Source organism: Fukomys damarensis, unplaced genomic scaffold, assembly GCF_012274545.1.
Source record: "Fukomys damarensis isolate Sample0158 unplaced genomic scaffold, DMR_v1.0_HiC HiC_scaffold_28, whole genome shotgun sequence".
NCBI classification, from domain to species: domain Eukaryota; kingdom Metazoa; phylum Chordata; class Mammalia; order Rodentia; family Bathyergidae; genus Fukomys; species Fukomys damarensis.
In genome coordinates, this window is record NW_022900940.1 from 36,078,192 (window position 1) to 36,150,280 (window position 72,089).

Here is a 72,089-nt window from a genome sequence, read left to right on the forward strand (position 1 = left end):
TCATTAATAACTTTATAGGATTTTGATTTAATAGAAAAATCTGTTGCACAAAGGTTAAAGGATCACTACTTTGAAAAAAGTGCTACAAAAGCAATCCCACGCTACAGGGCCTTATATCACCCAGCTTTGGGTACATTTTTAATAATTAGGCGACATTTATGTTGGCTGTATTTGCTGAAGAGAAGAAAATTAAGGTGACTGCAGTTAACTTGATTTCCTGAAGGAGTTTACCCTAGTGTCAAGCTAAGAAATAATTATGGAAGGCCTTGTTTTTCTCCCTCGCTTCTCTCACACCCCCTCCTAATTCTGGTAAATTATCAGTCTATAGTGGCGGTTCTGAAATCAGCTATAATTGGGAATCACTGAAGGAGCTTTACAAAATGCTGATACCCAGGGCCTACCCCAGAGCTTGTAAGTGAATGGGCTGGTGATGGCCTGGCTATTAGGATTTTTAAATGCTCCCTGGAGTTACCAAGGTTAAGAGCCACTGGCCACAGGATCTCTGAATGGAATCAAGAGCTGTTTATGAAATGAAATGTTTTTTCCAAATAGTACACAACCAGGGCCCTAAAACCCAGTCCCAACATCCTGCATGTGTATTTCAAGTTTGTATGTGTGGTGTCCTGAATAAAATATTATTTTTGGGGGGACTGCAAACAAGGGAAAGGGCCATCCTTGAATGAGGCCCCAGGAACTAGTAAAATCTGCAGACTTGGCCATCAGAATGAAGTGGTTTGTGCATGTGGTGTTAATTTGGGGGGCTGCAACTGTCACAGCGGTCTATGAGGAATGGGAAGTTGGGGGTGATCAGGCGACTGAAGCGTGACATTCTTATGAAGCCAAAGTTGAATTCTGATTCTTTTCACTGTGCAAATGTTTGCAAGACCCAGTCTTCACCTGGAGAGGTTCAGAAGAGGGCGGTGAGTGGGGCTTAGGCTCCCTCACAGGGCATTAAAAGAAATGAAATGAATTCTTACCACTAAATATTGCTTCAAGTGCACAGTGTTGCAAGCCCGAGGAGCCTATCTGATGAAGTGGTGACACGGCTTCATGCTGGACATGCTGGATAGGATGCTATCTCCACAATGTACACTCATAACCTCAAGTTAATTTTTTTACTCTCAAGTGTGAAAGGGGCCAAAGGCTCTAACTTTATCAGATTTCTGTGAACATAAATAAGACGTGTAAAATGCTTGGTCTGTAGGTAGCAGCTGATAGTAGTGATGTTGCAGAGACTGGTACGGCCCACCCCATATCCACAGGCTCTGAGGGACAATGACCCTGAGTTCTGGGATGTAAGCCCCTCTGGGCCTAACCTTTGAAAATACACCTCAGACCCTGACCTTCCTTTTTGATACCTTGGCTTCAACCTTAGTCCATGGTTCAAGAAGGACTGTGACAAGGTGTGAAAAACTGTGCTTTGCTAAGCCACAGTGATGCTGAAGTTTATCTGTTACTGAAGCATAGTATATCCCATCTTAATAGAAATACTACTGGTAATATTGATAAAGTCCTAATTTATTTGATAAGGTCCTAAGTAACAAAAAGGTAAACAGCAGTTGAATCCTTGCATGACTTTCAAAACTCAAACTGACCATACTTTATTGGAGTTGATGCTTGATGGGAGCAGCTTCAAACAACATTAGCAAGAAGCATTCTGATTCATTTCTAACAAAGTATAATTTATCAGTACTGTAAAATTAATCACCAGGCCGGGATTTAGCTCAGTGATGCTGCAGCCTACCTCCCAAGCTCAAGGTCGAGTTTGATCCCCAGTACCAAAACAAACAAAACAAATTATTCACAGTGAATCTATACCACAGAATGAGTTGCAGGAATTGCTCTCTGTGGTAGGAACACATTGACCCCAAACTTGTCATCCACCCAACACATTTTGGTTAAGTTCCTACCCCAGCGTGGGCTACATACTGCTGGGAGCAGCTCAACCTGGGATCTGTCCTGCAGGGTACACAGCAGGATGGGATTAAAGATAAAGCCTTAAGAGTAACACAGGGAACTCGGCGCCACCCCTGGTTGCTACAATTGCTCATTTCCAACATCCCCATCAGAAGTGCTAGGAAGCTGACTCCATGAGCAGCTCTGGCTGCTCCATGAGCTGCCAAAATGACCAGTGTTAACTTTCTAGGAGTTTTGAATATGGAAGTGAGTACATGCAAGAGCTGAGGACAAAAGTAAAGCACAATAGTGTTCACCCCCAGTTCCTGTTGATAGTGATCATTTCTGTGGCCAGGCTAAGAAAACTAACATGGTTGCACAACACCTGGTTCTAAGAATCTGGTGGGTGCCAGTTTCTTCAGGCCTGCCAGTATGACAGGGAACTTCCCTCCAGCAGGGGTAGCCAAGCTGCATGACAGACATCAGCACAAGGGGTCAGGTACTACCTACCCTATGTAGATGCATATTTTAATTCCTACACCACTGTGCTAGTGCTGGGAAGATAGCAATGAAAAAGGGCCCTGGGAACTGAGATAAGAATTCTGCTCCGGTGGTAAATGCAATGGGAAACAATTGCTCAGTTTTAAGCAGGAAAGTGACATCAGTTTGTTTTTTTTTTTTTAAAGATCCAATGGCTGCTACATGAAGAATAATGTCCACAGTATCAAACAGGGTACAGAAAGGCAAGTAAGACAGTGCTGTATTCCAGGCAGGGAATGCTGGTGGCTTACAGCAAGAAGGGGATAGATTTGAGAATTATATAATAGAAAAACCAACTGGATTTTGTGATGGGTTGGGAATGAGGGAGCTACCAAAGCTAACAACCTTCCAGAACCAGCTGAATGTTGTTCTTATTAAAGGTATTTTTTCTCAGAGTAACAAACACTCCCATGATATTTGAACTTTTCTAGAACCATTTGCATGGATTTGTTGAACCAACTCAACACTAACAATGTCACTAGCACAAGTCTTGACACCTTTCTTAAGACTACTATATCTTTACTTTTTGGAAGCAGGGGGACCTTTTAGAGCTTTCAGTGATGGTGTGTGTCACAACAGATGTTTGTAAGTTTGCCACCATTGGTCTTGGGACAGAGCCTGAGTTCTGCCCCCAAAACAATTTCTATTCGGAAAGGTGGTACTTACAGCTGCACCCTCAGGCAGAGGGCAGGGGTAAGCCACTGGTAAACTGTGGGAACTGTAGTAGCAGGAATGGAGTAAAGAGATAATTCATCCAGAGATGGTTTTTAATTCCATGTTGACTGACTGGTGAAAAGCTTGTTATCCCTTTCATCAGTGCAATAAAACTTACACTTCTGCATTTAACTGTGTTGCTCACTAGTCATTAAGTTCAGGATCAATATGGACTTTTCTGGTGCCTTTAAGGAATATGAAGGCTTAATAATGCCAAGAAATATATCAGAGTGAGCAATAAAACACTTTGTATAATGTATCAGTGTGTTCATGGACCTTCAGTCCTGGATACCTCCAACCTTGTTGATTTTTCATTGAAAACAAGAAAGTCATCTTAAAGTACCAGAAAACTGACATTTTTGGATTCATAAAATGTCTAAAACTCTTGTTATGAAGTCAAGGAACTGGCACTTCAATGTCTGTCTCAGTGAAGTCTACTTTAAGCTCCAGTACGCAAACCTACCATTGTCAATCCTACCATTTCTCCTGGGCACTGACCCCAGAATTTAATCAGCAGTATACTCTGAAAGTCCTCTACATCAAACTAAACTTTTCCCTTGCTTCATCCCAAGACAGTTTCTTCTTACTCTGTCAGCACTAGAGACACAATTACTGCAACAATTACTCAAATATTTGAAGACAGTTAAGACACTCCTTAGACATCTCTTAATAGAATGGTCACCCTCAACTCCCCCTGCTCTCGAAGGCCCATTTTTCAAACATCAAATTGAAGTGGTAAAGGTGAAAGGAATTTAAAATGCAAAGTTCTATACCTTTGAGTGGTAAGGAAAGCAGCTTACAAAGAGGTGGTTAAAAATCACACAGGCATTTGTATGGAATGTAAATGACCTTGATCGCCAGATGCTGGTACCATGTTTTTTCTATCATGTTGCACAGCCTATTTTTGTTTCCTAGGCTCCTTGAGGTAGGCCTACCTCCAATGTTAAAAATCAGCTGAAATGCTCTGAAGGTTATTTTTGTTAACTGAGTTAAAAATAAAATGGAGGACCCACCTGTATAGTGGGGATGGTTTTTTGAAAAAGCCTGGGACTAAAAGTCCTCTGAGAGAAAAGATTAAGTTCTTTTGGCCTGGCTTTGCACTCTCAGTCATGTGACCTCAGGCTAGACCTCTAGCAGCTCTGTCTCATACCTTACTGGTAAAATGAGAGAGAACTACCACCATGAAAGCATGTAAAAGTGTAAATCCCACTAGAAGAGTAGATACACAGAGAAATAGAAAACAAACATTATCAATGTAATAAACCATCAAATAAGATGAACAAATATTCCAAACAACTGAAGTCAACAAAACAGCATAACTAAGTCTGTACCTTTCAATATCTCTGAATGTAAATGACCAATTAAATACAATTGACAGTGGATTAAACAAGACAGCAATATACTCTGTACTAAAAAAAAAAAAATTCATTTCTCTAGTAAAGATATATACAACTGAAAATGAAAGGAAGGAAAATGATTTTCTAAGTAATCCTAAAACAAGCAGGAGTAACTAACTATATTTGTATCTGACAAGACAGACTTCAAGACAAAAACAGCAAGAAGAAACAAAGGTCACAATGCATTTACTGATCAAGGAATCCTTTCATCAAGATAATAGCAATTATAAATTTATGTACCTAATTTTGGAGCACCCCATTTTTTCAAACAAACCGACCTAAAGAGAGAGGCTCCAACACATTAATAGCGGGGGATTTCAATACCTCACTTGTATCATCCAGACCCCCCCAGAATCAGCAAAGAAACAAACTACAGACCAAATAGACTTCACATTTACAGAACACTCCCAACAGCTGCAAAACATTCTTTTCATCAGCACATGGAATTTCTCTAGACTAGCCCATATACTAGGCCACAAAAGTGTTAATTTTTTAAAAAATAAATTCATTTCTTGTACCTTTCCTGATAACAGTGGAATGAAGCTAGATATCAATAACAAGAGAAACTTTAGAAATTAAACACAAGGAGAATGAACAATACACTTGAATCAACAGAAGATCATTGAGGAAAAAAAGGGAAATTTAAAAATTCCTTGAAACAAATGTAAATGGAAACACTACCTACCAAAATCTAAGGGATGCAGCAAAAGCAGCACTAAGAAGAAAGTTTATACCAATAAATGTCAACATTAAAAAAAAAATGTCAGGGCCAGAGATTTAGTTCTCGTGCTGCCACCTGCCTTGCAAGTGCACGGTCCCGAGTTTGATCCCTGATACCAAAAGAAAAAACAAACAAACAACAAAAAAACTCCACCTAATGCATCTCAAGGACTTAGAAACCAAGAAGAAATCAAACTCCAAATTAACAGAATCAATGAAACAAAGAGTTGATTCTTTGAAAAGATAAACTTTTAGGTAGCTAGCTAAGTAAGAAAGGAGGGAGGGAGAAAGGGAGGAAAGGGCATCCAAATTTTAAAAATTAGAGTTAACTGTAAAATCTAGAAGAAATGCACAAAGTTCTAGATACATATAACCTACCAGAATTGAAAAGAGGATTTTAAAACGAAACCTGAATAGACCAGTAACAGGCAGTAAGACTGAATCATACAAAGACTCTCAGCAAAGAAAATTTCAGGACCAAATGGCTTCACTGCTGGTTTACCAAACTTTCTCAAGAATTAACACCATTGCTTCTCAGAATATTCCATACAATTGAAAATGAGGGAAATTCTCCAAACTTATTATGAAGCTAACACTATCCTGTTACCAAGACAAGACAAAACGAACAAAAATAAGAAACAACCAACCAGTATCCTTGAAGAACATACATAAATGCTAAACTCTATCAAAATACTAGTAAACTGAATTAACCACATATCAAAAAGATCATATACCATGATTAAGTTGTTTTTTCCCCAAGGTTGGAAGAATGGTTCAACATATGCAAAGCAATAAACATAGTACACAAAAACTGAACTCAGGAACAAAAATCACATAGTCATGTCAATAGCTGCAGAAAAAGCTTTTGATAGAATTCAACATTTCTTCATAATAAAAACCCTGAGCAAATCAGGCAGAGAAGGGTCATATATATCAACACAATCAAGGCGATACAGCTAACCCATAATCAATGTGGGGAAAACCGAAAAGCATTTCTATTAAGAAAAGAAGCAACACAATGGTGTCCCACTCATACTGCTCTTAAATATATCACCAGAAATTTTAGCCAGAGAAAATGAGAAATAGAAATAAGACATTCAAATAAGAAAAGGAAGTCAAACTCTCCCTGTTTACAGGTAAGATCCTATAAACAGAATAACCTGGACTCCATCAGACTATTCAAACTGTTAAATTCAGTAAAGTGGACACAAAATCAACATATAAAAATCAGTGGCTTTTCTATACACCAATAATGAATTTGTTGAGAATGAAATCATGAAAGCAACCCATTTACAAAACACAAACACAACAAACCTAGGGATAAATGATGCTAAAGAGCATGCTACAATGAAAATTACAAAACAGTAATGAGAAATTTGAAGACAACACTATAAAGTAGAAAGATATCCAATATTCCCAAATTGGAAGGATACTGTTAAAATGTCCAAGTTACCCAAAGCAATCTACAGAGTCAGTGCAGCCCCCATCAAAATGTCAGTAACATTCTTCACAGAACTAGAGAAAACAATAAAAAATTTCATATGGAAGCACAAAAGACCCGAAATATCCAGAACACTCTTGAGCCAAAACAGCATTCCTGAAGATACCACAAAACAAATTTCAAGACACACTATAGAGCTACAGTAACCATAACAGTGTACTATCAGCATCAAAATAAACAGACCATTGCAACAGATCAGGGAATCCAGAAATGAACCCATACATCAATAGCCAATGGATTCTTAACAAAGATGCCAACATACAGTGGAGAAATGACAGCCTCTTCTACACGCAGGGCTGGGGAAAACTGGATACATCCACATAGAGACACTTGAAACAACCCTTATTTCTTGACCTGTACAAAAATCAACTTACATATATTTTAAGACCTGAAACTCAGAAACTAGTAGAGGAAAACACAGTAAATATTTCAAGATATTGGTGCAGGCGATGATTTTCTTGCTAGGATACCAAAAGCATGGGAAACAAGCAAAAATTGACAAATGGGATGACATAAAATTAAAAAGCTGCTTCAGAGCAAAGGAAACAACAGAGCAAGGAGAGAACCTACAGAATGGAAGAAAATATTAGTTGGCTATTCATCTGTAGAATATCCAGAATATATAGAGAACTCAAAAGAAAAAAAAATCTTTTAAAAAAACAAACAACAGGGCTGGGAATTTAGCTCAATTTAGCATCTGACTCTCAAGCACGAGGTCCTGAGTTAGATCCCCAGAATGAGGGGTGAGGGGGACAACAACCAAATAACTGAATTTTAAAATGGCCAATATATGAAAAAATAGATCAGTGTCATTACCTGTCAGGGAAATACAAATCAATACTATAATGAGATACCATCTCACTCCAGCTAAAATAGTCATGAAATATAAATAATGCCCGTGAGGATGTAGAAAATAATTCTTACATACTGCTCCTAGGAATGTGAATTAGTATACAGACATTATGGCAAACACTATGGTGAGTTCTCAGAAAACACAGCAGACGACAAAGACACCTGATGGCCATCTTGTTCATTGTGGCACAAGTCACAATAGCTAATATATGTTTATCAACCTAGGTGCCCCTCAACAGATGAATGGATAAACAAACTATGGAATATACACAAGGGAATATCATTCAGCCATAAAAAATGAAATTCTGCTATTTGCAGCAAAATGGATAGAAGTGGAGCACATAATGTTAAATGAAATAAGCTAGACAACTCCATTTAGTACAAAAATTAATCTCCAATAAATTAAGGATCTACAAATTTTAAGAATATATCCAAAGAAACCAAGAGAAAGACAGCATGGTAATAGACACAATTTTTAAACCTCTGGTATAAGTTACAACAAACAATATAGGTACTTGCAACAGATTATGAAAAAATATTTGTTACACAAGACTACCACTCTATAGTTACAAACCAGTAAGACATTAAAATGGACATACAATGTGAATGTACCATTCTCAAAGGAAATAGCTTAAACACTAAGTAAAAAATGTAACAGAATAATCAGAAAATTGTTAATCCAGCAAGTTAGGGGAAAAATTATTTTAAGACTGAGGATATCTAGTGGTGGCCAGAAATGGATACTTTCACACCTTATTAAAATATAAATTGTTTAGGAATGGTACAGAGTAATTTGGCAATACTTTTTGATCCTTAAATGATACTTCTAGTAATTCTATAGGATTACATGTATCAAAATTATACAAACATTTATCTGCTGAAATATTATAATAACCCAAAACTGCAATTTAAAGGTCCACACTACCGAATATGTTTAAAAACATTATCATATACATCCATAACCTAAATGTGTAGAGATAGATATACAGCAATAAGCTGTACGTGTATACAAGGTTAATGTACCTAAAATGTCTTAATGATGACTAGTGAGCGCTTTACACAGTTCCTCCCAGGTGTGGGAATGGGATGGGAGAAAAGGAGACCTCAGCATTTTAGTGTGCCTACTTTCAGAGTATTTTTTAGTCATATATATCAAGTAATTAAAAAGAAAAAAATAGGTAAGTCTTAGGCTCAAGTGCAGCAAAATGAGACATGGGAATGAGATGGCAGGGACTAGGTTAATCTAGTGGGGTCCTTTAAGGCTTTAAGAGCTCAAAACAAGAGGGTTGATAATACCCAAGAAAGACTGGACTCCTGAGTACAAAACATTTTAAAAATGCATGCCTTGATTTAACAATGGGTTAGTAGATATCTTTATACATTATCACCAGACTGATAGCTTGTGTACATATTAGGGAGAGTAATATTAAAGAAAAGACAAGATATCTCACTGTTTTCTTTAAGATGAGAACAATATACTTCTTTGAATTTGATTTAAAATAAAAATGAAACACCACACCTCGGGTCAAATTATCAGTGTATGATCACGTACAATACCCAGGAATGAAGGAAATTGTGTTCCATTCAGGAAAAAAAATATCTCAGGAGACACACGACCTTGAATTGTTTGACAATCACTGCATGCACACACGTGTTTGTACTTGTAAGCATGCCTGTACACATACTTGTAAGCCATGCGCCCAGAATTAATCCTCCTGAGCACTGTCTGCACAGCACGGTACAAAAATGTCCCATAGCCCTCTCCTAAACTCAAAAGTTTAAAAAAACAAAAACAAAAAAATGAGTAAAATAAGTGGCCATTTTCTCAACTCCACTTCCCTTTCCAGCTATTCCATCTCTTCTTTCCTTTCCTTGAAATTATTATCCATATTCCCTCAATATATCCTCCCACTTGTTCCTAAACCCACTCTAGGTTTTCACTCCTACCGCCCCCATCGTATACGGACCACCAAGACCTTCTGGTTGCCAAGGCAACGGTCACTGGCCAGAATGCATCGTTCCTGTCATAGCAGCAGTAACCACAGTGTTAACTAGTCCATTCTCAAAACACTTCACTTGTTTAGTAGAGCACTTTCTGCATCTCATAAGTCCCAAACCTTACCAACTCCTATGACTTAGTGAGGGCCACTAACAGCAGGGGCAACCTGAGACAAGGTGAACAACAAAAACTTGCCTTTGATGAATGAAAATAAATGTATAAAAAGCCATGAGTTCATACCGTCATCTTAAAAAGATCTCACTGATCACCTTTTGGAGGTTGCTATGTCACCATGTCATGATATGTTAATTGGTAAGAGGAAAGAAATCCAGAATTGAACCTGCAGTGTTCCTTTACTGACATTTCAGGGTAATCAAAGTTGGTAAGGGAATGTTTACAAAGGAATCACAGGTAATAAGTGCAGGAAGTAATAAGGATGGATAATTAATCCTTAATGAAATAAGATACAAGCAGTGCTCAGTGGCTGCTAAGACAGTCAAAAGGATGATGAAGAACTTTATATTTGATAAATGAGCCTGACAAAAGCTGAAACCACTGATCCATTCTGACAGTAAAAGTACCAATCTATAGTGAAGCACTGCCTCCCAAAATCTTGACTCTGACTCTTTAAGTTCTAGCTTTAATGACCAATTTACATGTAATACAGAGGGTAAAGGATCGTGTTAAATGACCTCATACGGTAAGATGGGTTCAAATAGTGGAAAACTATAGGAGAAAAGAGACAGTGTATTCAACAAACAAGTCAGGAGGTAGGAAAAAAGTGTGGAGATTAGGAGGGTGCCACTGATTGAAAAAAATTTAATAGACATCAGGAGAACACACATAATGGGTCTTAGATGACACTGAGGAATCATTACTACTTGTTGACTATGATGACATTGTGGCTGTGTGAAGTGATGAATCTGCTAAAGAAACGTAAGAATTTATAGGTGATGTGACAAAAACAGAACACTGACTGTCACTGAAGCTGAGTGATGGATCCATGGGAATTCATTTTGCTTTCTCTTCTACTATGACATATACAGGATTTTTCCTAATTTTTTTTTTAAAACAGGAGCTACTGACAACTAGGATCCCAGGGAACATCCTTATCTCAGGCCTCCACATCCACCTGCAGACACCCTATTAGTGATGAAGTGCTCCGTCCCTTACAGAAAGCCTTCCACAGATAGTTTACCCTCAGAGGGCTAAGTGTTTGCTCCATTTTCTAGTGAACAAGGGTGCTCATACACGTGAATTTTGAGAAAGATTCATGCATATTAACCTACTCTCTGGTCACAAGAAACAGTCTCACAAACTGGTCCTTAGTAAAGGCCAGAAGTCCTTACTAAGTCCTTTACTCCATCATCTGCTCTGGGAAGGCCCTTACATAAACAAACACCTATTATATGCCAAGTACAGTGCTAAACAAGACTGGTTCTTACCCTTAGAAAGTCTGTGAGTTAGTGGACTGAATCTAAGCCACCCAGCCCCTTGAAATCCTTCCTGAATAGGACAAAGAACAGCAAATATTGACGATATATCCATGCATGCTCTGCTAGTATTTTACATATAGGATCACATTTAATCCCCACAACAGGCCTATAAAGGACACGGTAGTATCATCCTTTCACATGTAGATATGAGTGTATAATTTGAAATAAAGCACAAAGCAGTCAAGTGCCTTGCTCAAGGTTCTCTACCTCATAGGTAGCAGAGCTGAGATTTGAACTTGGGGAGTCTTGCTTAAGGACTCTCTCTAACCTACACCATTCAGCCACCACGCTATAAATTCCAAGCCACTCTTGCTGGAGTGTATTCAATTCGAGTACCAAAGAGATCTGGGTTGGCCTGGCAGGTAAGGTCAATAGGACTTTCTTGGCCAGCAGACCAGAAGATGCTATTCAGCACTAAGCCCTGGAGTGACAGAACTTTAAGGAATTACACTGCAGGCAAACAAAGATCGTGCCCTGGCTCATCTCAGTGGTTCACAGATGGTGACAGCTAGCAGTAGGGTGGCAGCAGAGCTGGACTCTCCAGGACAGGTGCCCCGCCCCTTCCTGACAACAGCAGGTACACAGCATGGTGCTGGCTGGACAGAGGCAGAGGGCAGCACCTCTTTATGCTCCCCATCCTGTGCTTTGCTGAGGACATTCGCTCTGCTCCTCCACTCCTGGCACTGAGGCCTTTGCTGGACTTTCTCTGCACCTTAGGTCTCTCCTCTGCCAGCTGCCTTTACTAGTTGGCAGAAGAGCCCCTGACAGCTCCGTAGCCCTGAATCATAGCGTGCTGTATCCTAGGCCTCTCTGCTGTCCAGCTCTAAGGCCCAGCCCCAACCAGAACACTTTGGGACCAATCGAAATGTCAGGATTCCATGTGGCAGCTCAGAGCGTCTCACAGGCCCCTCATCTGTGAAATGCAAATGATTATTTCTCGGAATGGATGGTGATATGCCTGTCAGGTCAACAGCCCCCTTCTTCCTCTTACTGAATTTAAATCTCGGATCAAATGCAGTCATATGCTACATAATGACATTGTAGTCAAGGATGTACTATACATATAGCAGCAGTCTCGTAAGAGTATATCACCTGGAGACATCACAGCCATCTTCATTTGTGAAGTACACTCTGAATACCAACACCACAGAATCACCTACACACACGCCTCAGAACTTATCCCAGTCATTAACCAGCACATGACCGCAGCTGACCAAAACCATCTTTGTTTAAAACCTGACAACTCAAAACAGAGCAGAGGCTACAGTGGTGATGCCAGCCCCATTCAGGCCCCATTCATTCATGATGTGCTTAAACACAGAAGCTCCTGCAGCAGCAGAGGTAAGGAAGGGCAACCTGTCTCTTCTCATCAGCATACAAACATTCAGCTCTAGTACTGGTCTGTCCTCCCTTCCAGGCTCGGTCCATCCTCTAGTGTTCTCCAAGCTCACGGCTTTGGGCCAATATGTCACAAAAAGAATGGCCTGGCCTCACTCAGGCCATGATCTTCACGATGTTTAAAAATCTAAACGGAGAAAAAAACAGTCTCTACCAGTTTCACCAGAGAAACCTGGGGATGAGGCACCATCACTCTTTCTCTCCACCCTAGGGGCTGCCTCTCAACTCCCCATTTAGTGAGGAGCTAAAATGTTAATGACTTTCTTTCAGTCATTCAGCAAATGTGCATTGCATACCTGCTGGTGCCAGGGATGACCTTTGAAGAGGAGGGAAATAAGCAGAAGTGGGATCTGGAAATGGCTCTATACTCCTTAACGATCCTATGCACAGTTCCACAGCCAGCCAGCCTAGCCACTGAAGGCTGATTCAACATGAAACACAACAGACACCAGCACCTTGCTCCCAAATGAGAAGCCACCTCCCACGGTGGTGAGGCAGGCAGCCAAGACACAGAAAGGGTTTCATTAGAGAACAGTCAGGATACGTATTTAGGATATTCATTACCAAGAAAGAAAATATGCTTGATATTCAACCCCCACACCAGTCTACCTAATAATTTCCCATTTCCAAATTCCAATTCTGATGGTTCAAACAAGGCAGACGTAAACTAAGGCATTAAAAATTGAGAATTTTGAACATAAAATTATTAAGAATATAAATTTTAAATTCATTGAACATAAGCTATATGGACTGCTGTCAAATAATTTAAAGATACTATATAAGTCGCACCAAAATCCACAATTTCCTATGATTAAATACATGTGTGGTCGGGCATGGTGGCGCACGCCTGTAATCCCAGCACTCAGGAAACTGAGGCAGGAGGATCTCGGTGAGTTCGAGACCAGCCTGAGCTATATAGTGAGTTCCAGGTCAGTCTCAACTACACAGTGAGACCCTGTCTCAAAACCCCCCCCCAAAAAAAAAACCATGTGTGTGTGTGTGTATGTGTGTGTGTATACATATGAGAGAGAGTGTGCACGTGTGCACAAGAGCATGAGAAAGCCAAAATATGTACACATCAGGAAAAGAAAAATGTGTATAAATATTTTAATACTAACTTTATCAAGACATCATTAGAATTAATCCACATTACCAAGGGCCTCTACAGTCACAAGAGTGCTCCAAGTGGTGGCCCTTAGCTTCCAGATTGCTGGAGTATATATACATTTTTTTGGCAGACTCTCTATATATACATCACTTTTTTCCCTAATGGCAAAAGAAAATCTGTATTGACCAATGCAAGGCACCTCATGAGTCAAACTGTTATTAATGGGAAAAACATCCATGTAGTAAAAAATATGTTGATCAAGGAAGTCTTTACGAAAGTCTATCCTTTGTGTCTGTTTGCTAGCTTTTATTTTATCTGGGCTGGTCACTTAGTTCACAGCTTTAAAAAAATAAATCAACTTGGGGAGGTAAATCCACCTCACCACAAATGATATAAAGTATCTCTTACTCTCTTGAGTGAGTCTCCTGTCTTCTTTCATGCCTCTGCCTGCTCCCTTACCACCACTTCTCAAAGCAAATGTGTTCTTTGGGAACATGGTTGTTTTCTAGTTGCTTGGAGAAAAAGTCCGTCATTGGAGGTGGTCCACAAATATAGAATAAAGTCTCATTTGAAATATGACCTTTTATCTCCTCCTCCATTATTCTTCCTTCTACCAAAAAACAGAATAAACATGAAATTAAACCACACATGTTTGTATTCTGAAATGAAGAGAGAGTAGGCACAATTCAGCAACAGTGTTTATTTGCAGTAAATCAAGCCCAGTGTGTCTCAGAGCTTCTTAATCTTACAGCAAGCAAAGTGGGAAGCTAACCATAACTACTCGAAGAGAGAACCAGCTACCTTACTGGCCTTTGATAGAGGCAAAACAAATACATAAAGTATTCTATAAATATAAGTTTTATAAAACCCTTCAAAATGGGAAACCCTGAGTAACTCAAATGACTATTACTAGCAAATGCAATCAATTCACCCAAGGTTGGAATATAAATTTTTTGTATGCACAATATAGCAAAGACACAAGGGCCTCCTTAAATATGTGAAAAATACGGGCAGTAGAAAGTGTATATAATAAGTAAATCCAACCAAGTATTTCCTTGTTTTTCCATGATGAATCATCTCTCAATTCCCCCTGTACTGACAATCCCAGCCAGCAACTCCCAACAGTAAAGCATCTATGCTCAACCAACTGGTATGTCCACCAAGTAACTACATAGAGATAATCAAAGTATCTTTAGGGGACTCACCCGTGATGTACGGCCTAAGTTCTGCACTGATTTGTGTAGTCTGTTTTGTAACATGCAAACTGCACGCAATCTTCTCCGGAAATTCATTTACTAAATCGAGGATATTTTTCTGGAATGTCAAACATATTTGGTCACACTACAATTTTAAAAAATCAAAACAGATGTGCATTAGCCACTGACGCTGAACCTCAACTCCCATTCTGCACACGTCTGCCACTCTTACTCACTACTCAGGGAGATATTGTTTGCAGCCTAGCAGGCCAGAGCATTCAGAGCACAGAGGGCTATTTGGCTTTAATTGAAATCTGAATATGCTAACAAGCATATTACTAACTCTCCGGGAGTTTTTTCTTTTTCCTTTTTCTCAAGCATTGGCAATTAAGCAGCAGTTTCACTGACCACAGTTGTGTCTTTTAACTGTTTCTATTCTTTTGTTCATTTCTGCAGCTGCTAAGCAGTCCTGAGTGAAAGCTTTCTCTGTTGAATGTACTTAGTTTCAACAGATGCAACCGAGGGGGGTTTCATTTACCCAGCTGGGTCCAAACTATCTGGACCTCACCTACTCCTGTAAAAGATGAGCCCATTTGTGGGTCTCCTGACTCTTTCCAGGATCTCAGGGTCATAGTGACTTTTATGTTCACCTAACCTCCAGATTCCATCCCACCAAAACCCACTTTACCTTGGCACTAAACTTGGAGCCTCCTCAATACTAGCAGTTTTATTTGTCCTGGGTAAGATGTGTTGATTAATTCTCATTTGAACATGATAAAGCCTTGCCAAGCCTTCTGTCTGAACTTTTGCAGAGAAATCAGAACCTAGGTAAGACATTTTTGTGGATAATACCATTATGCAAGTTTGCTTACAGCAAACTGAAAAACATACATTCCCCCTCTTACCTTAAACAAGAGTTCGCTAGTGTTCTTTGCACTGTAGAAGAGTTTTACTGTTCCTATCTCATAACCACTTCTTTTGTTTGCCCACTCTCGGTGAAGATCTGCTGAGTACCGCAGGATGGAAAGCAGGGGGTTAATTCCGACTCCTCCTGCAATCAACACGAGGTTTCTGGGGGCATCTGTGGGCTGAGGGTCAAAGAAAAACTCTCCACCCACTCTCACAGCCACTTCAGAGTCAAGTGTACACTACAACAGGAAAGAAAGATCCTTTAGTCCTTTGTAGCACAGGTCTTAAACCAAATGTTCTACTTTAATAAAACCAACCGCCTACCTTCTGTATTTGTATCAATGTTTAGAACTATTTTTGCAGCTTGCTCTCAATTTTCGTGGGGTAATGTGAATTGACTCCACTTGTTCATTATGTAGGTCACTTGCTGCCCCACCTCTGTGATCCTTACTGCACACCTACTCCAGTTCTGAGGAAAGGTGACTTGCTTCAGTGATTTTGCTAACTGTTGACTTCTCGGTGATGAAATGAGTTGACAAAAGTGGTAATGAACTCCAGCCGGGGACAGCTATGGCCAAAGGGTGTCCTTTATCTGAGTGGTGTTTCTTACTCTCATCATGGCTGAGAGTAACAGGATGAGGCAAGTGTCACAACCCTGGCTGCCACAGCTCATCAGGGCTGAGATGATGGGTGAGTACTAGGCTCTCCCTCCCCACCAGCAGAGCACAGTCTGACCAGCTCTACAGGCTCAGACCAGCACAATGGTTCTGTTCAACACTGTTCTCTTCTCCTTGGAACAGCCAGAACAGGCACCGAGAGGCTTCACACTAGGAATGAGTCCCACACAGACCCACTCATGTAAAGCACCTATTTCGTGAGGGCATTACACCAGAAATACCACCAAAGCTGAATGCCCTGGTTCTTGATGCGGCGCTACTGCCCCTAGTGGGCTATTTTGGAAACTTGTGGCAACATTTTTTGGTTGGTAACAATGATTTGGGAAACTAAGTGGTGTTTAGAAGGCAGGGGCCAGAGATGCTAGATATCCCACAGAATTACTGGTGTCCTAGAGCTGGCTCCTACTAAGCTGATGGTTAAATCTGCAGAAATTTTGTGAGCTAGTATCTACTGGTAGTTTGAAATGAGCAACTGTGGGAGTTTTTACCGCACAGATCAGCAATGATACAAACGAGCACTTTCTTCATTTGGGGAGCTGGCTTGCCACCATACCATTATCTGCAACATGCAGGACTACTCTGACGACTTCTGAATGGCCCATGGGTTGTTTATGTAGGTGAAGGCTGGATTACAATGATCTCAGACTAGATTCTAACTTTATTTCATAAAGTCTTTTTTGCACAGATCTAATTTGCTCTGAATTTCCAGAATGTAACTCTGTGTAGATCTGCTGTGCTTGGCTTTGTTCAGAACTTTACCAAGCATATTCACTGCTCTGGAAAGCCATATCCAGCTAGTGGCCTGTGTGTCCTTCTGTCACACACAACATTCTTGCATCATCTGCATCTGCAGACCATGTATTCATAATGATTCCATGTTCAGGAAAAACTACCTCACAGCTTCAATCTGTCTTCTTCTTTAGAAACACCCCAGATTTATATATTGAAATATTCTTTGAATAAAGATCACTTTCCATTACTTTTCCTTTATACTTAAGAGAATTATGGCTTTTAAAGTATAGACTTTATTAACTATGAATTTCATTTCAGGATAGTCTAGAAAGGGGGCATTGGATCTGACAGGGTGGAAAACTTGTTCTGGAGAAAAACATACTGATTTAGGCTGAACTTTAATCATAAAACAGATTAAAAATAAGAGACATCCAGCAAGTTCTCCTAATTTCTCTGAGCCTCTGCTGCCCGAAAATGGGTAACAGCACCTGGCCACCCCGCTTCACAGGGTTGTTATGGGCCTTAAATCACACACTGAGGGAAAACTCCCCATTGGTACCAGACTTTAGATAAGAGGGAAGTTTGGTTAAAAAAAAAAAAGGGCTGGGCATGCTTGCTTCCTTCTTCCCTGTCACTAAAAGCCAATCCAACAATACAGCAATTCACATTAAAAGCAAAGATAGGTTTATGCCATTACATATTCCTGGAATAATCCAACGAAATGAATTCCCTCCTAAGAAATAATAACATAACTCACACTTTTTGAGGACCAAACCCTTGGCATTTACACATTGCAGGTGAGTAGTAAGTACTTTCAGACAATAATTTGAGGCTCTAAACTTAAAGACAAGTCAAACTTAGTCAAAAAATGAAAATTAACTGAATTCACAAAATAGGTACTTTTTGGTTAAGAACTCTTAAAAGAATGGAAATCCTTTTTCTGAGAGAAAAAAATGACTGAACTTAACTATTTTAAATAAGTAGGAGATCATTACACGAATGAACTAAGTGGGTTTTAATTTTGACAAAAGAAATTAGCAGCAAGAGAGCACTTGGTTAGGAATAACTAAAATCTAGGAATAGCTGCACTGGCTACCCAAGTGCTTTCAAATGCTCCTTCCAGCCTTGGAAATAGAATCTAAGACACAAGAGGCTCTGCCTAGGGATGACAACGGCTTTCATCTTCCTATATCCTTCCTCTACCTGTCTCTCGCTTGCTTATATAAATCTCTTTGTCTATAGGAATGTTAGCATAAAAGAGATTGAAATGAGAATTTTCTCCAGTGGCCATCTTTGGCATACATTCTTAGTAATGACAACAAAGAAAGCCCTTAGCTTATTGTTTTTAAAAGTAGAGTATGTTCTACCCCAAAGTTGGCAAGAAAATGTGCCCCTGGGAAGGATAATGCCCGAGAAAGCTGTATTCTCTTTAGCGACAAAATAATCCTCAGTAGATCTATCTTCTAATTTGCTAACATTTGGAAAGAATCAAAAACTACTTTTGTCTTTTGTTGATCAATAAAAATTGCAAGAGTGGCATGAACACAAAACTCAAAGCACTATATGGGATATGTAGGTAAATAAGAGGACATTATCTTCAATTACATAGCAATGTATCAAATTTGAGTATAGATTTTCTACTTGTGAAATAACCTTTCCACAGCAACTGGAGCCAAGCACACAATAGCTGTCTAGAAATCCTTACCCTGCCAGGAGTTTGAGCCAAAGCAATGAAATAAAGGAAGATGTTTATGGCACTTTATCCCATGTCCCAACAGAGCAGCCTGCTGCCACCCAGACACTCACGTGCCTCTATTATTGTCCACTCTAATAGCTTAATAAGAAAATCCTCAAGAGGAAAATAGCCACCTGAAAATGGTTCCAAGAAAAATCTGACTTCATAAAGGCTGTTTGCAACTCCCACTGGGCAGAGTAGAGCAGGCACCACAATTAGGATGTGCATTCAGGCAATGCCACTTTCAGATTTCCTACAGCCTCCAAGAGTAAGTTCCTTCATTGAAATGCCAATGAGGCATGAAACCAAGCAGGGAGCCGTGGACCGGGACCAGGTTAGGTCATGTGGGAGGCTAAGGACAACTGGGGGGGGGGTGTACACATCACACTTCTGGCACCAGGAACTTGGGTAATTATGCTCACTTTGAATCTGACAAGGGCATGTGGATATCTTGTTGGTCCCACCCGAGTGGCATAGTTTAGAGACTGAACTAGCAGCCTACAGGCAGTTATGGGTTGAAAATCTAGAGAATTTTAAGAAGTATGATGCAGCTGAGGCCATATCAAAGGAGACTCAGGGGTGATAGGATAAACTGTGACAGGATACATTTATAACAGAAATGCCAATGCAAGCAAGCACCTGGGATTTTCCTGAACAGTTACAATGACAAAATATACAAGAATATATATTTGTGCCTCTATAAACTGAAATAAAGTTTAAATTATCTGATTGTGTTTTTTTAGCATACATCTCTATGAATTTTAACACACGTGTACATCTATGTAACTGCCACCAAAATCAAGATATAAGTAGTTCTGCTGGGCATAGTGGCGCACGCCTGTAATGCCAGCACTGTGGAAAGCTGAGGCAGATGGACTGCAAGTTCAAGCCCAGCACAGGAACCTAGTGAGACCCGGTCTCAAAGTTAAAAATAAAAGGGCGGGGGGCTGAGGATGTAGCTTAGTGCAAAGCACTGTTAAGAAAAAGAGCTCTACCACCCCTAAAAAAGAATGCCATTCCTTTATGCACACAGCTTTCCTACTCCCAACACTTATCAAGCTCTGATCTGTTTCCCATCATTACTTTTGTCTTCTAGAATGTGGCACAATGGGATTGTACAGTATATGTAACCTTTTGGGGCCACTTTTTTTCCACTAAACATGATGCCTCTGAGATTCACCCAAATTGCTGTGAGCATCAATAGTTCTCCCCTCTTTATTGCTGAGTCCATGAATGTAACAGTTTATCCATTCTCCTGCTGGGGAACATCTAAGTTGTTCCTAGTTTTTGATATTTACAAACAAGACTGTTATAAACATTCATGTTAAGTTTTTATATGGACATAGCTTTTATTTCTCTATAGTAAACTCAGGAATGATAGTGCTGGGTCATGTGCTAAGTATATGTTTAGCTTCATATGAAACTGTCATGTTTTCCAGAATGGCTGGATTATTATACTATCTTGCACTCCTGCTAGCAATATAAGACAATTATGAGAGTGTCGGTTGCTCTACATCTTCACCAGCACCTGATTTTCAATTTTAGTTTTGTAATGGAGCAGAAAAATATATCCCAGTACATATCACTGTAATCTGTATCTCTCCTGTGATCAATGTCACTGAACATCTTTTCACTGTTTATCTGCCAACCACATACCCTTTTTTAGTGAAGAATCTATCTGATACTTTGCGCTTTGTGTGGGGGGCGGCAGTACTGGGGATTGAACCCCAAACGCTCCACCACTGAGATACTTCCTAGCCTTTTTTTTATTCCATTTTTATTTTGAGACATGGTCTCAACTAAGTAGCCCAGACTGGCCTCAAACTTGCAATCTTGCCTCAACCTCCCAAGTAGTTGGGCTTACAGGTGTGAACCACTGTCCCTGGCCTTGTCCATTCTTAAAAATTAGATTGCTTCTCTTCTCTTAGTTGACTCTGAGGTTTCTTTTTATGTTCTGGATGTAAATCCTTTTTCCTGAGTATCTAATTTATAAATATTTTTCCTAGTCTATAGGTTATTTTTTAATTCTGTCAATTGTCTTACAAAGATTGGGTGTGGGTATGCACACCTATAATCCCAGCACTCGGGAGGATAAGGCAAGAGGATTACCATAGTTCAAGGCCAGCCTGGGCTACATAGAGAGACAGTGTCTCAAGCCAGGTGTGGTGGCGCATGCCTGTAATCCCAGCACTTGGGAAGCTGAGGCAGGAGCATCACTGTGAGTTCACAACCAGTCTGGGCTACATAGTGAGTTCCAGGTCAATCTCAACCACATAGTGAGACCCTGTCTCAAGAAAAAAAAACAAAAAAGAAAAAAGGGAGACTGTGTCTCAAAACAAAAACAACCCACCCTCCCGCAACAGTATTATAGGAAAAGTTTTAATTTTAACCAAGTCCTCCTATATATAATTTGTTCTCTTATAGAGCTGGCTTTTGGTGTCATGTCTAATGATTTTTTGCTTACCCTCAAATTCCAATTATTTCCTGTTCTCTTCTAGAACTTTCATGTTTTATATTTCTATTACAAACCACTTCAAGTTAATTCTGAATATAAAACATGAAATGTAGGTTAAAGTTACTTTATTTTTTGCATAGAGATGTACAACTGTTTTAGCACTATTTATTGAAAATGCTATTCTTCTTCCAGAATTTCTTTAGCATCTCTGCCAAAAATAAAATGGTCATATCTATGTCAGACAATTTCTATTTTCTTTTTTTTTTTTTAGTTCAAACTGGCCTTGAACTATGTAACCCAGGCTGGCCTCAAACTCATGGCAATCCTCCTGCCTCAACCCCTGGAGTGCTGGGATTACAGGCACGCATCACCACACCTAGCCTGTCAGTCTATTTCTAAATGCTACACTCTGATCTATTTATCTGTATATCTATGCCTTTCAACACCCCACTAATTTGATTACTGTTGCTTTATTTTAATCTTAAATTTGAATAATGTGGTTTCTTCTCATTTTTATTTTTCAGAATTGTTTTAGCTATTCTAGTTCCTTTTCCTTTCCATATAGCTTAAAATCACTTGTCTACATCTATAAAAAAAAAAAAAAACCTTGAGATTCTGACTAGCATTATTAGAAATCATTTAATAAACTAATTTTGTTATTATCTTGAGTCTCCCAACTCATGAATAACAGTTAACTATTTACTCCTATCTTCTTTAATTTTTTCATGAGCTTGAGATAAAGGGGTATTTTTAGAGACCAACTACTTAGAAGATGGTCCTAAATTGAGGAATGGGCCAAAAGAGTATCCTAAACTAGCTAGTTTTCACAACACAAAAGCTCTCAGCCATTTTGAGGGCATAGTAGCCCCTATAAATGTAGCCTGTCTGTTGATTCTTTGTGTGCTCTCCTAGCTGAACCAAACTGCATCCATGTGGGACTTCCACAGCCACTAAATTCAACCATGTTTCCACACTCTCTTGTGCAAACAAAGCATAGCGGTCCCATCCCATTCACATACACACTGTTTTGGAGCACCAAAATAGATCCACTATTGTCCTCTCTCCTCTACTTATTCCCACGTGATTCCTATATAAACAATTCTTTGCAACCTTTAAAAATTTTTCTTTTCTGTTTTCCTTTGTTGACTCTCAATAGTTTCCAGGAAAAGGAGACGATGCTGGATTTCTGAAGCCGTATTTGTACTAGTTGATTTTTTTTTTTTTTTTAATGTAGCCTGTCTGTTGATTCTTTGTGTGCTCTCCTAGCTGAACCAAACTGCATCCATGTGGGACTTCCACAGCCACTAAATTCAACCATGTTTCCACACTCTCTTGTGCAAACAAAGCATAGCGGTCCCATCCCATTCACATACACACTGTTTTGGAGCACCAAAATAGATCCACTATTGTCCTCTCTCCTCTACTTATTCCCACGTGATTCCTATATAAACAATTCTTTGCAACCTTTAAAAATTTTTCTTTTCTGTTTTCCTTTGTTGACTCTCAATAGTTTCCAGGAAAAGGAGACGATGCTGGATTTCTGAAGCCGTATTTGTACTAGTTGTTTTTTTTTTTTTTTTTTGATGAAGGAGGTAAGAAAACACCTTAAATGTGATGGAGGTTGTTGGTACATGAGAAGGCACATTCATCATAAAGAGCATGGCAGTGAAACGAAGACCAGGGTCAAAGACTAAGATGATAACTCAACTGAGTACATTTTTTTGTTACCAGAGGTCTAGCTGGTAAAGATAGTCAGCTTATGTAGGATTTGTGTTGAGCCCTATCATAAAGCATGAGCTCTTAACACTAAATTTGGATTCCCTCTCAGAATCCTACATGGAGAGATCAACAAGGACTGAAAGGGAGAACAGCATGGATTTATATGTGCTCATCTCTGGGCACCAGCAGTCTTATGTAATCAGAAATTACTTCCCCTGCAAATTTTGGACAGAATGATTAATTTCCTTTAATTATGACTGTTATACTAAAATAATTCAATTTACCTCATGTAAAACCTTATGTAAAATGCAAAACGTTTTACTTCTCACAAAGTATTCTATTGAATATTATTTGGTAAGACAAAATAGTTCCAAACTCCAGTCCTTTTGAGTCATACTTAATGTATCAAAAAGATTCTGCTTCTTTACCCTTTCTGGGAAGCTTTGTGTGAATGTGTATCTTTTATACTCAATACCAGGTTTTTTAAGTGGATCAAGTAAGCCCAACATAAATCTTAAGGGAGATAGACATGCTAAATCTCCAGATGATTGCTCACCTCATTGTGAATCCAGAGAGCAGGAGGGTGGTTTGCATATTTCACTGCCAATTCTATCATTCTCTCTTGTTCTAGCAGTCTGGGACTGGAGCATATTGAAAACCCACCAACCACAGGGACTGCTGGGATGAAGAAATCAATCCTAAAAGGAAAGGCAAATAAATGATTACTGATAAAGTAATTTTTGAAAAGGCAACAGCGTAAAGCAAAATAGACAAACTTTAGATAGATGAAGAAAAAAGAAAAATTACTAAAATAAAGAATAGAAAAGGGGCCACTATCACCACCCTTACAAAAACAGAGTATAAGGGAATTTTATGAACTGTATACCAAAAATTAGTTAACTTAAAGGCATATATTCCTAAAAAGATAATAAACTACTAACTGTGACTCAAGAAGAAACACAAAATATGAATAGAACCCTAAGAAATAAAAGAATTAGTAATTTAAAAACTCTCATAAAGAAAAGCTCAGGTCCAGATGGCATCACTGGTGAGAACATTTAAAGAGTATTTATCCTTTACAAACTCTTCCTAAAACAGAAGGAAACACCTTCCAACTCACTGTATTACCATGTTATCAACACCAGCCAAAGATAATGCAAGGAAACTATGGACTAATTTCCCTTCTGAATAAAGACACAAAACTCCCCAGGAATACAAGGTTAGTTTAACATTTGAAAATCAATCAATATAATATCAGTAGAATACAAAATAAAACCCATATGAATCTCTTACTAGACACAGAAAAGGCATTTGATAAAATACAACATTCACGATGAAAACACGAATGTAGGAATAAATGAGAACTTTTTCAACACAGTAAGGGACATCTATAAAAGACAAACAGCTGACATCAAACTTAATGGCAAAAGGCTGAACATTTCCTCCTTGGAACATGTTAAGTATGTCTACTCCTACCACTTCTATTCAACACTGTACTATGTTCTACCCAGTGAAAGCAAGAGAGTCAAATACAACATATCCTGAGTAGAGCAGGAAAGGCATGAGCTCATACACAGAAAATCCAAAGGAATTTACTGAAAAGACATTAATAAACAGGTTCAAACAAAATTTCAGAACACAAGATTAGTATACAAAACTCAGTATTTCTTCTCTACACTAGCAGTGAAAAATCCAAATGTGAAGCTTAGGAATAAATTTCATTTATAATAGCATAAAAAGAATATAATTAACAAAACCAGCTTAAGACCTGTACACTGAAAATTTTAAAACATGGATGAAAAAAACTGAAAAAGCCAAATAAATGGAAAGATATCCCATGTTCATGAAGTGGAAGACTTAATGTTTCTAAGATGGCAACATTGTTCAAATTTATCTACTAACTCAATGCAATATCTGCCAAAACACTAGCTGGTTTCTTGTATAAACTGACAGCTTGATCAAAAAGTTCATATGGAAAATTGAAGGAAGCCAGAATCGTGTAAAAGAATAAATTTGAATGACTTATATCCTAATTCCAAAAGTTACCACAAAGCTAGAGTAATGAAGACATTGTGGTACTCATACAGTGTAAGGATAGACATACAGATCAAAATAAAATAATTACAAGTCCAAAAATAAATCCTTATATTTATTTTTTTTAACCCTTACATTTATGATCAGTTGACTTTTTGACAAAGGTGCCAAGAAATTTTATTCAGCAAATGGTACTAGGACAACTGAATATCCACATGCAAATAGTGAAGTTGGACCCCTACATTTTATCTTATATAAAAACTAAGTAAAGATGAACACGAATTTAAATAAGTACCAAAACAATAACTCCTAGAGGAAAATACTGGCAATGATTTCTTTAGATAGGACACCAAACCACAATAGTAAAAGGAAAAAAAGGGAGATACTGGATTTCATCAAAATTAAAAATTCTTCTACAAATGATATCAAGAAAGTTAAAGAGACAAACAGGGTCCAGTGGCACATCCCTGTTACTGTAGCTCCCTGGGAGGCTGAACAGGAAGATCTTAAGTTTGAGCCCACTCTGGGCAACTTAACAAGACCCTATATCTCAATCAAAAAGGCTGGACAGGACCTGGGTTCAATCCCCAGTAGCTAGAAAGGAAAAAGAAAAGTTAAAAGATAATTTTTTCAAGGAACTTAAATTCATAGATTATACAAAATATTCCAACTCAGTAATAAAGACAACCCAAATTTTAAAATGGGCAAAGGGTTTTCATTAACATTTTTCAAAGATAAATAGCTAATAAGCATCTAAAAAGATGCACAATTACCATTAGTCATTAGGAAAATGATAATCAAATCCACACCCAAAAGATAAACAATAGCTAAGTGTTGGTGAGGATCTGGAGAAACAAACTCTTACACATTTATGATCAAACAATGTAGCCACTTTAGGATGCAAGCTGGCAGTGCATGGCAACGTTAAACAGAGTTCTCATATAGCCTAAAATTCCACTGTTAGGTTTATATCCCAGAGAACTGAAAATATGTCCACTCAAAAACATGAATGCCAATGTTCATAGCAGCATTACTCATAACAGCCCAAAGTGTAAAAAATCTAAATTGTCCACGAGATGATGAACAGATAAACAAAATATGGTATAGCCACATAACAGAATGAAGTATGACACATGCTACAACACAGATACACCTTGAAATTATGTTAAATGAAAGAATTATTTTACTGAGACTTAATCATATGATTCCATTTATATAAAATATCCAGAATAGGCAAATCCAAGAGACAGACAGTAGATTAATAGTTGTCTATGGGGCGGGAGAATAGGGAGAGAATGGTAACTGGTCTAGATTTCTTCAGGGGATGATAATAAAGTCCTTAAATTTGGATTACGATGGTAGTTGCACAATTCTGAGTGTAATAAAATTTAGTAAACTGGATACTTTCAGTGAATTTTACATGTAAATTAAATCTCAGTAAAATAATTCTTTAAAAAACAATGGCAATTGCCAGGTGTGCTGACACATACCTGTAATTCCAGCACTTGGATGGCTGAGGCAGGAGGATCACCATGGATTTGAGGCCAACCTCACATAGTGAGTTCAAAGACAGTCTGAACTGTACACCAAGACCTTGTCGCAAACCAAACCAAACTAAAGCAAACCAAGAGCAACGAAAACTCTTTTACTGGTATTTGCCGAATTTACACAGGCTAACATGACCTTCTGAGTTCCAGAGGTTTATATTCCTTTCTTTTCTGCTATTCGTGTTCTTAATATTCTAGAACTCTCTCAAGTTTCAAGCCTTTAGAAACCTTTTTTTGGGGGGGTGGGGGGGGGAGATGCAGGAATTTAAAGGCAAGGCAACAAACCTGGACATATACCAAGGAAAGAAAAATGTATTACAACTTAGCACCACAAGAAATTCTCAACCCCATATCTAGGGAATGTAAACATCCATTTTAAGTGTTTCTCTGCCACAAAGGTGCAAAAAGTAGCATCTCTCCCCAGTTGCTGCCTTACCTGAAGACTTCTCTGAAAAGCATAAGATATTCTCTGCTGGTTAGATCTATCACTTTATATTTTCCTTCAATCTATGGCCTTAAAATATCCGCTTATTATTATAGTCTTAAAACCAGCTCTGGATTAGAGGTGCTCCAGAGAAAAGGTCTCTAGCTTATTTCCACCCACTTTCACTGGACTCTTTCTCATGAATACTAATCTTTAATTTCAGAGAAGACAAAAAATTATTAGTACAGTTGCTATATGCCATCAGGAAACATACAGAATCCCCACTATTTCCATGTTTGAAAAATAAAGCATTGAGCTATTTTTGCTGCTTCATCTCCTGAACTACAGCGCCCTCTTCTGTGCGATGCTGATAAAGACCTTTTCCTCAAGTGAAAGGCAGGAACCCTCTTCTCCAGCGTAACTGTGAAAAGTCACCTTCAGAAAACTGCCTGATACAGAAGAATTCAAATTATCTTAAGAGGCCCATCTGAACATATTAGGAAAAACATGAACAACATGTTTCATAAAACAACTGTCCAAAAACCACCTTGAAAAAAAAACTTTGCAGGATTATGACCCTGGGCGCCATGAGCAGAGGCGCCTACTGCACACACGCAGAACTGAAGAGTACAGGCATGCAGCAGCCGGCATGTCCATGGCCAACCCTGACACCGCAGGCACCAGTCCTGTCTACAGAGGCAGCCCCAGTGCCTAGCTCAGAGCAGGATGCAAACTATGGCCAGATGACTGTGCTGTACTGTACAAGTCCAAACTCTAGTCCTCTGCCACAACACTCAGAGCTCCTCACTCATTCACTTGTGCAAACACAAGGGCAAGCACCTGCCTCCATGGACAGTCACCATGGTACAGCGGTGCCCTGGTTCATGAATGCTTTTGTTTGCAAACAATTTGGTTCACAAAAGCATTTGGCAAAATTTTGTTTTGTTTGTGACCTCTGCACTGAGTGACAAACACAACCGTGGCCATCTTTTACACACACACAAAGGTAGCCATCTTTTCTAAATAAATGAAGTTCATGAACTGAGGTACCATTGTACTTGTAGGAGGTACAACCACCATGGATGCCTTGTTCCTGCTTTCAATAAACTCACCTTGAGAGGAAAATTAGCAAGTAAATAACAATCAAAATCTATAATAAAATCTGGTGAGAGTAGAGACAGGAACAGGACATAGTCGTTACTTGTACTAAGAGTGGAGGAATTAGACTTCACAGAGCACATGTTACTTAAACTAAGTTTTAAATGCAACAGAATGCATTGGAATCAACAAAACTCTCTAGCCTGACCCCTGAAGCAAGAGTCAGGCACACACTAGAACCAGTCTCAGGTCAGTAAAAAGACCAAGTCCATTCACCAACCACAGTAATTATGAGAAGCACAACAGGCCCTGTTTCTCTATCACTAGGGATCAATGACATTTTCCTATCAAGTAAGAGCAGCCTGGAAGTGCTAACACACCTGCAGGCACACCATGGTGACAGCTGTACACCCAGCACCAGGCTCTGCTATGCTGGAGCCTGGGGTCTGAGTCTTGGCAGAACTCAAGAGTTGAATGCAGAGACGATACTATGCACAGGATACAAACACTTCCACAGAAGGGAAATGAGGGAAAACAGATCATTACAATTAAAGTTTCCACTTTTCAATGTAATAACCGCTAAACAATTTTTGAAGGGTAAATATGTTGCCCACCCCCTAAAACTGCCAAATGCATTTAATATGTACCCCTGAACATGTGCAAAGATTATAGTAAATTGCTTCACAAACACAAATTATTGCAATCAGCATCTTGTTTTCTAGTTCTAAATTCAAAGGCAAACTATTAACACAAGACTGCTAACTCTTGCTATTATCACGCTTGCTATTATCACACACCCTCCTCCTTACAAAACCACATTTCCAGATGGACTGCCAAAATTAGTCAAGTGACTCCTAAGAAATACTACCAAGATTGACATGCCAGAAATTCATTGAGAAATGAATGCTTTATTTAAATAAAGCACACACACACACACCCAAACACACCTTTCCTTAGGAAATACAAGTTGTTTTATTTACAATTCAACTTGAATTGCAGCTCAGGGAGGCCATTCGGAGAAATAGTGGGACAGCTGGGCTGTTAGCCTGTCAGCATACTGATTAGTCCTGAGTCGAATGGGACAGACTGATGGTGTGCTGGGGGGTGGGGCGGAGTGGGGGGGTCTGACGGGGGAACCCTGAAAATAAATTAAGCAAAATATTTAAACTTAACCCAGACAAGGTGTGAGTGATACAGGAACTCAGCTGAGAGGATGGTCAGCCCTGTCTGACATAACGGGTTACTCAGACTACTTTGTCTTCTCTGTATTAGACACAAAGATGACTGATTTTTAGAAATGTACAAATCCTCAGCAATACGTAAGTCAAACAAATTAGATTATTGCAGTGCATTCTATTAGCAAGCATTCCTGCAGAACATAATTATCAGTGCTGTTGATGCCCTGGACCAGAACTAGTTGCTATGATTGGAATTGGAAGACTCAAAGAAATTTTCATATATGGCTGAGAGAGGGGCTGATGGGCTCAGGCCAAACAAGGAATCCGATTCTTCACGCTAAAACAGGGCCACCATGAATGGAAGTGACCTAGAACTCTCCTCCTGGGGAACAGCTAGCTGTGGAAGTTCTTTCTAGAAGAAAATACACAGTAGTCCCTTCTATCTGAGAGCACTTTGCTAAATACACACCCTTGGAAAACAGAAAACACACTTACCACTGGCCAGCTTTAAAGGAAAAAGTTTCATCGGAAACAAGCAAGCGGAGGCTCTTCACTGACGGTGACTCCCTAGCAGCTCCACACACCTTAGCTGCGGCCACAACCTGGAGGCAGAGAAGAGCAGGGCCTCAGGTTAGTGCAGACAGAGCGGGCTAACAGAGGATAGCTTTCTGGGAACGAAGTTGATTTTTTTTTTTTAAACCTATAAAGATAAGGTATTTGAAACTGCCAAACAAAGTAAAGCACGCTTTGCTTTGATTCCACCCACCATCAGGTGAATATATTTTAATTAAATTTTGAGAAACTTGCTATACTCATCTTATTCTGCATATAAACACCATCTCTTATGGGGATTAACCAGCATGCAATGCAGGAGTGTTTGTTGTGAGCGATGCACCAGGTTAAGCCCTCTGGAAAGAGCTCAGGGGACTGGAACCTGTAAGCAGTCCTGCCAGGCAGCAAGTTTCCAGGGTGGCCAGGCAGAGTGAAGCCCACTGTGCGCTTCTCAGGGTATAAGGAGCTCACTTCAGAAATTAAAAGCAGCACTCAGAACCTCTGTTAGCAATTTTACAGAGCAACTGTGTCTGTTGAATCTAATAACAGAAAAATTGCATTTATCCTCACATCTTTTACTATATTTACAAAATATAAACAATTCACAACTTAAAACAACAAAAGAGCTCTTCCTACAGACATTCTAAGAAACACTCTAAATGGTATTACCTCACTTCTGCCTCCGCGCCTCTCAAACTCACAGGTCTCTACCTCACTCTTTCTTCTGTCTCATGTTTCTCTTCCTCCCCTAAACCTGGGACATCCGCATGACTAGGGAAGAAAGACAAAGACTAGTTCCTTGACCTACTATTTTTGTTCAGCTCCACTGTGGCAGCAAATCAAATCCACAGCAACTGACCAAAATATGATCCTCTCACAGCTGTGGAGTTACATTCACAACTCCACCAAAGGCCGCAGTGGAAATCTGTCAGGATCAATGAACCTCCCACTGCCATTCTAACTCATTCTGGCTTTTTTTGCTCCGAAGGTCTACTAGGTTTAATCAAACTATCAGGGAGAGGTTATTTTCAAAAGCCCACCAGAATAATTCTCCTGATGGATGGTGGATTCCTTTATCTCAAATAGCTCCTAAAACTGTCCTTCTTTCACCTGCAAAATTCCTTACCTCTGTCCTTGTACTGGTTGCCAATCTTTTCTCCTCTGATAGCAACTGGATGATTTTTCATGCCTGTTCCTCTACCTGTACTCTTGGTCCCACTTCCAATCCCCCTGAAACACTACTCTATCACTACCCACCAGTCCTTTCCTTCATATCCACCTTTCCTCTTTCCAGTACTTTCCTGTTTCATCAGACAAATCCCACTGGTTCATCCTAAGCAATTCAGCCATAAAATAAAAGCAGTACCAGGATACAGTTGGTAACAATATGGGTTATGTAGCCAGATTGCCTAGTATTTGATCCTGGCTCTACCACTTACGGGCTGTGTGTGACTCTGGCCAAGCTACCTTGCCCCTCTCAGCTACAGAATGAAAATACCTTTAAACTCACAGGACTGTTATGAGGACTAAATGAGATAATATACAAAAAGCACATTTTAATGCTGCTGGTCCGTGGTAAATATTGTTATGGTGTTTTTGCATTAATTAAAATTGTTACTGTTTTACATGGTATCTTACACTTTGTTAATAATATATATGTTGCCCAGCACTAATGGTACTGCACAGTCCCTGGGGGACTTTGCATGGATGACAAGGAACTCCACAGGGTGACTGGGCTTGTACTACATATACATCCTACCCTGTCCATTATACTGTGAGTGCAAACTTATCTTAAATACTACCTTCAAGCTTTTAAAAACATCTTACCTACTCTCCCTTTCTCTACTGACAGGATTAGCTCTTCCTTAGCCTGCAGAATCTTCATTTTCCTGGTCTCTCCTTAACAAAGGAACCTGGCTTCTGCTCTCTGGAAGAACCATCCTTGAGGTCAAGTCTCAGTCCCCACCCTCCTTGGCCTCTGAATTTCCATCCTGAAGAACCCTCTTTGCCTGAGATGGCTAACACAGAACATTTCAGGTCCTCTCCAGCCTCCCCTACAAGTTCTCCTCCTTCCCCGACAGAGCTGCCTCACCCTCGCCCCAGGCTCAGGCCCTCACCATTCCCAAGGCCTCCCCCACTTGCCATGGACTATTCATCATTTCTGCCAAGCCCAGGCTCCCATCTCTACTCCCCATAGGTAACAACAGCCCATGCCTGAGGGAGCTTTAATCACAGATGGATGCCAGCTGCTTCCTTTAATGTTTTATGCGCATTAACTCATTCTGTTAGTGTGAATAATCATTCTGTAGACAGCGTTGTTATCCTTCACTTTGCAGATGAGGAAACTGAAAAGTCTGATGCTTGCTCAAGATCGCCGAGGGGCCAGATGTGGTAGTGCACACCTGTAATCCCAGCACTGAGAGGGCGAGGCATGAGGATTCAAAAATTTGAACTCAGCCTGGGCAATTTAGTGAGCGTTCATCTCAAAATAAACAAACAAATAAACAGGCCTGGGAATGTAACTCAGTGAAAAGGCTCAGGGCTCAAACCCTAGCAACACCACCACCACCACCAGACACACAAGAAAGAAAAGAAAGAAAGAAAAAGAAAGAGGAAGGAAGGAAGAGACAGACAGACAGACAAATAAAGAACTGCTGAGTCAAGATTCAAACCCAGGTTACCCTGGCCCCTCATCAACTGTTAGATTATCCCAATGGTAAACTTCTCTTATGCATAGAATTAAACCCACCATATTCTTGAGTAATTCCTGGCACTTGAGGGTGGTGCTTTGAACTGGGAAATGGAAAGCAAAGACAAAGAAGGCTACCTTGCTTTCCCAGAGCCCTGCATAATCAGCTTCTCTTCGGCAGGGTTTCAGTCTGGACCCACCTGGCATGAGTGAACCTAGTCAAATCCATTTCCAGTAGACAAACACATAAACTCTGACTCTTGCTAGCATTCTGTCCCTAACTGAACACAGCCTGCCTTTTCCTTGCCTTGATCATCCTCACTGCCCTAGCCTAGAATTTCCTTCTTTTCCTGGGAAGTGCTATACTGGGTTCCTCCCCAAGTCTCTCAGAGCAGCCAAGATGAGAGTGTTGCTCATGTTCCAACCTGAGCTCAAAAGCTTGCAAGGAGGCTGGGGATATAGCTCAGGGGTAGAATGCTCACCTAGCATGCTCAAGCTCCAGCACCACCAAAAGGTTAGCGCTAAAATAAAGTGCCAAAAGGCTCATGTGACTCATTAGCTTGTACTTCTCCTGCCACCACCCAACAGCCTAGATCATGCAGAAAGCACCGCGCTCTCAGGTCTACCGAGTCCTACTCATATTCTCCCCGTCTGGTCTTCCCGCTTCTCTCCATCATCTCAACTCTATCAATTTAACGTTTGTCTTACTGTATTTAGCATATACAATTAAAGTATAAATACTCATGAGTATGTCTTTCCACAACAGATCACAAGCCTCCTGAGGTCAGAGTGCATTTAATGCATCTCTAAATCAGCTGAGATCAAACACAGGCCCTGCACAGAAGGCGGCTCAGGTCAGAATGAATGGAAACTCTTAAAGGCAGTTCAAACTGGTTTCCAAAACAAGCATTGGTACAAATTCAGGAGGGTTTTGCTACCTAAGTGAGGAGGGTAAACACCACAGAAAATTCAGATGTTTTTTTAAATGTGGGAAAGGTCAGAGGGGGCAGGGATTTCTTCAGCAGACCTGGGTTATTCAGGGAATAACTCAGGTAGGAACATCTTATTTGCCACACAGTCTAAGTACTATATCTTATTTCAAGACAGGAAATAAGAATTATCACAGAGTCTCTCCATTACTTTATTATTCTCATTTTTTATGTTTACAAAAAGAAAGAAATTCTACTTTAGAGCCAGGTGTGATGCCAGGCACCTGTAATCCCAGCACTGGGGAGATTGAGACAGGAGGATCTCAGCGAGTTCGAGGCCAGCCTGGAATATAGCGAGTTCAAGGCCAGGCTGAACTACATAGCAAGACTTTATCTCAAAAAGAAAAAAAAAGAAATGCTACTTTACAAGCATTCTGTATTTTCTTTCAGTTTAATAATTTGTAAAAACATAGCCAATAGCTAGATTATTTCACTGCTAACAGTTTAACTGGCACCAGCTGGATTCACTAAGAAAACTAGTTATTTATAAGCTTTGTAAATACACTTACAAGAGTCACCTGGTGGCAAGGGAATCTATATTCATGATCACTGCAAGGGAAAGAGAATTTTAGCTGAAACATTTCAGAATGCTTCACAATCAAATGCTGGACTTTGAAACAATCTTTTCTCAATACCCATTTAATTAAATTTAACGAACAAGAGAAAGAAAGCAACACTTTCTATTAAGCCACGTTTTCATTTGGATACCGTCTATGAACAAGACTCTTCCCAGATGCAGTATGTCCTTTGGTATTAAAATCTGTTGTAATTCATCCTAACAATCTAGATAAAAAGGTTGCAACTGAAACAAGATACCTTGCACAATTTATGACTTTTACTTTATTTTGTCTAATTAATGCATTGACGAGGGGGCTGTAATTTGTGTCTTGCTGCCAGGTGGCTTGAACCACCAGCAGAACGTGCATGACTGTCCCACTTCCAGCCATGATATAAGCTCTGTAAGCTGCCCAACAGGACAGTCATACATGCACCACTAGTGGTGGTTCAAGCTGGCTGGAATGTGCTAATACAAATACCACGTATTAGATAAAGACTTAAAGCAAAGTGGGTTAGAAACATTAATGACATCTTTCAAAAGCCATAAAGCTAGTGCATGTAATTAGGATCTGCAACTGTGACCCTTGTTATATCCTTGTTTCTTTTATCAAGTAAGTAAAACACAATGATAATCTGTATGTCCTAACATTTGTACTTGCTCTTATACTAAATGGGTCAAAAGATTTCACAATTGAAACTCTACTAGCCACATCCTAACTTAAGAGGCATGGCAGAAAATGAAACTTTCCATAAACATTTAGATTCTTCTACCATTCAATAAAAACATTTGCCAACTATTCCTGGTACACATTTTTAATGCTTTGACAGAGCCACCATCTACCATATTTATTTAGAAGGTTGGTTTTACGTAGGATGTTCTGATTTTCACAGTACTGATGCAAAAGTCTATGTATGGAAAAAAGGTCTTTAGAAACCTAACTGGCTTATCCTGTCATTCCCGTTTATTCATTTTCTGACTTAAAAATTTAGGTAAATCCAGGATGAGAGATAACCTAAGATAATAATCCAGCTAGGGCTCAGAGAATTTCAAAGTTGAAGGAAACTATTACTGAGAACTACATGTCACCTGACACATGAGGATCCCAAGACTCAAAGACATCATTTCCACAGTGGTAGAATAGAGTATCAACCTGACAGGAACCTGACTAAATAAGTCAGTTTTACTCAAGTGATTTACTGTCAAAGAAAGATCACAAAATTCTCTCAACCATACATTTTACTTCTTAAATGGTTCATGCTGGTCAGCAGTTCTCCCTGGTGTGACAGGTGGACTCACCTTGCTGCCGTCACAGACTAACAAGTTCCTCTGGGCTGGGCTGCTCACTGTCTTGAGCAGTGCTCCTGCCACACTGTCCCCTCCCCTCTGCGTCAGTACCCATGTGAGCTCCAGGACCTTCCACCTCGGTTGACAAGAACCGCAGTAGCAAATGCCTGTGGACAGTGCTCACCACACGCCAGGAACCTTACTTGCGCTCATTCCTTCAATCTTCACAACAGCCTGGATTGCAGCTCTTACCACCCCATTTTATGTGAGAAAGCTGAGGTCCCAAGCTAGTTAGTGGCAAGGCAGAGATCGGAATCCAGGCACTTGTGTTTTGCTACTTTTCACAAAACAACAAACAAAACAAATCTTTCCTTCCAACCAGCTATCATCCCATTTCTCTGCTACCATTCACATCAAAACATTTCTGCCTCCACCATCTTCTCTCCAACCCAATCCAGGTAGACTTTCAGTCTCACAGTGTACAAAACCAGTCATTTGCATACTGGCAAAAACTTTTGTGACTTGGCAGAATTCAGCAGAGCTGACCACCTCTTCTTCCTGACTCACTTTCTCCTGGCTTCAACAACACTGCTCATTTCTCTCTTGCCTGGCTGCCCACGCCTTCTCCATCTCCGCTGCTGGCTCGGAGTCTTTCAGTTGGCCTCTAATCGGTGACAAACCCAGGGCTGAGTCCCAGGCCGTTTTCCTCACTTTCTATGTGGCTTAGATTTTATTTCTAGCAGTGAACTCTCAACTTACATATATAGCTGCCTATTCGAATTTCATTTTCAAACTTAACAGTGAAAACCAAACTACTTTTTCTTCCAAGTTTTCTTCCTTTTTATTAGTATGGAGAATTTAAATGCATAGAAAGTAATGAAAATAGTATATTGCACCCCCCATATACCCATGACCCAGACTCAATAATAGACAAGAGCTGATAACAGTTGATAAAACTCAGGGCTAATCTTACTTCATCTGTAACTCCATCTACAGTGGTCCCTTGACTTATGAACTTGATGGTTCCCAAGGGCTGGTTGTAACCCAAGTTGGTTGTAGGTTAATACAACTGATATCTGGATGTTTACCTGGGTACATGCTATAGATAACAACAACAATGGAAGATGAATCTTTCATTAATCTAATTAACCCAAGTTGTTCTTGTGTCAGGCCAGTCATAACTAGAAGGTCTACTGTACTTCATGCCCACACCCAATCCCACATTATCCCAAAACCATGTTCTTTACTTCCTTTCCTTCAAACATGTTTGTCATTTTCACCAAAATTTGCCACCACCATCCCATCATTATCTACTCCAATACTCAAACTCTGAACCCTAGAATTACCTTGTTTCCTTCTGCATCTCTCACTGATTGCTACTCCACCCCATCTGTGAATCCCCTCAGCTCTACCTCCTGACCCATCTCCTGACTTCCACACTGACTACCACCATCACCTCCTGAAAGTATGTCAACAGCTGCCAAGCTAGCCCATGACCAAGCAAATAAGTGACCCAATTAAAATTAAAATATCACTCATGTCCCTGCTTAAAACTTCCCATGACTCTCAGAATAAAAAACCAACTCCTGATTGAGGCTAACAGTAATTTATACAACCAGTTTCCTGTCTGCCTCTCATCTTCTCATCCCTTCTCTCCTATCAGTGTGTCAAGCTCATTCCTGCCTCAAAACCTCGGCTCCTGCCAGTTCATCTTCGCAAAATGCCATCCACGTGGCTGGCTCTTTTCCTGATTTAAGCCCCGGTTCAAATGATAAGCATAGATTTTTAAAGGCACCCTGCTTCAAGCCACTCTTGCCTCCTGTAAACCTTGTTTTATTTCCTCTTTAGTCCACGACATCTGACATTCTCTGAATTAGCTACGCTACAGAGAAGGGGCCCTGCCTGCCTCACGCATTGTTGTAATCCCAGCACATGGAATGGGGCTCAGTACATGGCCGAAACTCAATACGTAGGCTGGATCTAAAATAAAATGCATTTCACTTGATTGGATTTTTGGGGGCAGAGGAGGAGACAAGAGCCTTACCTCTCAGAATGATTAATATGTTGAGCAAAAGTGTATCAGTGAAAGCACTAAACACTACATTTCAGACACTACCCAGCTAAATTCAGGGCTTTAGGAAGTAGCAGTAGTAGGGGCAACTTCTGTGATTTCCATGGGTTCTGTCTGTACAGAACAGACTGCACATGCATCAGTACACCTCTTGAGACAGATACCACCACCATTCCTACCTCATAAAGCAACTCATACAAGGCAGTACTGGTAATCAGCTACAGAGCTGAGGTCAACACTTGCTTATTCTATGCAACGAAGCAATTATTGAATAACTACAGTATGCCAGCACTGTGCAATACTCTGGCTATGAAGCTGCGCCTTTCCCCAAGAAGCCTCCATTTCTTTCTGAGCTTGGACTCACAGCAGAGTGCGCTGTACTCCCCTAGGAGCCACAGGCCAGCCGCTCTTCAGTTAGACAGCTCATCCCACTCAAACCTGCAACTCAGCACAACCACAAGTCAAGCAATTATGAGCACTCAAAAATCAGCACTGGGAACCACAGAATCCCTAAAGGCCCATGTCAGGAGCTCGGCCCTTTGAGTCTATTAACTAATAATCACTGTGCCATCAGTAACTCCTTTTCTTATGCCCAGGAACACTCTGGTCAATAAACCTGTCTGTCTAAACCACGTGTAGCATTTTCACTGTAAAAAAAACCCAGTTCGATTACCAAAGACAGTTCAAGGGCTAAGGCCTCAATTACCTGACCCAAAATACGATTCATCAGTTACGACAGGACATTTCTGTGACTGATATTCTAGAAACAAGAGACATAAACCGGGCCTATCCCAGACAAATCAAGAAGCAGGGTCACCTCAAGTCTTAATTCTCTCATCTGTGAAACAGAAGGAATAAGGATCCCTAACCTTCCTCACATGGTGGTTGTGAGAATCAAGTACCAGTCTACTGTACAATTAAATGCTTTGGAAACAAAAAGATAACAATACACTTAAGACACTACAGGATAAAGCATAGGGTTCTAAAAACAAACTTCAGAGTTGAAAAAAAATTTAGTCATTTTTCCAAAGCAATTACATACATAAAATCATTGTTTTTGTGTGGCACTAGGAATTGAACTCAGGGCCATTGCACAAAGCTTCATCCCCAGCCCTCTAAAAAATTCTTTTAAATTTTAAGATATGATCTCACTAAGTTGCCAAATTGCCCAGGCTGGATTCAGACTTGTGATCCTCTGGCCTTAGCCTCCCAGAGCACTGGGATTACAAGTGTGTACCACCATGGCTGTGCACCACTTTAAACCAGGACTCCACTAAAATCTAAGGACAGGAGTTTGTCCATCATTTTCAATACATGCATCTAGCCCAGCGTCTGGCATATTTCCAAATGAATCAATGAATGCACAAAAATTCGTTAATTTAAAAACTTTTACCGCCAAACTCTCCCACAATCGGTGATCAGAGTGCATCTTATTCAGTAGGCCCAGCCTCTGCAGAGGCCAAGTACAGACTGACCCCGCCAGGTATGTATTAACCCTGCCTGAACAATTCTTAACAATTTACAATATTTCCACTCATTTCCTTGACGTTTCTGAGGCTACTCAGATTGCTTATTCTTTGATCCTTAAGGAAAAGGTGAAATTTGAAGAGTCAACTGTCTGTCAATCAAATGTCAGTCCCATTTCCTGCATTTACAGTCCCACAAGACCATCAATGCTGTAAAACTGCCGATACATAAACTTCCCAGGGAGAACACAACACCCAGTACTGGAAGGACATTTCTGGGTCCATTTCTGCTCCATTCTCTAACCACCCCAGCAGTGGCGACAAGGTCCACTAGCCTAGATCTCTGAGCTGGAGCTTCCCTTTGCCTCTGGGAGAAGCCCTAAGACAGTGGTGGTGAACCTATGGCATGCATGTTATTTCTTCTAAGACAGAACATCTTAAAGTTTGAGCTATTCTTTCTGAACTAAAACCTTGTATTCAGGTTTAACTACAGTGTTGGCACCTTGCGATGATTACGTGGGTTTGGGGGATTGCAGTTTGGTCTCTAAAAGGTTTGCCATCCCTGCCTCAAGATGTCTCCAAGGCCCAGTGTATTTCTTTGTAAAATGTAGATGCCATCCTGTTAGGCTACCTCATGGACTTGAACTGAAGAGTAAATGAAATGTGTGGAGTTTTCTAAAGAACACTGTACTTGCTATACAAATTAAAGGTGAGAGTGAAGATGAGACTGAGAATCGAGTCCAGCACTGTTACAGCCCAACCTAGTCTGTTCATCTAATGAGCCCACAGCAAGTCCCTGCCCTAAGACTAGAAGCAGCCTCTGGAGGGATGAGTGGTGGCCCAGAGACCATGAAGCTAGCATCTCTCTCCAATTCCTCCTCCTCCAGTTCTCCTTCTGTTGGGAAAAATGGAAATACAAACAAAAGGAGCACTGCAATTGGAACATTTTTCCTCCAAGGTAGTAACATTAGATTCGAACCCTGTAATTCTCTGATTTCCAGGCACTAAAATGCTCAAACAATTGTACTGTTAAGAATTTACTTTAGCTTTTTTTGCCCTAAACTTGGCTCTAAGTACCTACCCCTATTCCCAGTAACTTTGTCCTGTAAAATCCTGAAATTAATCACTAGCCTAATTCAGGTTCAGGCAACTATTAACTGCGGGCCAAAGCTGATCTAGTAAATCAAGTTTTATTGGAACAAAACCACACCAATTTATTTACATAATGTTAGGGCTGCCTTCACACTACAAAGACATAGTTCAGTAGTTGGAAATGAGATGGTATGGCCCATGAAACCTAAAATATTTACTATCTAGCCCTTTATAGAAAATTTGCCAACACTTGCTCTAATTTATCTATCTGACTTAAAATACAAGAGGAAAGAGTACAACCTATGTCCACTAAATAAACTTTTTCTTGAGAACAAACTTTTCACTTAAAAAAATAGTAGCAAGCCTTACATTTATAGAATCAGCGCTGCTGGGTGTTGAACCAAATATTTTCAGATTCTGCATCAACAGGACAAGTATATTTTCCTACATGGCCATAATCCTACTCTGCTGACCTAATTTTACCGATTTCTCATAAAAACATCAATTTAAACTGAATCAACAAACATAGCACCTTCAGTCCCAATGTAATTTTCTAAAAATATTAGTTTTAAAAGTAGGGCCTAAACAATACCTTTCCACAAAAGTATTTTCTTCAATTAAAACATAAAATTAAACTGAGATAATACAATTTCTGTTCATGTTTGTAGATGTGCATAAAATATAGTATTAGGTTAAATAGAATAACACTAAGGTAAATATATCTGAAAATGTAAGCAGCACTCAAAAAAAAGCAAAATCAAATATCCAATTTATACTTTTAAATAAAAACAGGGTTACTCACTGATGTAAAGAGGATCCTTTACTTCCCAGCCCTTGATACCCCTTCAGGTGGTAGATTAGCTTTCTACAGTCTGAATATTGTGGGGAAAAAAATCTGTACATGGGAAGAGTGATGAGCTTGTCACCTTCCTCTCTCCCCCTTGATGAAATAAGTGGTTCTAAAGCATGGATGATCAAGGACTTTGAGATGGCGCCAAGAAAAAAAAAGAAAAGAAAAAGACAGAAAAAGAAAAGGTAAGCCATTTCAGAAAATACAGGCTCTAAAAGAAGTTTTATCTCTAAAATATAACCCCAAATGTCATACTTGTAAGGATGGTTCCTTTAATTGCTGCTACACTCCCTTCACCAAAAACTAATCCATTCATTCCAAATTGAAAGTTCGAATTTGAGTATTTTCTGTTAAAATCAGTTGCCATTATGTCCTGTTCAGAAAATTTCAGAACAGAAAAATAACAAACTTCCTCAACTGCCCCTCTTCTAATGTCTTCCTATAAAGCCCATCCTAACTGTGTTCAAACTGTCTGGCCAGGAAAACCTGTCATACACAAAGATACAAACCTCTCGTCGAACGACACTTGCAGTCCTCTCTAAGTGGTCCGTTTTCCTTTTGGATTTCATTGTGCTTTAATAAAAAGTAAAATTAGGTTATTAAGTCCTCATAAATTAGGTTATTTATCCTCATAAAAATAAAATTAGTTTACCCTGCAATATTATGGCTATCCAAAATACACAGTGGACCCCGACTGATGATCCTTGGTTCCCAAGAGCTGGTTGTAACCCAAGTTGGTTGTAAGTCAATATAGCTGAGATCTGGATGTTTACCTGGGTACACGCTATAGATAACAAGAGGCAGATGAATCTTCCATTAACCCAACCCAACTTGTTCATATGTCAGGCCAGTTGTAACTTGACGGTCCACTGTAATATCATGCATACTACAAAATAGTGAAAATGTGCACATCTAACTAAATGTACACATGATCTACTGATGGCATGCATATTTAAGCCAAAATGCTGCCTCTTCGGGGAGTTGTATATGCTTCTCACAAACATCAGCAGATCAGGTCTCTGAAAATAAACCACACACAATACCAGACTGGTAACTCACCTGCTCAGACTAAGGTTGCGCACAGTACGGGGTGTCAGCCTTGACGAAGCAGCCCGAGTGCAAACGGCTCCAACAGAGCTTCCCACCAACCCAGGAACCAAGGCAGCAACACAGGTCATGGTGCTTCCTGGCAAGCAATACTCAAACTTAAAAACTTATTTTAAGAAAAAGTGGGGAAACATCAACTATTTTAGGGGTCAATAAAAAAAAAAGTTTGGATTTCTGTAGTGCAATTATGACCTGGTCTGTCAGCAAAACAAGCAAGGTCTTAACTTCACCTGGAAAAATAGCTGCCACTATTTAGAGCTCATTCAAATATGTAACTATTGGTGCTATCAAATATAATCATGTATCACTTCACAATGGGAATATATTCTGAGAAGTGCTTCATTAGGGGATCCCATCACTATGTAAACACCATACAGAATATCTGCACAAACCTGGACAATGTATGTTACTCAATATGGCCTCTTGATGCAATCAATACACTGTACATGAGACACACAAGGCTGCTGCCACTAGTGTAACATGGCATACTGTTTTACAGTAAAATTACAAGCATATTCTAAAATAATATAGTAAATATATAAGCCAGTAATGTGGCCACTTATTAAGTACTATGACCATACCTGTCTGTGCCATACTTTCATAGAACTGACAGCACAGGAGGTTTGTTTACACAGCATCATTACAAACATAAATTGTGCTCTGATGTTATAATGGCTACAGTGTTACTATGTGACAGGAGGCTCTCAACTCCACTGCAATCTTATGGGATGTATGTGCAATTCTTTGTTGACTAAAACATCATTATGCAGCATTCGATGAAAGTTACATTCTGTTGGTTTCCAAAAATCCGTTAACCAAGTTTATGTGACTACTTATGCTATTATAGAAGAGGAAAGTAGATTCATAACTGCTGATATTTACTGTATTCCACCTGATGAGGACCATATAGTCTTTACTATTTCTTCTTAGAGGAAAAGCAAGAGGCAGAGAGATTTACTGAGGTCCCGAGACATAAAAAGCTTAAGATCTAGATAGTAAAAACACCATATAATTCTATATATAATAGCCCACACTAGAAACTATCAAAATGCCACTAAAAACTATCAAAATGCCACAGCAAAGACAATGAGTGAACTACTTACAGTACTATAACTGAGTACCACAAATACAATTCTGAATGAAAGAAGCCACGCTCACAAGAGCACATGTTCTTAGATTTCAACCACATACAGTGCAAAAAAGGCAAAATTAATCTATGATGTTAGAAATCAAGCAAGCCATTACCCTTGGGGGAAGGCCAAAACAATGCTGTTTCTTTATCTGGACACTGATTACCTGGGGATTTGCACTTTGAAAAATTCATCAATTGTCCTTTTAGGAGTTGTGTACCCTTTACTTTGGATACTATGCTTAAATTAAAAGTTAAACACACACACACACACACACACACACACACACACAGAAAGGCTTCTCAACATTTCAATTCTTAAAACCACTGGACTCTCAGATGCTGGAAAAATAAGGGAAATAAAGGGAGAGGGGGTAAAAAGAAGGGAACTGAAATGTGTTATGTACATGTGCCTTTCCCCTACAGTGAATGTAATCATTATGTATTGCAAACATGTACTAATAAAAGAAAAAGTAAAAACAAACAAAAGTACATAGAAGATATTATAAATGCTGCAAACCTTGGAGGAAGAATTTAGTCTTTAGATCTTTCATATATTATTTCTGGTACACATTTTGGAAGCATATTTATGGTATAATGACTTCTAAGTTATAATACAACTTATTTGAATTATACTACAGGTTGGCACAAAAGTCAAATGTTTTCTGTCATGAAGATGTTTTTAAGTAGGGAAAAAGGAATTAAAATATATTAGGTACATGTACCAACTCCCCACAAGAAATGTAAACATTATGTGCCACAAGCATGTACTAAGAAAAAAAGAAAAAAAAAACTGGACTCTCAGGAAAAGCACTGATTAGGAGTCAAATGATGTGTGTGTGTGTGTGTGTGTGTGTGTGTGTGTGTGTGTGTGTATTTGGTTCCTCTCAACACTATTTTCTTAGGCCAATTTTTAACTCTTTGCCCAAAACAGCCACATTGAACATGCTATATTGTCATATATTAACTATCTTTTTCTATCTTAATTATCTTGAGAATAAAAATGTATGTGAACACTTCTTCTGAGCTCTTTGGAAGGCACCATATAACCCTAATAAATTTAGTTAAGAAAACAGTCAAGCTAATTAAGGAAGCTTCACATTCACTTAGTCCTTCATTCGACAGTCATTAGGAGTCCAGTAGGAGGCAGGCACAGGCTTAGTCACCGGTAATACAGGTATGAAGAAAACAAAAAGCCTCTCAGCTTACATACTAAAAGACAGAGACAGAAATCACGCAGTGATATAAGCCGAGTATGATTTACTCAGCTATAATCAAATAACAAAACTCCACTGCTTTATAACTACTCTTTAGATAAAAGATCTATTTCTTCTTGATATAGTACAATTCAGCATTTTTGTGAACAAACACACTACTGGTTATTTTTCTAATAAATGAAAAAGTATAGTTACCCTTTCATGCAAGATTACTGTATCTTCTCTCCTTTAAATGCACTAAACCAAAAAAACGATGTGTAAATCACTGAAAGGAAGAAGGTGAAACTTACTTTAGAAGTCCATGAGATTTCAGAAGTCATTAAGCATATGACTGACTAATGCAAAATATTTTGATTGTGGTATTTTACTGATATCAATCAGAACATGGACAGTTTTCCCATATACTGAAATTTTCACAAAGTTCCTGGAATGGCAGAGACAAAACATAAGAAAAATGTTTTTGGGAAACTAAGAAAAAGCCCTAGTAAGTCTTGGCTGCAAAAGCAAAGGTTCAATATAATCAGCAGGCACCTCTCCCAGCTTGCCTACCCTCCCCACTCCCCACCTTGCCCCCTCATCTTCCCACTTCTCTTTTCTGATTATTTCACTGCTTCTCTTGTTCAGCTTTCTTGGCCCTACTAACTCCTACTACTTAGGCAAGTCCAGTCCATGAAATTCCCTTTCATCCTGTTTTCCCCCTGCCATATGCTGGCCATCCTCCTTGCCTGGCCACTGATGGTTCCTCTCATGCTTCTGCACAAGCTGCACTTGCACGTGCTAAAGAAGTAAAAACATAGCCAAACCCCAGACGGATAGTTACATATCATTTAAGGCCAAATTTAAGGCCAAATCTGTGGGAATCCTGTTCTATTTAATGTTTTAGACAGCTATTACTAACATAATCTTTCCAATAGGAAATAACCTTCAGTGACTATGCTGCTTGAATGGTCTACTTCTCAACTGGAAAACAAATGTTAATTTTTAAAAGTTCTTTTTAAAATTCTAAAATTGTTATGTTAACAATAATCATGATCAAGATTGCCACCTACTGGTAAATAAAGAGCATTTTTATAAAATGGTGCTCAAAGTGCCTTCTAAAGCTTTATGTGAGTCCTCGGAATAAAGTATTTTTAAAAATCCACCCATTTCTATATGTCCAAGGGAAAGTATACTTAGTGAACATATTTAGTCAATTGAAACAGATCAACATGTTAAGGAATTTATAAAACTATAAATATCTGTATACTGACAAGCTCTCCACTACCGAAAACATTAAGTATTTCTGAAATGCAAAAAATTTACTACAAATGCTAAATAAAACTGATAGCCCTTATGTGATTTCTGTAACAAATTACTGCAAGCAACAGGTTAAGATTTAGGATTAATCTCACTGGTTTAAATTATATTGTAAGCCTTGGAGATATATTAAGAACCACCAGACACAATGGCCTTGCCATCTTGAAGCCTTTGTACAGACAGAAAATGCTAAACAGATAATTAAGGAGATCATTATAAGGATGAGTGTGATAAAGGCCGAAGGAATGGCCTGAGTGGGGGAGTCTCAACGGTGATGACCATGATGAGCCAAGGCCAGACCGGTCACAGGCAGCCAAGCAGGTAGTAAGGATAAAACATTTTGGCCGCGGAATCAGCAAGAAGGAAGCCCCAAACAAAAACTGGGATGTGAAGGAACCAACTGGTGTGGCTAGAAAGCAGTAACCTGGCTAAGAGTAAAATGAAATAAAGTTGAGTAAGCAGACGTGTTCCCATCACAGAAGGCCATGGTAGGGCTATGAACTTCACCCTAAAAGCAGAGAAGCAATTGAAGAGTGAAAATATAAAAATATACATAAATCACGAAAAAACATGGTCTAATTTGTATTTTTAAATGACTGCCCAGGTTACTGTGTGAAGAATGATTATCCAGGGTCAAGAGTGAAAACAGGAATTCAGGGTATGAGGGAGCAGTGAGAGAGAAAAGCCAAGAATGTTTCACAGAGAAAGACTGTCCTGAAATAAAGCAGTAAATTTTCAAAGCAACTGTGGTACCTGTCAACTTAGAACCCTACGCGTCACTGAGGAAACAAGGGGTACTTGTAGGGAACTTCAGTAGTATGCAATTAGTACAGTGGGCTTCTTTTTGGGTAAATCTTTGGCAAACCATCTTTTACCATGTTAAAAATACCCACACTACTTCATTGGATTGCTGGAAAGAATAAATAGAATATCTGTGGAAGTGCTGGCAAGCCAGAGTATTACTAAAAATCAATCTTCATATACCGACCTTTTTTTTTCATTGCCAAACCCACAGTAGTGGTTTGATAATGGCAAAAAACAATTCTCCATGGACAGATATACAATAGTAGCACTCATCAAATACAGCTGCTATGAACCAATCATGATCTAGTTCTAAATCTGATCTTATACTAAGAATTTTAGTGTTGCCTTCCATAAAAGCAGTGTTAAGTTATGCAAAATAAACTTGGAGCAAATGACCTGGTAGTAAATATGCTTTTGTCATACTCTCAAGTCCAAAAAACGTATCGTTATAAAATGTTTCCATTCTGTTTTAGGGATAAAAGGAAAGTTTGGTAGTCACTGTGTTTTCTTTAAGTGTTGAGGAGTAGAAACAAGACAAAAACCTACATTGTATGTTCAGCTATAGTTTTACTTTCTTCAGAACAGTGCAAGTGCACACTGGGCAGAACCACAAGAGGAACCACCCATGGTGGACACGGCGGATGAGCAACAAATAGAAAGATGAAAACAGTATGAACACCCAGGAAAAGCCGCCAAATCTAGGTCTCAGCAGAGTAAGCACTGTGATGTAGAAAATCTATGCTTGTTGGGCCAGGGGATGTGGCTTAGTAGCATCGTGTGTGCCTGGCAAGTGCAAGGTCCTGAGTTCAATACCCTGAACTGCGAAAGAAAATCTATACTTGTTTCATCTAACTCTGTCCAAAGACTCATCACATCATAAGTGGCATTATGGTTAAATAAGAGTCTAAGTTCTGGGATCAGACACATGAGTTGTTACCATGCTTTATTCCAACTTACTAGCTTTGCCTTAGCAAGTTCCATAGGCCCTAAGCTTCAAGTTGCCCGACGTTAAAGATAAGGTTAATGATATCCATACCCCACTGGGTTGTTTTAATGACATAAGGGGTTTGTACAGTGCCTAAAAGATAAATGTCAACTATCAATAATTGGTTCACAAGTTTTTCTTTTTCCAATTTACATACTCAAAGGTAATACATACTCAAAGGAAAGTTTCAAAATTACAAAGATAAGCTACCTGACACCTTCTGTAGATTTTAGGACTACTTAATTCATATTTGATGACTTGTAAATTATAAGTCCAAACTGATTTCTAAAAGACCTAATAGGACATTAGACATAGAGCCTAATGGTACTACTAGGACTAGCCACTTACATGTGACTAGTACATGCAAGTTTGACCCTCAACACCAATTAATAAGACCTACTAATTTATACTTCCTGAGCCAAATGACTGCTCTCATTCCTGTACATTTAAAAATGGCTTATATAAGAAAACAGTTCCCAACCATGATCACTGCGACTAAAATTAAACACTTCATCTTCTTTTGCTTTCTCAAAGAGACTACCCGGGAAGTGCTGTGTGTACAGAGATATAGGGAATAGCCACTAAATTGTGTGGACTCTGATGGGATTTCTTCTTTGCCCAGAATTACTGTGGCTACCCTTCAACAAGTTTCAAATGTTTCCTAATTGCCGGGTAAATCTTTGTGCAGTCTTTGCACTAAACTTCTATAGACTCCTTTAAAACAACTTCTGGATTTTTTTGTCAGACTTATCTACTAATTTCACGTTCCCAAACTTTCAAAAGTTTCTCCGAGTAGGAATTTCAACTCAGTATGAACAAAACTGGCAACTTTACAAAAACACTTGAGTGTGTATGCATGAGCACAGATGAATTAAGTATGTAGTATGTAAATTATGTGACTGCTGAACCAAGTAAAACTCTTAATTTCCATACAAAAGAATGCTACGATTTGAAAAGGATCTTGTAATCATCTCTAGCCCAATCTTTTCTTAGAAGGGGAAATAAAGACCAAAAATATAAACCTCCAATTCCCAGAGCTAATTTGCAAGTAAGTCAGGTTCTGAGCAAAGACCTGTTTTTCAATAGTGCTTTTTTTAAAAAACTAATTGCAATCCTGTTCTACTGTGTAGTAATGGAGCAATGTTTCATGGTGTCCAGCTGTAACAAACAGGCACTGGCGCTGCTTTCAGGGCAACCACCTTCTACTTGGATTTAGCTTCAAGGTTCAGAGACTCATGTTGATAACCTGGCCCACTGATACCATTCCTTTTACAGAAAGAATTGGGGTTCGCACAGGTAATTTGTTTCTGACTTATAGGGGAAAGCTCCTTGTTATCTTCTAAGTACGTCATCTTGGTCAAGGTGCAAACTCTCTGGACCTCAGTTTAAAGATTAATAAAATAGAATTAAAAACAACCAAGGTTAACAGGATAATTACACTTAGCACAATACCTGACATATGTCGAATTCCCAAGCGGGGGGTGAGAGCGGGAGAGGGCGGGGGCGGGGAGAGCGAGCGGGAGAGAGAGATGCTACTACTGTTAATACACATCTTTGTAGTTAATAACGTTATTTGCCTAGCAAATACTGGACTGGAATTCAGTCCCTGGTTGCAGGTCTTGGTCCTCTCAGTAACAGAATTTAGGGTATCTGAAGATGTCTGGGATGAGGAAGAGGTTGAGATGTAGTACCTGCACCCGGGAACTATCGCAAACTGGACGACCCCCTGACCTCAAAGTCACTTGGTGAAGTGAAATTCCACGAGACCTGTTCGCCGGTCAACCCGAAGGTCCGGAGGAGACGCCGAGTAGCTCCCGCCGCCGCCTGAGACCAAGCAAAGAGATGCCCTTGCTTTGCCACGTGTTAGATCTCAACAAGCTATTTAAGGCCTCTCTAAAGTCAGGGACTTGACGCAGGGAAACGGACATCGCACGCTTCCATTTCGCACACCTGGCCCAAATTCTCTTCAGCTCTGGGAAACCTCTGCGGTCCCAGACGTGACGTAGCAGCTGCAGGACAAACTCCACTCCTATTGGTCACTTCCGTCCAATGGGAAGAGCGGTGCGCGACCCTGCTGAGCAGGAGGCGCCATTTTTCCAGAGCCTCCGCCCCTAGCTCCACCAATGCCAACGTAACCGCGACCCGGTCACCCATTTGGCAGCCAAGGCCGGGTTTGCGTCATTGTCTGTGCGCCGGAAGCGACAGCTCTTGCACTTGTGCATGGTGACGATAGTGAGTCCATGCCGTCTAAGTTAAACCGAAAGTGGTGCTGTCAGGCGGCGCAATCGTCAGCCCTTTGCGGGCCCCAGGGCCATGGCGGTATTCCATGACGAGGTGGAGATCGAGGACTTTCAATATGACGAGGATTCGGAAACGTATTTCTACCCCTGCCCGTGTGGGGATAACTTCTCCATCACCAAGGTAACTTCCCCCTCCCCGCAGCTCACCAGACCAGGAACATTTTCGCTTTGTTGTGTTGGTTGGCGCCGTTCAGTCTCCTTTGCTGCTTGGAGTCATCCATGTCCTCTTTTCCCTCGCCTAAAGTTAATACTTTGACTTCTCAGTGGACATACCGTTCTGGTCTTCAGTCCGGCCATGAACGCCGGTCTCTTAACACTGCACCAGCTGTTCTTAGAGTCCTTTGCTTGGGATACATGTTTGGGAGAGGAGCCTCGTTTTTCATTTGCTAGTTTTATTATTATTTATTTATTAGTTTCGAGATGACCGACCCTCGCCTAACCTTCCTTCGTGGGTTTTCTTCTTAAGTGCTGCGTGCAGGAGTAGCTGGGGAAGGCTCTCTGAGCTCTCGCCCTGCGGGGAGGCAATCTGCCAAGAGACTTGCAGGTGGGGGTGGGCAACGTTTAGAGGAATAAAACAGCCAAGGGAAGGCAGTTCTGACCACACGTTGTTTGATTTTCTTATAGGAAGATTTGGAGAATGGAGAAGACGTGGCAACTTGTCCTAGCTGCTCTCTCATTATAAAAGTGATTTATGATAAAGTAAGAGATAACATTTTAAAAGGAGAAAGAGGGTTTTGGGGTCATAGTAAGGACCTAGAGCACCCTGCCTGTGAAATTAGGTGCAGAAGGTTTCTTAACAATGTGTTAGGAGGGGCTGGGGATTTAGCTTAGTGGTTCCGTTGCCCACCTAACAATGTGTTAGGTAAAGTGGTATTTTTTTAAAGCAAGCTTTTTAAATTATTAATAAAGATCCACATCATTAAAATATAGTTACATAACTCATGGTAGCTTTAGAGAAGTTAATAATCTTTAATGGAAAAAATATACGTAAATGGAAAAAATAATTATGAGTTTATTTAATTGATACTGTTTTCCGTTATCCAATATGTAATTAAATTTGTTCAGCGCTCCTAAACAACTATGTTACTTCTTGTTTGACTTATACATATAACTCTTTATTATCTTGAGGTATAATTCCTAGTTGCAATTTTGTAATTTCACTTGAGTCCTTAGTTGTCCTATTGCCTTTCATCTAAGCATATTGACAGTTGAAAAGAACTAAATATTTTTCCCACCCACTCACACGTTCTAAGTTTTGTCAGTACTTTGAAGTCCTAAGTAAGGACTTAGCACTAAGATTGTATAGAGGGAAAATGAGGATGAAGCACAGAACTTTATGAGGAGCAGGCTATAATTTAGACTTTAATGTGGAGACTTAGTTCATTCTTGTAGAAGAACATACTCTGGTGCAAAAAAGGGAGGATAGACAGAACAAGGGAGATCAGGAGTGCTGATCTGGGACAAGGTTGTAATTTTAAATAGGGTGACCATGGCAGGCCTTGCTGAGAAAGGCCTTATTCATGAAAGAAGTGAGGCAGTGAGTCATCTGCATGTGGGAGGTAAGAGAGTTGAGCAAAGGAAACAACTAGTGAAAGAACCTTAAGTAGGAACATAACTGGATTTGTCAAGGAACAAACAAAAGAGACCGATGTGACCAGAACAAATGAGTGTGAAGATAGTCCAAGATGAAATAAATAAAGCTGGGCAGATCACAGACATGTTCAAAGGCCACTTTAAAGACTTCAGCCTCTTCTGTGAGTGATACAGTGAGCCACTGGAGGATTTTTGAACAGAAGAGTGCTATGTTCCCACCTAAGTTTTCGAAGAATATTTCTGGCTACTCGGTTCATAGTAGACTCAAGGAAATGAAGAAAGAACCAGAAAAACTGAGTAAGAGGCTATTGCATTACTCAAAGCTAGAAATGGACCAGGCTGCAGCAGTGGAGGTAGTGAGAAGTGGGAAAATACTTTGAATGATAAAGATTTTCTTACTGGTTGAATATAGATGGTGAGAGGAATCAGGGATGTTTTCAACGTTTGTACCTAACTGGAAGGACATAGTTCCCATCAGTTGAGGGGAGGTAACCGCAGTTGTACAGGGGAAGTTGGATATACTAAGCTTGAGAGGTCCTTATCATCCAAGTGGAGTTGTTAAGAAGTCAGTTAATATTCATGTCAGGTTCAAAAGACAGAACAATGGTGGTGTAAATTTGGGAGTTAGCAACAGATGGCACGTAGAGCCCGGAGACTAGAGGAGATCACCAGAGCTTTGAATGTAGATAGAGATAGAGGAAAATAACTGGCCTGGGATGCTCCAAGACTTAAAGGTCATGGAGGTAAGTGAGGAATCTGCAAAGCTGACTGAAGAAAAAACAAAAGCTGTGGAAGGAGGAAAATCAAATATCTCATCCTGGGCACCAGATAGAAAAAGTGGAAGAGGTGATGTTCCTTGTCAGATGTCACCAGTGAAAAGAAATTGAGAATTAGCTATTGTTTTGGGCAACACAGAATTCACTTGTTTGGGTGATGAGAGCAGTTTCAGTGGAGGACCAGGGACAACCTGATTGGCGAAACCCAGTGGATGGAAAACTGGTTGGAGAGACTGGGAGAACAGGAGGCAGTAAGTCCAGGCGTTTCTTATGAGGATTTTACTGCAAAAGGGAGGATAGACATGGGTCAGTCATTGGTGTCACAGAAAATTAAGAGGGGTCAAGGTCACAGACACTCAACTGCATCAAATGATTAGACCCTGGACGGTTAGATTTAATCAGTGTTGTGGTTTTGCCAAGTGAATAGGAGGAAGGTGTGAGAGAAGGGTGATAACTGACCATGGATACTTGAACAAGGTAAAGAGAACATCAAGAGAGGGAAGGGACTGAGAGAAGGTGGTGGTAAGAATACAGTGGATGGCCAGAGGAATGGGAATATAGAATCCAGGGAAGGTAGATGAGAGCAACAAAGAGGAATAATATTTGAATAGTCTCATGAGTGAAATTCAAAGTTAGTGGATTTGTAGAGAAGGAAGGAGAATAGTGACAAAAAGGAGCAACCAGTCCCCACTGTCAAGTCCTGTAGTACTAGGGCTCTGACAACACACAGCCACTACTGGAGGGAGACCGTGGGGAAACTGTCCTTGGGGTATGGCTTCATCTCAGCCTCAGTACTATTGAAATTGTAGGTGTGATTGTGCAGGTCTGACGTGCACATGGGCTGTTTAGCTGCATCCCTGGACTACCCAGTTGATACTGATAGCAACCTCCCCCACTCATGTCAACCCAAAATCTTTCCAGATAGTGGTAGCAAAGGGACATTTTAAAGAAGAGGTTGGGGGCCGGGGATTTAGCTCAGTGGTTCCTTCACCTGCCTGGCCAGCACGAGGTCCTGAGTTCTATCCCCAGTACCAAAAAATAAAAAAAATAAAAGGTTGAGAAAGGGAGCATTGTGCTGATGATGCACCATGAATTCCAAAGAGCACAGCAGGGATCTGGGTGGAGGACAGGGGAGAGCAAAAGATACAGAATCAGGCAGCTCCTTTAGAGATCAAATTGTAGGGATGAGGGGCAGCTGGAGATGGAGCGCTGTGGTATAGCTGACATAAACCAAAGCAGATGATCATATTGAACTTCATGTACAAGTAGCTGATGTTGCAGGTTATCTGTATCAGGAAACACATAAAGACCTAGCCCTTTTAGTTGGAAGAAGTAATTCTTTCGAAGAGGATAAGTGGCCAAATATTGAAGTGATGAAGAGAAATTTAAAGGACGTCACTTGTCTTTTTATTATTTCTGGGTAAGTGGTTACATGAGAAGATGGTATCTGAGATGAGAAATGAGTTTATAAGATAAGATGCCTCTTATTAAATAACGAATTCAGGACTAAAAACATACTTTTAAGATTCTAATGCTAATATTGCTCTTTGAATGAAATGACACAGAAATGGAAAGGCAGCTGGATTGATTCTGTAGCAAAATGAAAATAACATCAGTGCATCTGTGATACAGAAACTGAGTGATTAATGTTGTTTCTTCTCTCTGAGGATCAGTTTATGTGTGGAGAAATGGTCCCAGCCCCTTCAACCAACAAAGAATTAGTTAAATGCTGAAGAAGCCATCAGGAACTCACATCCTGGATAAGTGGATGGAAATACCAAATGAAAAGTCGTTGGCTTTGCAGTGACAGCTGCTTTCTTATTTGCTGTTCATTAGAGTGTGGATCTGTTCATCATCTGCTGGGTTCATCCCCAAAACTTTTATCTGAATTTCACGCTTAGAACTTTGACTTGGAAGTGTTCTTAACCACCCAGCTGGATTTAGAGAAAGGTAATTTTAATTGGTGCTTTCCCTTAGTTTCATCATTTTTATATCCTAAACCTAGGTCAGTATCTGATTACAGCATTATCTACCTCATTCATTAGGATTCCTTCATTAAAAAGAGATTATATTTTTTAACATAGCTATTGAAATGAGTAAAATTAGCTCTATGTTTGAATATTGACATCAGCTTTGTGGTCCTAAATTTAAGAAGATCTGCTGCTTTGTCTGTACTGTGTTTGCAATTCCCCCACCACGCCAGCCGCCTCCGTCTTGCTGTTATTAGAATGCTCATGTTCATTCAGCGTGCCATTTCTGTTATACTTCATGCTGAATTCATTCCTGGTGTTAAAAAGGAAAGAAGCAAGGCATGGTGATGCATGCCTGTAATCCTAGCACTTGGGAGGCTGAGACAGGAGGATCACCACAAGTTTGAGGCAGCCTGGGCTGCACAGTGGGTTCAAGGCCAGCCTGAACTACACAGCAAGACTGTCTCAAAACAACAATAACAAGGCCACGTCTTTCTCCATAGTTTCTCCACAGCTACAAGTTAATGAACAAGGAAGAAAGTCTAAAGTGAAATGGTCAAAGAAATGGAGTTTCCTTATACTCTGTATGTTCTTTGCCAAGTCAGAGCAAGAGAAACTGCAGAAGGAAATGAAATCTGTAATAATGAGAGGAGCAAAACACTTAAGTAAATGAAAAGCATGGATGATTTTGCCACCTCAGAATGAATATTTTTGTCTCTGGGTTTTTATTTGTTTGATGATAATACTAATGAAATTGCACTTCAGAGAGGAGTTAATAACTCTTTATGGCTGGTAGCAGTGCTTTGAATGTATACAGTATTGTGTCACTACCAAAGGGTAAACATCTACAACAGAAATGGGAGGCCTGTTCTGAATAAATATACCCAGGAGAGCACATTCAATAAATCTGCATCACATGCAGCCAAACCAGACATGCCCTCCTGCAGAGAAATGTTGCCCTGGAGAAAGGCAAAAAGAAGACAGGCTATTGGTCTTCCTTTGCTGCGGTGCTGCAAGTAGGAAGAAATTAGGATCACTTATATGAGAATTGAAAAATCCCTTGATAAATACAACTTAGCTATGTAGATATAGTTTTGAAAATACCTAGCAGGCTGTTTTGGGAATGGCCTCGTGATCAGAAAAATCACTTCCTTTTCCTAATTAGTAAGTGCTGCACACACGCATCAGAGGTTTAGATTAAAGCAATCTATGTAGACTTTTTTTTTAATGGCTGCTGGCAGCAGCATTGGACTGAGACATAATTAAAATATTCCAGAAGTGCATAATAGATTGTTAGGTATATTCTTGATATGATGTGAAATCTCATTGCTGTGTGGAACATTGGTGTCCAGAAGTAATCCACACTGCCCTTGAGCAAGGTGACTGCTCAGAAGAGAGTGAGGTGCATGCTGACTCCGGTGGGAATGAGCTGCCAAGAGAAATGAACTGTCCCGCACTCATGTCAGTGCTTCCGTAGATAGTGCTCATGTGTAATCTGTTTCTGCTGCTGCTGAATTTCAAACAGGAACGGACACCCTGAGGAGCTCAGTCACTACATTTGTGAATACAAAACATACCAGGAATTAATCCTACGTTAAGCAGAAAGAGAAACCAGTGTCTTTGAAGTAGTACTGGACTTCGGTGTGATACATGTGCCGAAGTGCCTTATTCAGCACTCCCACCCCTGCCCCGCCCTTTCTGGAGCATCTGTGAAAACCGACTAACCAGGTTCTGTGTCTGATTGACTTTGTCATCGTTGGCCAGGCCAGCAGATTCCACATCTGTATGGGTGGGAGACCATAGCGGGGGTTTCTTGGCTGTCAGGTCTCGTTTCAGGTGTGGTGGCCTGCATGAACTGAAATGGGGATTGAAAATTTTATACCCTCAAACCTGAATCCTGAATCCTGAATCCTGAAAATACAGAGACTGGGAACTCCAGTTTCCTTCAATAATTTGATGTTGCCACACTTCTGAGCTTGGAAATTATTAAGTCAAACTGTTTAAAATTCTACATATACTTTATATGTACAGAAGCATTTTTCTTAGCACCCAACATTTTTGTAAGTGTACATATTAATTTACTACCAGAATAAGTTGTACTGGTGTGCTAAATAAAATCAGATAATTCAGATTCACTTGTTTCCATGCAGCTTTTCTTCCTCTAAATATAAATTTTTGACATTAAAAAGTTTGGTGTAATGATTTTATACAAGATAGAAAACCTCTTTGGGTGCTTATAAGTTTTTGTTAGTTTTTATTTTTTGAGACATGCCCACTGCAAGAATTCCTGGGCTCAAGCAGTCCTCCCACCTCAGCTCCAGTCAGCTGCTGTGCCCAGATTATCAGAGTTTTTTAAATAGGAAAGAAATTGCCTCTGTTTCTACAGTTTGGCCACTGAATTTTGACTCTGGATTATTGTTTTTTGAGAAAAAAAAATTAAGCTTTGAGTCCAGCATCAGTAAGGCACATATAGTTGGATTCTTAGATGAATAATTCAGTTTATCGCTGGGAAAGAAAGTTGATATGAACTATTTTTAATGCTGGTTGTCGATTCTTGGAGTAGTTTTGAGAGCCCAGCTCTGCTGAGGACACAATATTAATTCTTCCATTGTGATCTGAAAGAAGTTACTTCATCTTTTTTGTCTTGGTCTGGTGACCTATTTCCTCCTCCATACTGTTGCCTTATGAATTCGCATTTTGCAAGTGCCTTGGGGGTGCTTGCACTAGGTTAAGAAGACATGGTTTCTGCCTTTGTGGAGGTTGCACGCAACTAGACGAGATGGGAATAAGGCCCAGAGGGAAACAAACCAGATTTTGTGACCATAGTGGAGCAGGTGAATATGGGTATGAGGTGTACTGAGAGTGGCCTGAAATACCAGAATGAAGCAGCTTTATGAAAATCATTAGATGAGCTAATAACATTCTAACAGTGCCTACCACATATGCAAAAAATAAAGTTCTAACTGAAAGGAACTCACTGTGAACATTGGCAGCATATCCTTAGCACATAAAAATGCAAAGTTTTGGACATTCCCATTCCTCACCTTCCTGAATCATAAGGGCCCTCCACCCGCTATTTTAACAGCCCTCCAGCTGATTGTGACCAGCTAAAGTCTGAGAACCACTGGTTTTTAAATTTGATGGCACATTGTAATTACCTGGGGTGACTTAAAAACTGATGTTGCAGAAAGCCAGATTTAATTGGCTTGGGTGCATTGTGGGCATCGATTTTTTTTTCTTTGGGGGGGTAAGAAAAAAAATTTTTAATTGTCCCTGGTGACATGTGCACCTGAGGCTGAGAACTGCTAGAAAAGCAAAGAATGCATAAGCACAAAGTAAGAAGGACCCGGATTTTTTAAATGGCCACACCTACGCTGCATGAGGAACAATGAGTGTGGGTTCATTTGACCTCACGCTGCATTCAGGCCTCCAGTCTGCCTTCAGCAGCTAGCCGGAGGGAGCCCTGGCTGGGTCCACTACGCTGTGAGAGAGCCTCACTGTGGGTGGCCTCTGGGCTGTGTCCTCTATTTAAACAGACAATCACGGTTCCCAGCACACACTCTGGCTGCTAATTACACACCTTATAAAAGTGACAGCTTCTGCAGGTGTAAGTAATTAGGATTTCTTTAACTCGTTTAGAGATGCCTACCATTCTCTGCTTCCCACCAAGCAAATCGCTTATGATTACATATTCAACTGAGATGCTGTTTTATAAATTACTCATTGTTATGGGTTTGAAACAAAGGACATGTTTAAAAAACATGCACATACAGAAATACCATCTCATAGTCCCACAAAATGGATAAAATTGGGGTGGGATGTAGGATGGGACTCTACCTTCTACGTACTCAGAGACAGGTTGAAGAAAAGCCCTAGAACACAGAAGAAACACTACTTTTAGATTTCTGAATAAATATTGGTCAAATTCTAGAAAAACAAGTTAGCATTTTTTTTAAAAAATCTTTTTTTTTTATTTGTTTTTTGTTTTTGCTTCAGACTTAACCACTAAAATTAGGGAGGAAAACTTGCTACTTAGTTTCACTGAGTCCTGGCCCAAGTTGGAGCTTTCAGGGAAAATAGGAGGCTGGTGGAGTAGAAGGTGCTGCCTCTAGGGCGCTATTACTCAGAGTTTGCAGCCAAGCATAGGAGGGGAGCCAAGCGCTGTGGTTGCTGCTGGCCAGGAGAAAAGCTGGATGTGCCTCAGAAAAGAGGGAGGACAGTTAACCACCCAGCCCCTCTGCATTTATCTGTCATCGCCTGTGACTGCAGTGCTTTTCAGTCATGGTTGCTGCTTCCTTTCCACCTTCTAAACCTTGCATGAATCTCTCTCTCTCTCTCTCTCTCCTCTCTCTGTCTCCCCAACTGTAACCCAGAACCATAAAGGGAGGGGAATTCTGGGAAACTTCCAGCTTACAAAAATACAAAATTGCCACAGTGATTGATAGTATCAAATGCCAACCAAACCCACTTGAATCTTTTTGTTAGAAGCCCTACTATTCTGTCTTCACAACCTGTGAAATATCATCACAGCACCTGCTCTCCAAGAGAGGACAAGTACTGGAAGACTGACCTGGGTACCAGGGCAGACTTAAAGGGGGAGAAAGAGAGGCCTGTGGGCAAATACGGCGAGTGTCACGTGTGTGGTGGGGGAAGGGCTCCAGCGCGGAATGTTTCCGAACTCAGGCGATGCTGCTGTAGAGTAGGGTTGTGGTGGCGAACCTAGGGCACGTGCGCCACAGAGGGCTGCTTGTATCGTTGAAAGCTCTGAAACATCCACCATCCCTGGGCTGGGGGCTTCCAAACTGGCACAGAGCCACAGGCATTGCTCCAGCCTAACCGGGGTGACACTTGGGTGAAGCAGTTCTTATCCGAGACCTGACCATGACAGCAGGACCATCACCAGGCAAAGATTTTGAGCCAAACATTCTTAGAGGGAACTGTGTTTTCTGAATAGGGTAAAAGAGTCTACCTTTGGACAAAAATTAATGTTGACAATGAAGAAGAGGAGAAAATAAGCCGTAATGGGTGTCACATGGATGTCAGACTCTATATACACAGGCTGCCAAGGGTCACCTCAGAGAACAGTGAGTCCCAGTCCACACCTTCCTATAGCAAGGAGGAGTTGGGCCATTAACAGAGCTTGTGGGTATCTCTTAACTACCAGTTGGTGAGAGGGCAAGAATGAACAGATTGGGCAGGGGACTTGGAACCACTTAATTGAAAGATAATGGATGTGAAGCACTTACACAATGTTTGCACATAATCAGGACACAATAAATGAGAGTTTACATACGTCTTACTTTTCTCACTGCTGAGACAAGCTACCCAACACTCACAATTAAGGGAAGAAAGGTTTATATAACTCACAGTGTGTAGAGGTTTCAGTCCATAATCGGCTGGATCCAAGGCAAGGTGCAGGACAGGCATCGCAGAGGAGAAACAGTTTATGACAAGCAGAAGGTAGCAAAGCAACAAGGATGACCACAGCTCTTTCTCCCCCTTATGTCTTACCCATGCTAGTTAGGGCAGGTTGCACTCACACCCCTAAACCTAGTGCCCCTGAGCCCAGCATTGCATCCTGAACCTGGCCAGCAACTTCAGGGACTTGCGTCAACCTCCCAAGTGACTGGGTAAGAGGTAACCACAGGGGACTCCCACAGAGAGGGAGTGGGCTAGATGTAGACACCCCTGAGAAGTTACGCTCAGGCCCTGCCCTCCCAAAGGAGCAACCAGACCCCACAAGCATCAATGTTAAGACCAACAGTCCACTTGAACCCCCACCCCACTACCCACCTCCAATAGAGACAAGAAGGCCGATCACACTTCCTGTGAGGAAGGACACACCTTGGCCTGAACAGTAACCACAGTCTGGGGTGAACAGACCCGAGGGGCCTCTGGTGCGGAGAGGGAATCTCAAAAACTCACAGTCCCTAATCGGGATAGAGAAAAATCATGATTGACTAGAACCCAAGATTACAGATCTTGGAAGGAAACTACTCAGTCAAAAACAAAGAGACATTGTTTCCCCCTTTGGCTCAACCTTTTTTGATATTTCTATTTTTTATTATTTTTGACTTACCTTCATCAGATTTTTAGGGGTTAGCATTTTCTATCCCTTTTTTAAAAACTTTTTCTTTTTGTACTTTTAGTGTCTTTTCTCTCCTTTCTTCGCTTTTTGAATTTTTCTTTCATTTATTTCCGTATTTTGCTTTCTGATCTTCCTTTTTTTCTTTTTCTCATTTGTTCTTTCCTGTGACAATTTTCTAATACTATTAATGTCCTTTTACTCCTCAGTAGGACTCCAATTGCACTTTTCTTTCCTTGTTCTCATATACCATTAGTTTTTTTAATTTCAATCTTTTTCATTCTCTGGCTCCCCACCTCCTCTACTTTTAGTAGGATAACTCTAGATAGCCAGTTACCTCTGTGCTATTGCTGTTGAACATTGTGCTGCTGTTAGTAGAGATAAAGTTGTTCCATTAAGTAGATATTTACTGCAGGCAATAGTATGTCAATATTTGGCTTGTCATAGTGTTCATACTATAATTATAGATCTCTTTTCTGTGGTTAAGGTTGGTATATTATTGGTCTTTAGGGTTTATCAATATTCAGTTTATCTTTGATGCTATGACTAAAGTTGATTTTATTACTACAGCCAAGGTAACATAGTTGTTGTTATTAATTGGTTTTATTGGAATGCTAATAACTGGATTGCCTTGGGGTCATTAACAATATGGCAGCCCATTCCTGGAGGTCTGAGCATTTGGGTCAAATGTGCTGCAACCTCCCATCCCAAATAAAGGGAGGTAGTTGGGTGCTCGGTCGGAGGCAAAGGCCAATAGTTAGCCATGCCCAGAGGACACTGAAAGGCAGACATTAATTAAAGAGGTCTCCTGACTAGAAACAAAACATTCTACTGTAATCAACCTGCAAGACTCAAAGAAACAAAGACAGAAACATGAGAACACAAGGTGACAAAAAGCCTCCCAAAACTCCTAACTCCTCCAAAGTTGATTCATGGTGCACCAGAGAGAAGGAAATAAGGGGAAAGATTTAACATACAGAGAAGCAAGGCATATAGAACCCCACTAGCCATAATCAGAAAACAACCTCTCCATGTGTTTTTTTAACTTAAATTTAAGTTAATTAAAGTTAAATAAAATTAGGAAAGCAGTTCAATAGGCAGGCCACCATATTTTAAGTACAGATGTACACACGTGGCTCTGGCTTGTCCTGGCCATTGTGGACGGTTCAGGTAAAGAACATTTCCATCATCATAGAAAGTTCTGTTGGACAGCTCTTCTGGGATATGGCATGGTGCTCACAGGCTGAAGAAACAGACTTCTTGTTCTCTCTCTGCTTGAGTTAAAATGTCCTCGCAATATATTCTCAAAGAGTGAAAAGGATGAGATATTTGATACGAAGGACCTGAGTTCAAGTTTCAGCTCTCCCACACCAAATGTAGGAGAGTTACATAGCACTTTTTTCTGCAACAGTAAAATGGGAACAATAAACCCACCTCTCAGGGTTATGAAGATCAAATGGAATAATGAACATGAAATTTTTGGTGAGCTGTACAAATTCTTACCACGTGATGCATCAGATTTCTGTTTTAAAAAGATGTGGTTTTCCAGAATAATTTTGGAGGTTTTACAGAAGGGACGGTAAGGATAAAATGATGGCATTTCATTTGAGGAGGGGATGGACGCTCATTAGGGAGGCTTCTTGACTTTGTGATTATATAATTCACAGTTTAGGTCTTTATCTCTCTTAGAACTAGAGACACATTCCTCAGAAATGAACTTAAGAGTCGATGGACACACATGGAAAGCAATCAAAAGACTGTGCCATTCAAGGCCATAAGAGAAGCTTTCATCGTTCTTTGTTCTACTTTGTACTGCTTTACTAAACCTCTGTGAAGTTCTGTCCAGGCCTCCTAGCTGTGTTGTGCCACCTTACATGAGGACCTGCTAATCCTTAGCAGTCACTGCAGTGCCACTTTACAGTGGTACAGAGGCGCCCTATGTTCTTGTTTTCCCAACAAAACCACATGACATCTGAGCCTCCGTGTGGGACGGAAGGCAGCCCTGGGGATGCAGGTCAAGAGGGCTGGTTTGCAGGGGCCCAGTGGTGACAAGCCCCAAGGGAGAGAAGCATTACGACTTACTGCTGAGGGCGTCTGCTAGGTACCTGGTCTTTACCCTCTAGAGGGGCCGACTCACTGCTAACCCTGCAATGGTTACTCCTCAGAGAGGTCTCTGATGTGAGGTTCCTATTTAAAACGCTACAAGATTTTGCCTTTTGTGAGACTTGGTATTACTTTAAAAATAATAAAGTCCTCTCAGTTTCCCAGAAGGACCCGGGAAGGAGCCCCCAGTAGTCCTGTGAATTAGTGGCGGAAGCAGGTGGCAGATCTGGAATCCTCACTCAGAGACAGACTTGTAAACACGGGCCACACATCAACTGAGTGCAAGGTGGGAGGGGAGCTCAGTGATGGGGACAGAGATGGGGGAGGAGGAGGTGAAGGGAGGGGAGGGGTATGGGGAAAAATAAGAACCAAGATACATCATGTAAAGGTACAAGATCCCAATGAGGAATGTAACTGTACTGTATACCTAAAAAGTACCGATAAGCAATGAAAAAAAAAAAAAAGAAAGAAAAGAAAAGGAAATCAACCAATAATAAATACTGGCAGGGTTGTGGGGAAAAAAAGAACCCTAATCCACTGTTATTGGGAGTGTAGACTGGTGCAACCATGGTGGAAATCAGCATGGAGATAAAAACTAGGATTAGAGGTCCCATTTGACCCAGCTACTCCCCTTCTGGGTACGTTCCTGAAAGAATTAAAAGCATCCTACTACAGTGATATATGCGCACCCATGTTTATAGCAGCACAGTTTGTAATAGCTTAATCTTGGAAACAGCCCAAATGTCCATCAACTGGTGACTGGATAAAGAAGATGTTGTGTCTTAAAAAAATAAAATGGAGTACTGCTCAGCCATAAAGAATGAGAAATTAGAGACACTTATAGCTAAATGGATACACATTGAGATGATACTCAAGAGAAAAGAATAGGACACACATGTGTAAATATCAAATAGTTTCTCTGGTGTGAGAAACTGAAAGTGTCAATCAATGAGGATCAAAATGTATAATAGATAATGTGAAATAGGAAGAAAAGGTCCAAAGAGGAAGGGGAAGGGGACATCGGAGGGGTAAGAGAAAGGAAAAGAATGAGAAAAGGAAAAAACGGAAACAGAGTCGTTGTAACTGGAGAGGGGTGGAGGGTTGAAGGGAGAGCAGCGCAATCGGGAAAAATTAAGAACCAAGATACATCATGTAAAGGTGCAAATTCCCTGTGATGAATGACATCATATTGTATACCTAAAATGTACCAATAAACTGGATGAAAAAAGTCACAAAATACAGATAAATGAAGCAGAACATAAAGAATAAGAACTCCTATAATCCCAACTTGCCTGACAGCCTTGGTGTCTGTCTCTCCAATGCTCTACACGCACACGCACACGCACACGCACACACACACACACCCTTCTCCCTCCCTCCCCTACGTGTGTGTGTGACTGCACACATTCAGGTATGCATGTATCTTTTCTGCAAATGTGAAATTCTGTGCATATTTACTTTTTACTCACACAGTTCTTGAACTATCTCACTCACCATAGTTCTTGAACTATCCCCTTGGTATTGTAAATTACATTATTCCAATATTTTGTATTGTAAACAGAAATAATTGGCAGAAGTAAATTAGAATGAAAAATCCAGAGAGGAAAAAAAAATAGTCTTGCACAATTCTGAAACAATAGCTCCTTGGGCAGCTGAGGTCTTCTCGAAGCCCAGGACTCATTTGCCTTTTTGACCAACCTTTATCCTCTGCCACCCAACACAGCCCTGAGGTCAGCACACAGGGTACAGTGGTCTGGGTCCCAGCACTGCCCTCCCCAGCTTCCCACCCGTTCCCACCTGAGTAACCTTCCTCTTCCCGTTACCTCAGAATTATGGAGACTCCAGAGCTGTCTCCTTTGAAGGCCTCTCACTCCCTCACCCTATTTGTCCTTGCCAATAAGAGGGCCTCCTTGCCAGCGGACAGGGCATTTGCCACCTTCCCAAGGCTCTGAACCTCTGACCAATCCCAGGATGCCACATCAGGCAAGGCCCAGCTAGTACCCTGGACCCTGCCTGACAGCCTGACAAATCACTTGAGGAGGAAATACGGGGGGAGGGTGTGAGTCCCCCTGTCTGTATCAGGTCAGGTTCACCAACTCCTGCATTTACCACTCATTAGCTATGTGGCTTTAGGAAAAGGGTTAACCTCTCTGAACTTCAGTTTCTTCTCCTACAAAACAAGGCCAATGATATTCTTTTACCGGTTTAGTAGGAGAATCAGATGTAATGATTTTTTTTTTTTTTGTACCAGGGATCGAACTTGGGTCCTTGTGCTTGTGAAGCAAGCGGTAGGACCACTGAGCTAAATCCCCGGTCCTTTGGTATGAAAATCAAATGAAATGACAAATTTTTGCACCAAGCACACACCTTATTTTACATTCATACGCATCCTTGCTCCATCTCTTTCTAGTTAGATTTGGGGCACTTCTCTCTGCCCAGACTCCCCATCTATAAAATGGAGAGAATAAAAAATAAATAAAATGGAGAGGATATCAGGACTTGTCTCATCAGTTGCTGCAAGGGAAAAATAAGTTGGCATAAGCAGGCAGGTAAAACAGTGGCTGGCAGGTGGAAAAGGCTAGGTGTATAGGTTACTATTATTGCTATTACGCTTTTGGGAACGTACCATGAGCCAAGCAATACAAGCTGCGGTAATGGTGCCTGTGACTGATTTACTTTCCACACACTCTGAGCTGGTCAGAAGTCCAGCTGTGCCCTGCTGCTGCCCCTACACACACACACACACACACACACAGATGAGGAGCCTCCCCAGTCACTTTCTGTTTGGGGCCCAGCAGGGCTCCTCTGTCTCCATCCCAATTTTTTCACAAGTGAGGGAACTGAGTCCAGGTTAGTGCCTGCTACGCACAGGGTAAACTGCTGGAGTGACGGCTTCTCAGAGAACACAAGTTTGGCTGTCACACAGCGAGACCTCCCTCAGGTGTGCAGAGGTAACAGGCAGTGAGGCAACAATCACAGCATTAGGGTCTGTGGCTGGCCTGAGGGATGTGCACAGGGCATTTAAAAACATATCCCTGGTAGGGACAGTGAGAAGGATAGGGAAAGGGGAATAAGGGAAAGGGAAAAAAATATGAGAAAATGTAAAAATGGAATTAAAGTGTTTGAAGGGGGGAGAGGAGGAGGGGGGGAAGGGAGGGTGGGGACAAGGGGAAAAAATGAGAACCAAGACCTGGCACGTAAAGGTACAAGATGCCAGTAATGAATGTAACTGTACTGTCTACCTAGAATGTAGCAATAAATTAAAAAAATATATATCCCTGAGCCAGGTGTGTAATCCCAGCATTTGGGAAGCTGAGGCAGAAGGATTGCTCTTGAGTTCAAGGCCAGCCTCAGCTACATAGCAAGCCTCTCTCTCAAACAAATCAAAACACCCAAAACACCACATCCCTATTTCAAGTAAAAAACAGAGAGATGGAGCATTTCCGTTTCTGCTGCTCTCACTGTGAATGTGTCCCTTGTCTTTGTTTCTTCAGAAGCTGAAAGTGCACTGACCCCGGACATTCTCACTGTGCCTGATCTAGATGCTATCCAGAGAAGGGTGCTCCATTCATGGCCAGAGGGTCCTCCTTGCACACTCTGCACATTTATGCGCTCCTTTGGGCTGTATTCAAGTATCTGTAGGTTCTTTTCAGTACTGAGTATGGAACCCAAGGCCTTGGCACCTCCAGGCCCTTTTAATTTTTTATTTTGAAACAGAGTCTTGCTAAATTGCCCAGGCTTAGGTAGACCCTAAGATCCTCCTGCCTCAGCCTCCCAGAGGGCTGGGGTTACAGGCGTGTGCTATCCCACTTGAGGGGGACGGGAGGCAGAGAACAGGAACCGAAACAATAATTTCTCAGTAGATATTGTCAGAGACTGCATGAAGCGGAACGCCTTCCTTCCTCCAAAACTAGTGACAGCAGAGCAGGCGGGAGTGCTTTCGAGAGGGGAGCTGATTGGTGGGTGGGTCGTGAATGACTGTGCCGGAGTTGCCATCCCCACCGCAGCCCCGGCTGTTCCGGAGCAGCTGGGGGCCAGGTCCGGGTCGGGGTGCTCACTGAGGTCAAGGAGAGCCCTGGACGTCTGGAAGGGATAGTAGGGTGGTGAGGGGCTCCTATGTCTCCAGCATAGAAAAACAAAAATTGAAGTTCAGTAGGGAACCCTGCTTCACCCAGGGCACACCCTTCCAAGATATCTGACTCTCGCCCTGCACTGCCTGTTCTGGGATGTGACGTTGGCGGTGAGGAGGGGACGCTGGTTTCATAAACCTCCCTGGAGCGTGCACCGCGTGTTGCATTAATACTGCGGGCCTGGGGCCGCTTCTACTCCTGCCGCTAGAGGTCGCAGGTCCGCTTTTCAAGGCTGTAGCCAACGCCCGCAGCTCCGGGTTTGAATTTCGTGCTTTGCGACCTTGGGCAAGCCGCCATTTCCCTTTCCGCAAACTGCGAGTGATGAAAAGATCCCGGCAGGGCGGACGTGAGGATTGACTGAGGAGACACGTGCTGAGCACCTTGCTAGCCGTCAGAGGCCCTTGCTGTTCAACCATTGAATCCACATTTATTGATCCATACATCCTTATTATGGCTGATAAGGACGTTGTCCTAAGCATCCTACACGGTCTCCCCACACACACATTGATCCATACATCCTTATTATGGCTGATAAGGACGTTGTCCTAAGCATCCTACACGGTCTCCCCCCCACACACACACACTCACACACACTCACACACACAAACACACATGCATGCATGCTCAAAACTGTATTTGCTGAGCTATAAGACATATCTTCCACAGCCTGCTTCAAATTCATCCAAAATTTACTCTTGCATTTCTGCATGAAAAGCCACATCTGAAGTGATAAGATAAAGGTACAGTGTGCTGCATCAACAACATGACGACCAAACCCTATGAAGATATTCATTCTATGTTTCTTTTCTAGCTTTCTTAAGAAAAATTAGGAGTCATAGGCCACACTACTCATCGGCTATGTCAGTTATCCTCCCTAGATTTTATTTAAAATATTTTACCACCCAAATCCTTCCGTGCCAAGTATTCACTGATGGAGTTATAAGATATTATGCTTTTCCCTCTAGAGTTAGAAGAGTATTAATATATTTGCAGAATCTATTATTCCCTCCCGGGCTCTGGCTCAGGTGTTACATGGTCAGGATAATATGCTCTCATATAAAACCAACTTAAAATCTCTTTCAATAGACATTTGATGGTTTTTTCCTGGAGGACGCTGTCATTGAGCAGCTCCTTGAGGACATTCTAGTTTTGTGGGCCAGTGTACCCTGAGTGGAGGGTATATGGCAGAGAAATGGGTAGGGCCAAGTTTGGGGGAATCTTACCTAACTGAGGTCAGTTTTTGTCCACAGGCAATGGGGGGCCACAGCAGGCCCCTGAGCTGAGGAATGGTGGGGACAGCATCACCAGCCATGACTCCTGGAAAGGGCAACACCATACAAAGCTGGAGGCTAGAAAACTTCATTCTCAATGCTGCCCCAAGCCCCTCCTTCCACAACCCAGATCCCTTATTTTCCTTCTCCTTCTATTATTCATGTTCATTTATTCTTTCAATCAATAGCAATTAAGCATAGATCATATTGTAGATATTCTGTTGGGTTTCTGGGATCTTGATTATTATATGTCTCGGTGTAGATTTTTTTTTATTGTAGCTAGTTGGGGTCCTATATGCCTCAGTTATCTGAATGTCAAATTCTTCCCCTCTGTTTGGGAAGTTTTCTGTCATTAATTCTGCAAACAGGTTTTTTAAGTCATTTGTATTTTCTCCTGCTACTTCATGGATTCCTATCAGTCTTATGTTATTCTTCTTTGCATCATCCAGGAGTTGTTGGATCGATTTCTCATGATCTCTTACTGTTTTTAAGAGACCTCTCTTTTCATGTTCACTGACTGCAATCTTATCTTCTATATCTGAGAGCCTATCTTCACATTCTTTTATTCTGTTGCGTACACTTTCAATAGAGTGTTTCGTCTCCTGGATATCTGTTTGAATCTGTTTTATGGATTCCATTTCTTTCCTATGTTGGGCGTTTATTTTTTCCATTTCTTTCTTATGCTGGGCCTTCATGGCTTCTATCATGGTCCTGAGCTCATCTATTTTTTTTGTCAGTTTCTGCTCTAGAGTCTCGAATCACGACTTCCATTTTGCTCACTATATGGTTATCTGGGAAATTATTTCTGTTCTGAATTTTTGTAGAGCCTGATTGATCTGTTTTGTTACTTCCTGTGTTTTGCGTTCAGGGTGTCCTGGTGGTTCACTATCGGCCTTTTCATCCTCATTTGCCGTACTGTTTGCCATTGGTGAACTGGAAGTCTGTCCTTGTGTCTTGTTTAAGTGTTTTCTCATTTTAATTTTTGTTGTCGGACTGTCCTTGGTTTAATCTCTGGATTATCACCCAAATCTTCCTGATATAGTTGCACCCTAGCTTCTGTGTCTCTAACGACCCACAGACATTCTCATCTTCATAACATCAGAGAAAACAGCTCATCAAATCAACGGCAATGCTTTACCCCAACTGATACAATCAGCAACACATTAAGATCAAGCATAACTTGGACACTGACCACCTGTGGTAGTCACTAGTCTATCACCCTTAAATCATTTGAATTAAATTGAAATCAAGAAGCAGTCCAGAACATGTCTGCAGTGAACAACTTTTTCAATATAGTGTATTTACCATTTAATGGCTCAGACAGAGCGAGGAAGCAAGACCCCTGATCTCAGTTAGCTGATTGCTGAACCCCATGACGCTGACTGACCTCGGGCTGCAAGGCCCAGACTGAGTTCCCCATCCTTCTGAATGGTTGAACTCCGCAACATTCTATTACAGGTTTCCCACGCCCTTTCTTTAAAGATGTTCAAAGTTGGGAACTCAGAAGAATACCCTTGATGACCACCTCTGTCTTTGCAGAGTGGGTCCAAAGACTTGCCCAGTCAGGAGGTCTGAGAATGGGGATGGGTGCTTATGGGGGATCAGGGGCACCCACGCCACTACCTTCCCAGCGCTTGAGCAATGGCTGCTGGGTCGGGAGCAGGCGTAGCTCTCCTTCCCATGGTGGATCGGGGCCGGCCTACCTCTTGGGGCTTGAGCGACCTGTTTCAACCCTTGTTCCCAGTCCCAGCTCCGGTGTCTACCAGCACTCACAGTGATTATCTAAGGCTGGAGAACTGACACAAGTTCAAGGCCAGCCAAATTGCCCAGGTTGGGATCAAAGTCACAATCCTCCTGCCTCAGCCTCCTGAGTACTGGAATTATACCACTTCAACAGTCCTTCAGCTCTTTCTTTCTTTCTTTCTTTCTTTCTTTCTTTCTTTCTCTTTCTTTCTTTCTTTCTTTCTTTCTTTCTTTCTTTCTTTCTTTCTTTCTATTTTCTTTCAACAAGGTATTTTTATGTAGTTCAGGCCTGCCCTTGAGCTTGTATGCCCAGGTTGATCTCCTAACCCTCCTGCCTCAGCCTCCCAAGTGCTGGGATTATAGCCATGTGCCCTCATATTGTAGATATTGATTTAGGAACTTGGGCTAATCACTGAAAATATATCAACAAAGCATCTTCCTTCTCATAGCTTACAAACTCTCTTTCTCATTATGTTATTTGGATGTGACCTGGTCATCTTCAGTACGGGCCTCCTGAGCTATCTGGGGACACGTTCCTCTCCAAGTGGGAAAGCCAGTGTTTTGGATAGTCCCTGAGTGCCAGCTGCCCCCCTGCCTTTCCTATGCTTTGCTCTCCAACTTTTCCTTTTATTCCATGAGATGCTTCAACATTCTTTTACCAACCTTCCCAGCCTCTGCCAACCAATCGTCCTGGACTCTGCAGGACTAACCTGGTTCAGTGTGAGTTTCTGTCACATGCCACCAAATGGTTCCAGCTGGAAAGGTCGTCCCATCTCATTAAGCTGGAAAGACTTTCTTGATGTGTTCAGATGCAGGACCAGCCCTGTAGCCGGCCCAGGCCCTGTGGTGGGATCCCTGGAAGGAGCTGAACCAAGGGTCCAAGTGGGAGACTGAATGCCCTTGGCACCAGCTTCATTACCCTAGAGAACTGCATAATAAAGGAAGACTGTGCTTGGGTGTGGTCTGTGGGCTGAGATGAGGTCTTCCCTGCAGGTAGTTTAGGTACAAGGAGGGGATCCTGGGAACCAGACTGTGGGAAGTGAGACAGGGCAAAAGAAATAGCCGACATTGGGGCATGTCTACTTTGCCTGGGTCTACTTGACCCTCCTGCAAAGTGTACGAGAATACCTACTGGAATTACCCACGGAAAGACAGAGGCTGGGCCACCTATCCATAGTTCCTGCCCTTCAGTGGCTAAGGTTGCCCTGGGGGTCTTAAAGTACCAGCAAGTCAGGCTGATTGCGCACTGCTGTGAGAACAACTCTGTCATCAAGAAGACCCTGGGGCTGAATGCAATAAACCCTGGGTCAGCTAAGGAAATCCAAGTCGCCCAGAACTGGCAAGTGAAGAACACCCAGAGGGGACATGTGATGCAGGGACCTGAGATAGCCCTGCAGCATTTCCCGGAACTTCACAGTCATAATGATACGGCCCCAGGATGCATGGTGTGCCCTGACCTAAGGCGGTGTCTGGCTCACATTCAGAGCACCAGCCTCTGCAGGACTCCATCTGAAGCATCAGCTACTGAGAAAGAGCAGAATTTCCAGATGTGAGGCGATCCTCCCTTGATTTAGTACAGTCTCCTGGCTGGGCTGAGGTTGTTTGAGACTCGGGGAGCCTGGGACTCCTGTGGAACAGCGTAGCTTTCTCTGCCGAGTGCCCTAACTTGCCAACTTTCTTACACCTTTCGTTTGCCTAACAGTGTTAGGGTACCTGGCCTGTTCTCAGCTCAGGCCTTCTATTGGCATTGATCAAAGTATTTATGGTGCATAAATCTTGCCACAGAAGCCACTGTGCAGGCTCCCAGTCCCATTTAAAGCCATCCTCTGAAGGTTGCAGGGTGTGCAGCACACAGAATGCCTATCAGTCCCCTCCCTGGCAGCCAGGCTCCATTTAGTTCAAGGATTTTGTGGCCAGGAATGTTATCTGAGCTGTCACCATCATGCTTTGTCACCCTCACGAATGACATGACAGGAAGTGGGTCTGTGACCCTGTCAGTTTTCTTACTGGCATCAGCCTTGAGCATCGAGGCTGTGAGTCACCGAGGAGGGAGAGAGAAGCCACTCAAATGTCTCAGCCAGATTTGGAGACCTGTTCTAGACAGTAGAGTTCTGTCCATCTGTGCCTGTTCTTGTGCCCTGTGTACTGCTGGAGTTGACAGTTGCCTAGAGCCGTGCACCAAGCTAACTCAAGCACCTGTCACTTTTTTGAGGCACCAAGCCTATGTGACACAGACCTGAGAAAGAAAAAGGCACCGACCAGCAGGCCTGGCCTCGGAGTCCTTCCCTGCTTAACATGCACAAGTTCACACAACACCTACATGCAACGAGGTCACTCGATGTCTGTGATGGGGAGAGACAGTGACAAGGCCACACTGACATCGTGCCTGAGCAAAGACAGAAACAAGAAATTGGGCAAACTACAAAAATCAGCTGCTCGCCTGTAAAACATGACCGTTGCTTGACAATTAATTACAGCTCTAGCCGTATTCTCTGCGTTCCTCTGAGATGAAAATTAAGGTGCTTAATCACAAAACTGTCCCACTTTCCAGCAGCATCCAAACCAGAGCAAGACTGTGCTTCTTACTCTTCCCCAAGTCACTTAATATCCCAGGAAGCTCCTCCTGGTGCCTGCTGTGGAGCATCCATGGTTCTCCATGGTGTGTGCTCCCTTGTTGAAGCAAGTGCTGGTACACTTCACTCT

At 41.0% G+C, this 72,089-nt stretch overlaps 2 protein-coding genes across 11 annotated transcripts; one reads left to right on the plus strand and one right to left on the minus strand.

The window, feature by feature from the left end:
• Window positions 1–13,487: 13,487 nt before the first annotated feature.
• Oxnad1 (oxidoreductase NAD binding domain containing 1) lies at window positions 13,488–49,442 on the minus strand. Of its 8 annotated transcripts, none has more exons than XM_033756966.1 (9): window positions 49,183–49,412; window positions 44,621–44,754; window positions 41,937–42,063; window positions 41,387–41,450; window positions 29,821–29,927; window positions 23,601–23,742; window positions 15,723–15,965; window positions 14,827–14,935; window positions 13,488–14,231 (listed from the first exon to the last, which is right to left on the minus strand). In XM_033756966.1, the coding sequence occupies exons 3-9, from the start codon at window positions 42,053–42,055 to the stop codon at window positions 14,077–14,079; spliced, it is 939 nt and encodes a 312-aa protein (XP_033612857.1). In that variant the 5' UTR covers window positions 42,056–42,063; window positions 44,621–44,754; window positions 49,183–49,412; the 3' UTR covers window positions 13,488–14,076. The 8 variants fall into 8 exon arrangements, with proteins under 8 accessions (XP_033612857.1, XP_010611082.1, XP_010611083.1 ...); XM_010612780.3 differs by lacking the exon at window positions 44,621–44,754 and adding an exon at window positions 44,526–44,595 and having other exon boundaries at window positions 49,147–49,412; XM_010612781.3 differs by having other exon boundaries at window positions 49,147–49,412.
• A 91-nt stretch (window positions 49,443–49,533) lies between these two features.
• On the plus strand, window positions 49,534–54,442 carry Dph3 (diphthamide biosynthesis 3). Of its 3 annotated transcripts, none has more exons than XM_010612774.3 (3): window positions 49,534–49,836; window positions 50,340–50,414; window positions 53,752–54,442. In XM_010612774.3, the coding sequence occupies exons 1-3, from the start codon at window positions 49,729–49,731 to the stop codon at window positions 53,815–53,817; spliced, it is 249 nt and encodes an 82-aa protein (XP_010611076.1). In that variant the 5' UTR covers window positions 49,534–49,728; the 3' UTR covers window positions 53,818–54,442. The 3 variants fall into 3 exon arrangements, with proteins under 3 accessions (XP_010611076.1, XP_010611077.1, XP_010611078.1); XM_010612775.3 differs by having other exon boundaries at window positions 53,758–54,442; XM_010612776.3 differs by lacking the exon at window positions 50,340–50,414.
• The last annotated feature ends 17,647 nt before the right edge of the window (window positions 54,443–72,089 follow it).

What these genes read in the sequence shown, in the direction of transcription:
- Dph3 (XM_010612774.3), top strand. Translation starts at nt 49,729, where the DNA reads ATGGCGGTATTCCATGACGAGGTGGAGATCGAGGACTTTCAATATGAC. An exon ending in ATAACTTCTCCATCACCAAG is followed by an intron (nt 49,837 to 50,339) that starts GTAACTTCCCCC and finishes ATTTTCTTATAG; the next exon opens with GAAGATTTGGAGAATGGAGA. An exon ending in TAAAAGTGATTTATGATAAA is followed by an intron (nt 50,415 to 53,751) that starts GTAAGAGATAAC and finishes CTTCTCTCTGAG; the next exon opens with GATCAGTTTATGTGTGGAGA.
- Oxnad1 (XM_010612783.3), bottom strand. Translation starts at nt 42,055, where the DNA reads ATGACCTGTGTTGCTGCCTTGGTTCCTGGGTTGGTGGGAAGCTCTGTT. An exon ending in CTCTCTGGATTCACAATGAG is followed by an intron (nt 15,966 to 23,600) that starts GTGAGCAATCAT and finishes TTCCTGTTGTAG; the next exon opens with TGTACACTTGACTCTGAAGT. An exon ending in ACTTAGGCCGTACATCACGG is followed by an intron (nt 14,232 to 14,826) that starts GTGAGTCCCCTA and finishes GTTTTTTGGTAG; the next exon opens with AAGGAAGAATAATGGAGGAG.